Genomic DNA, 72,089 nt, shown 5'->3' with positions numbered 1-72,089 from the left:
ATCCTGCTCCTCTGCTGAATCTTTCTAATAGTTCCAGTAGTTTTCTCGTGGAGTCTTTATGGTTTCCTAGTATTAGTATTATATCATCTGCAAATAGGGAGAGTTTAACTTCTGCATTACCCGTTGGGGTGCCCTTTATTTCTGTTTCTTGCCTTATTGCTCTAGCTAGGACTTCCAACACAATGTTAAACAGGAGTAGTGATAAAGGGTATCCTTGTCTTGTTCCTGTTCCCAGGGGGAATGTTTTCAGCCTCTCTCCATTAAGAATGATGTTGGCTGTTGGTTTTGCATAGATGCCCTTTATTATATTGAGAAATTTTCCTTCTGTACCTAGTTTATTGAGAGTTTTTATCAGGAATGGGTGTTGGACTTTGTCGAATGCCTTTTCTGTGTTGATTGAGATGATCAGGTGATTCTTTTCTTTCATTTTATTTATGTGGTAGATTACATTCATTGATTTTCTAATGTTGAACCATCCTTGCATACCTGGTATCAATCCTACTTGGTTGTGGTGTATTACTTTTTTGATATGAAGCTGAATTCTATTGACATGAATTTTGTTGAGAATTTTTACATCTATATTCATGAGAGTTATTAGTCTGTAATTTTCTTTTTTGGTTTTGGTCCTTGCCTGATTTTGGTATCAGGGTTATGCTGGCTTTATAGAATGAATATGGAACAGTACTGGTGTAAGCTCTTCTCTGAATGTTTGGTAGAATTCTCCAGTAAAGCCATCTGGGCCAGGGCTTTTTTTTTGTTGGGAGTTCTTTTTATTACCTTTTCAGTCTCTTCTCTTGTTATGGGTCTGTTCAAATTTTCAACATCATTTTGTGTTAGTTTGGGTGGGTAGTGTGTTTCTAGAAATTTGTCCATTTTCTCTAGGTTTTCAAATTTGTTGGAGTATAGTTTTTCATAATACTCTGTTATGATCATTTTTACTTCAGTTGAATCTGTTGTAATATCCCCCATTTCGTTCCTTATTTGGGTTATTTGCATCATCTCCTGTTTTTCTTTTGTGAGTTTGGCCAATGTTTTGTCAATTTTGTTAATCCTTTCAAAGAACCAACTTCTGGTTTTGCTGATTGTTTCTACTGTTTTTCTATTCTCTATTTCTACCCTGATCTTTATTATTTCCTTTCTTCTGGTGGCTGTGGACTTCTTTTGTTGTTCTCTTATCTATTTGTTCAAGTTGTATAGCTAATGCTTTGATTTTGTCCCTTTCTTCTTTTTTGACGTGTGCATCTGTTGCTATACATTGACCTCTGAGGACTGCCTTTGCTGTGTCCCAAAAGTTTTGGTATGATGTGTTTTCATTCTCATTTGATTCTCGGAATTTTTTTATTCCATTTCTGATTTTTTCTATTACCCAGGGGTTTTTAAGAAGGGTGTTATTCAGTTTCCATGCAACTGATTTTTTTTTTTTTTCCTTGCTCTTCCTGTTGTTAATTTCTACTTTGATGGTGTTGTGGTCAGAGAAGATACTTTGTATTACCTCAGTGTTTTGGATTTTGTTGAGAGTTTCTCTGTGGCCTAAGATGTGGTCTATTCTGGAGAACATTCCATGTGCATTGGAAAAGAATGTGTACTTTGCATCTGTTGGGTGGAGTGTTCTATATATGTCTATGAGATCAAGTTGGCTGATTGTGCCGTTTAGCTCTTCTGTATCTTTTTTGAGTTTCTTTCCAAATGTTGTGTCCTTTACTTAAAGTGGTACATTGAAGTCCCCTACTATTACTGTGGAACTGTCAATTTCTCTTTTCAGTGCTGTTAGAGTTTGTTTTATGTATTTTGGAGCCCTATCATAGGGTGCGTAGATGTTTATTATGGTTAAGTCTTCATGATGGATTGTACCTTTAATCTTTGTCTTTTATGGTGGATTTCGTTTTAAAATCTATTTTATCTGAGATTAATATTGCCTTTCCTGCTCTTTTTTGGTAGTTATTTGCTTGATATATTTTTTCGATCCTTTGATTTTTAATAAATTTACATCTTTGTTTCTAAAGTGTGTCTCTTGTAGACAGCATATTGATGGATCCTGTTTTTTTATCCATTGTGTCACTCCCTGTCTCTTTATGGGTGCATTTAGGCCATTTACATTCAGTGTAATTATTGATAGATGTCAGATTATTGCTGTCATTTTGTAGTGCCTTTTTTTTTTTTTTTGTGGTGCTAACATTTTCTTTGTTCCTTTTACTCTCCTGTGTCTCCTGTGCTGATTTCCTTTGGTTTGTGTTTTTTTTGTTTTTGTAGATTTTGTTTTTATTGAGGCTTTATGTTTTTCTTCTTTATTTTGATGAATAGGTTTGTTAACTTTCTTTGTGCTTACCTTGAAATTTATGCTTATCTTCCTAGGTTTGAATCAGTCTCCTATTACTTGGTAACACCTTGCCTTTCTCTCCATTAGAAAGTTCTATACCTACACCATTTATTCCCTCTTTTGTTGTTCTGACACTTTTGTTACTTACAGATTAACCTCTCTGGTTCCCTGTTGTAATTTGTTTGGTTTTGGATAGTCCTTGAGAGTTCATTTCCTTGGCTGGTTTCTGGCTGGTACAATCTTGCGTCCTTGATTCAGGCTGTGGTCTGATGTTGTTGGTTCTCAGCCTGAAGGACTCTCTTTAATAATTTTTGTAAGTTTGGTTTGGTTTTTACATGTTCCCTTAGTTTCTGTTTATCTGGAAATGTCCCAAGTTCACCATCATATTCGAATGAGAGTTTTGCAGGATATATTATTCTTGGTTGGAATTTTTTTTCTTTCAAGGTTTTATACATGTCGTTCCATTGCCTTCTTGCCTGCATGGTTTCTGCCAAATAATCAAGAGGTTAGTCTTATTGTTTCTCCTCTGTATGTGACTTTTTGTTTTTTCTTGATCTGCTCTCAGGATTTTTTCATTGTCTTGGGTTTTAGCAAGTGTGATTATGACAAGCCTTGGTGATTTTCTTTTGGGGTCTACCTATATGGGGTTTGTTGAGCTTCTTGGATGGTCAGCTTTTCATCTGTCATGATATTAAGGAAATTTTCTGTCAGCAACTCATTAATGATCCTCTCTCTGTTTTCAGTTTTTTTTCCTGCTGTTCTGGAACTCCGATCACTGGCAGATTTTTGCTTTTGATTGTATCCCACATAATTCTCGGGGTTTCTTCATTTTTCTTTGTTCTTTTTTTGATTTTTCTTTGAACAGAGTTGTATCCAAGTGTTTGTCTTCAACTTCATGGATCCTGTCTTCTATCATTTCAAACCTGCTCCTCTGTCCTTCTATGACACTGTCTGTTTCTGAAATCTTGCTGTTTATCTTTTGAATTTCTAATTGTTGTTTTTGTATGATTTCCAGTTGTGAATTTATTTTGACATTTTGTTCCTGTTTCATTTTCCTGAATTCTTCCATTTTTTATCTGTATTTTCCGTGAATTTGTCTGCTTTTTCCATATATTTGTCTATTTTTTTCCTCATTTTTTTCTGCTTTTTACTTCAACTCTTGGATAGCTCCGAATATTAGAGATTTCCTACTTGCTGGTTCTAGTGCCTTTTCTTTTACTGGAAAGTCATCTGGTGTTTTATTTTGGACATTTTTTTTTTTATGTTTTGATATTTTCTGCTGTCTTTGGGACATTCAGTAGTTATTTTCTTTGTTTATCAATTGTAGATCTGTTTGTTTCATCCTGCTTTTTTTTGTTTTATGTGGTTAATGTCTGAGCATACAGGTTGCGTATTCTTTGTTTTTTACTTATCTGTGGTCACAATACTTTTCACCTCCTTGTCTAATGGGCAGGGCCAGTTACTCAGCTATGGTGCAGCAGGGCAGGTCTAGCTGAAGGGGTGGGGCTAGAGTGGGTTTTTTGAGGCACATACTAGGGCCGACAGGGTGGGCTGAGAATCAGTGCTGGGCAGGTTCTGGTAGGCCATGCCTATGCTGTTCAAGGGTGTGATGTTCAGAGTACAGTGAAGGTAAGCAGAAAGGAGGGGAGAGGTTGTGATGTGTGGAGCTAATATGAGCATGGGAAAGAGAAGAGAGGAGAAACAGGAGCTAAAAACACACAAACAAGAATGCTAAGGGAGCTTGCTGTTGGAGTGGAGAGATGGGAAACTGAGAAATGCAGAAAAACAAAAAGAAAAAAAGAAAGGAAAAAGAAAAGAAAAACAAGATAAAAATTTGGAAGGAAAAAAAGAAAGGAAAGAAAAGCTCCCAGGAGTCTTACTGGTGCAGCTACAAAAACTGGGGCCATGGCTCTGAGGTTGCACAATATAGCCTGGCTAAGGGGGTAGAGGTGTCACACAGTGCCAGGTATTCAGAAGACAGGGAAAGAAGGTAAGTGTAGGGAGACAAAAACTGAGAAATTAAGACAGTAAGGAAAAAAGAAGAAAAAAGAAATTCTCCCAGGGATCCCACCGATGTGGCTTCGCAGATTGGTGGAATGACCCTTAAGCTGCGCAGTGCAGCCCAACTAGATGGGGCTTCTAAGCTGTGAAAAGAAAAGGAAAAAAACAAACAAATAAACAAAACAAAGCAAAAAAAAAAAAAAAAATCCCCAGAGATCCCACCAGTGTGATGTTGTGATCTGGGGGAGAGGTTCCCCAGTCCAGTGGCACTTCACAGCCTTTCAAGAGGAAGCAACATAGCACACAGTGCCAGGTGTTTGAGAGAAAGGAGGGGGAGGTGGTGGGAGGCACAGAAGAAACCAAAAGAAACCGGAAAAAGCAACACCAGCAACAGACAAATGGCTCTCAGGGAGCAGGCCAATGTGGGCGGTGTAAATCCAAGTGGTCTGGGGCCAAAGCAGTTGCCTCCAGACAAGAGACTGCAGCCGGCAGGAATCAGAGGAGGCAGTGGGGGGGGGGGGGAGGTTAGGGAAGTGTATATTATTGGTTATCAGGTGCTCTGTCTCCTGCTGGGAACTTCGTGGAGCTGCTTTCTCATTCTCCCTGTCTGCTAGTGTCTGATGTGGGTGGAGTGAATCCAAGCGGCATGGATGCTGCACTTCTCGGCTGGCCAAGCCACTGCTGCCAGCCAGGAACCATGGAAGTAGAGTAGCAGGGAGAAGATAGAGGGTTGAAAAGTGTCTATTGCTGGTTATCGAGTATTCTGTCTCCTGCTAGGAGCTCCATGAAGCTGCTTTCCTGAGTCCCTGTCTGCCGATCTCCGAGAGGAGTCCAAGATAACAAATCTGTGCTGCCTTATCTGATAGGGGACCTCCTCACGTATCTCTCCTCGCTCTGTTCTCTGTCAGTTTCTTATGCCATTCGATGCTTGGCTGAGTTCTTTACTTCTTCATTTGACACTTCAGGTTCCAGGTCTGACTTTTGTCTCTGTTTTGCTTAGTTTTTTCGGGTCCTTACTGTGGAGGGACGGTGTGGTGCTTCTGTCTCTGGTGCCACGGTGGCCAGAAGCCTGGCTAGATATTTTAATTGAGGAATTCAAGTTGTTTTGTTTGTTGGTCTAGTTGACCACTTTCATTTTATTAATATTGTCTCTATCCAAATCAATGACCATCTCACCACACTCTTGCCAAACCAAATACAATTTTTAAATGTCCCCAGGGTTTATTGGCAAAATATGGCTTCAGTGGTAGGCAGAATAATGCCTCTCTTCAAAGATGCCCATGCCCTAATTCCCAGAACCTGTGAACATGTTAGTTTACATGGCTAATAATAAGGCTGCAGACGGAGTTAAGGTTGCTAACCAGCTGACCTTAAAATTGAGACATTATCCTGTTTTTCCAATTATAAGGGTCCTTAAAAGTAAAAGAGGGAGGCAAAAGAAGTTCAATTTAGAGAAGGAAATATGGTGACAGAGAGATGGTACATTGCTGGTTTTGAAAATAGTGGTCCGGTGCCATGAGCCAAGGAATGTGGGCAACTTTTAGAAGGTGGAAAAGGCAAGGAAGTATGTTCCACCTGGAGCCTCCAGAAAGGAATGCAACCCTGCCAATAACCTGATTTCAGCCCAGTGAGACCTGTGTCTGGCCTCCAGAAGTATAATAAATTTGTGTTGTTTTAAGCCACTAAGTTTGTGGTAATTTGCTACAGCAGCAATAGAAAACTAACATAGCATCTAATTTTAATTCAGATGTCTTTAATTCTTAGTAAAATTGAGTAATATAAACTACTTTTCTGGCTATTTGTATTTATTCTGGAAATTTTCACTTAAATTACCTGGTCTATTTTTCTCTCTTGATATGTGTACTTTTGTCATTAATTTGAGATGATTTTCTTTGTAATAACGAATTTCATATATTGATCTTTTCTCATATTTGATCAAATCTTTTTTCTGCTTTTTATTTGTATATTTGTTTTGTTTTTTTTTGTTTCTTCCATACATAATTTTGATACCTACAACTTTGAAATATTGTAATTGTTCTTTTTAATGTATATTTTCCATTTCATATTTAGAAAGTTAAGTCATCACTTAGTTTGAGATAAGTTAAATGTTCACTCACATTTTCTTTAGTTTTTTTTTTTATATTAGTTTCATTTGGAATTTATTTTACAATTCTTTTCAAAGTTAAAAAATACACAATATCATTTTTGATATATAGAGACCACAGTGATCCACCACAGTGAAAATTCTAAAAGTTATTCTGAGTCCTAAAATCTAAGACATTTTCCAAGTGATTTCACTACTATGACCCATTTACTCAACTAGTGACTTCTTGAGTTCATCCAAATTCAAACCCTGAAAGCACTCTTAGTCCAAATGCTCGGCACAGATGTGCAGAAAAGAAAATACACAATTCTTAAAATAAATGTTTTATGGTGTTAGCAATCATTCCACTTAGGAGAAGTGTGATTATTTTCTTGTCACTTTTTATCTTTTTCAATCAAATGCTTCTGTGAAAGTGTTATTTTTTCCATCTCTATGTGGGGAGCTATAAAGGAAATACACTTTACAAATAATTAATACTAAAGACTGCATACAGAAACAGGAATAAAGAAGAGATACCAATTCACTATCAATTATCACTGCATAACGCTTAGCAAAAATCTCGCTCTGCTAAAAATCCGTGGTGTTACTTTACAAATGGGCTGAGTATACACATATGGTGCCAGAATAATTCCATGAATCATTCTTTCTATAACTTTCAAGCAAATTAGCATTGTCACTCTACAGGGCAGCCTGATGACAACAAAGAACACTTTTGGAAATGCACTTATTCAAAACCATGCTGAGTGATACAAGCCAATTTTTGAATTGTGGTGCCCTTATTATTAAGAATACAGATTCATAAGTGAAGAGGAATATATTCACTGACCAAAAATCAGCATGTGCTTTGAGTGGTTGTTTGAGCAGTATGGTTTGCATTTATTCATCTCAGTTTTTAACCTAGTACAGTATACTAGAGATATAGCATATAGTATATAGCATTACACATTGTGACTCTGATTGACCAAGAAGTTCAAATCATAGACTTCAGCCATTTGACGTGTGCAATTTAGGATTCAGTTTCTTCTCCTTTAAATAACTGACTAAAAATTGTCTATATTTTTTGTAACATATAAGTGCACTAATAACTATGTTTTTCTGAAGTGAAGATAGAACCTTTTAAAAAATTGTCATTTTTATAAATTAAAGAAGGCCAAACATTAGAAATTTTATTGAGTTTAACCTAACTCATAGGGTTAATGACTAAATAGTGACTACATTCACTGTAGGGAGAAAAAAAATTGGAGCACATTTTTTTTTTTATTAACTTTTATTGAGCTTCAAGTGAACGTTTACAAATCAAGTCAGACTGTCACCTCTAAGTTTATATACACCTTACTCCATACTCCCACTTACTCTCCCCCTAATGAGTCAGCCCTTCCAGTCTCTCCTTTCGTGACAATTTTGCCAGCTTTCAACTCTCTCTATTCTGTCATACCCCCTCCAGACAGGAGATGCCAACAGTCTCAAGTGTCCACCTGATATCATTAGCTCACTCTTCATCAGCATTTCTCTCCTACGCACTGTCCAGTCCCTTTCATGTCTGATGAGTTGTCTTCGGGAATGGTTCCTGTCCTGTGCCAACAGAAGGTTTGGGGACCATGACCACCGGGATTCCTCTAGTCTCAGTCAGACCACTAAGTATGGTCTTTTTATGAGTATTTGGGGTCTGCATCCCACTGTTGTCCTGCTCCCTCAGGGGTTCTCTGTTGTGCTCCCTGTCAGGGCAGTCATCGATTGTGGCTGGGCACCAACTAGTTCTTCTGGTCTCAGGTTGATTTAGATCTCTGGTTCATGTGGCCCTTTCTGTCTCTTGGGCTCTTAGTTATCGTGTGACCTTGGTTGGAGCACATTTTTAACTAAGCTGATTCTTTCCTTTCTTCTCATTATATGACAGGAATATTCCAGTTTAAGGAAGACATGGTCACTGCCTATCTAACCATATCAGAACCCTGTTTTTGTGAAAGTTGACAAAGTACCCAACTAAAAAACTAGGCATCCCAGAATTCTTTGCCGTTTGTTATTGCAGTGTGATAGATTAGTTTTGTGTAGCCTTTCTCTCCATGGTCTTCTAACTCCCACCCAAGTGATTGAGTGGGACTGTGCAAATAAGGTAATTGTGGCCCACGAAGGGGACTGGCCAATTTTGCCATTCTGCTAGGCTTAAAAAAGAGCCAAATTCAGAGCAGGAAGAGGATTCCACCACCACCAAGGAAGGAGAGCCTAGAGCAGAGCATGTCGTTTGGATCTGGGGTCCCTGTGCTAAGAATCTTCTGGAACCAGAAGATGGAGAGACAGAGAACTGTAACATGGAGGATGGTGAGAAGTGGTGTCAGAGAAACAATGACATGAGAGACCAGCAGGAGATGGTGCAGTGGGCTTCCTGGCCCACGGAGTGAGAAAGTTGAGTGCCGTTGAGCTGTGGGTTACCAGTAGAGTAGGGTGTCTCTGGTCACTTATTGGCAGAGCTAAAAGAGCTTTGTACCACTTTCTTGAGCAGGGAAGAGGCTGAGGGCCAGAGAGAGGCATGTCTGTGGCATGGATGGGAAGAAACTGTTCTGATGGAAGAATTGAACCCTGAGTGTTCCTGAGCCTGAATTGTAACCTGTTACTTCCCTAATAAACCCCATAATCGTGAGTATTGTTTGTGAGTTGTGTGTGGCTATTGCAGTGAACTATCAAACCCAGCACAGAAGTAGAGAGTGCCATGGAAGAGAAGGTTGGTGTCAGAATTGGTAAAGATGGAAAGAGGAGGCATGTCTGATCTCTGCCTCATAGGAACCAGTCTTGGGTGGTTGGTCTTTATTTTCATTCCCCCTTATGAAGTTAGAGGAGGTCAGACACCACTCCCATGCTGTTTTTACAGTTATAAATCAAAACAAGTGTTGCTGTTGAGTTGATTCCTACTCATAGTGACCCTATAGGACAGAGTAGAACTGTCCCATAGAGTTTCCAAGGAGCGACTGGTGGATTCAAACTGCTGACCAGTGGATTCAAGCAGCCTGAGCTCTTAACCATTGCACCACCATAGTTGGTTATACCAAAAACCAAACCCATTGCCGTCAAGTCGATTCTGACCCACAGCGACTGTATAGGACAAAGTAGAACTGTCCATAGGGTTTCCAAGGAGCACCTGGTGGATTTAAACTGCCAACTTTTTGGTTAGCAGCAGTAGCTCTTAAATACTATGCCACCAGGGTTTCCATAGTCGGTTATAGGATTGTATAATTAAATCATAATTCTGTGATATAAGTGGGGTCTAATGAGTCAGATTCTGGGAAAAGTTACACTGATAAAAGGAAAAAAAATCATCCAACATGCAGTCATTTTGTGAACATGGAGATGAATACTACATGTTAAAAATTATGTATCAGGAAGCTACATGGAGCTCAAATTCTTAATAACTTCTTTGAGCTGCTATAACAAACCTTGGGCTACGTACCTCCAAAATTCATGCTATGTGTCAAAAATTAACTTCCATTGAGTTAAGCCACTCTTAATTGCATTTCTGTTATGTATAGTTTAACCGTAATTCTTAACCGATATATTCCCCCTAAAACAGTGGTTCTCAAACTTTAATGAGCATCAGAATCACCTGGATGGCTAGTTAAAACACAGGTTGCTGGGCACCATCCCAGAGTTTCTGATTCAGTAAGTCTAGGGGTGAATTCTGAAAATTTGCATTTCTAGCAAGTTTCCAGATGTTGCTGATGTTTCTGTTCCACGATTGTACTTTCTCGCCATGGTCTTATAACTCGTATCAAATGATCGTGTGGGACTGTGCAAATAAGGTGCTTGCGGCCCGCCAAGGGGGCTGGACAGCTTGCTAATGATGCAAATAAAGTTCATGACACCTTTGTGGGGATGGGACCATGCATTCCCCCCTAACGAGGGGATTGGTCAGTTTTGCCATCCTGCTAGGTTTAAAACGAGCCATTCCAGAGGTGGAAAGGCAGGAACCTCGCTACCACCAAGAAGAAAAGACAGGAGTAGAGCATGTCCTTTGGACCTGGCTGGGGTCCCTGTGCTGAAAACCTCCTAGACCCAGGAGGCAGAAAGAGAGCTGTAAGACCAGAGATGGCACAAGACAGCGAGAAGTAGTGGCAGAGAATTGGGGGCAGCAGAACCAGAAGACTGGTGCGAGACGATGCAGCGAGCTTCTTTGCCTGTGGAGTAAGGCAGTTACAGTGGGTGTGCCAACCCATGGAGTGAGAGAGCTGAGCACCTTCAGACAGGAGCCTTACTGGTAGAGTGGGGTGCCTGTGGGCACTTGCTGGCAGTGTTAGGTGTGCCGAATGATAGAGCGAGAGAGCTGAGTGCCTTTGGGCTGAGGCTTGTTGGTGGAGTGGGGTGACACTGGGCCATTATTGATAGAGCTAAAGAGCTTTGTAACACTTGCCCAAGCAGGGCAGAGGCTGGGCCAAGGGGATGAGGGGCTGAGAAGTCAATAGCCAGAGAGAGGCCTGCTTGTGGGTATGGCTGGTCTAATCAAGGAATTGTATCCTGAGTCGTCCCTGATACTGAATTGTAACCTGTTACTTCCCATAACTGTGAGTGTGGTCTGTGAGTTCTGTGTGGCCATTGCAACAAATTATCAAACCCAGCAGAGAAGTAGAGAGTGCCATGGGAGGGACAGCTGGTATCCCAATCAGTAAAAAGTTTGGAGATAGGTATGTCTGACCTCTACCTCATAGGATTCAGCCTTGGGCTGTTGATACTGGTAATGATTCTCTCACCTTCCTTGTTGTGAATTTAGAGGCTGTCAGATTCCTCCATCACACCATTCCTACACTGAGCTAAAGGATTTACCAGGTTAACAGATATGAAAACAATTATAAGGCAGTATGTGACAGCTGCATTAATTGAGTTACGTGATAAATTAAAGGATAAATAAGGGAAATTGTAACCAAGTCTTTCAGAAGGGTCAGAGGAGTCAATGCAGGAAGAATTTAAGTTGAGGAATGAATATGAGTATGCTAGACAGGTAAGTGGGGAGGGACAGATGACATTCTGTGGAGAGAAGACAACTGGCGACAGCATGGGAATAGAGAAAAGCATTATGTTTTCTTAAAACTGTAGAGATGTTGGTCTATAAGTTAGGGGTGTGTGTGTATGTGTGTATGTGTGTATGTGCATGTGTTTATGGGTGCACTGATAATGGTAGGGTAATGAGGGGGATTCTGCATAAGTATAACAGGAACTAGATCATGAGAAGCCTTGTTGCCATGTCTAGGGGTTTAGATTATATCCTGTAATCAGTGGAAAGGCCATTAAAAATTCTAAAGGACATGCTTGGGGGGCATGTATGGTTTGTATGATAAAAAGATGGTGGCAGGGTGGAGCATAGGCTGGAGGAAATGAACATAGAAGCAAGAGACTAATAAACAGCTACTGAAATTTTTCAGGCAGAGGATGACGTGTGCTGTGACAAGTGGAGAGGAAAAAGGAAGACATGGATACATGAGATATTCGGGGAACAGATTTAGTGGTGCTTAAGAAGACTTTTTTTTAAGAAGACTTCTAGGTTTTTGAACCACAGATAGATAGCAAACAATACTGTAAAGGCAATGAGGTTGAATTTCACATAGGAAGTTCTCGATAGTGGTCAAGAGCATGGGTTTTAGAGCTCAGTTATCTGGATTCAGTAATGACCTCTGCCACTTTTTAGTTCTGGAATTTTGATCTAATTACTTAGCTTGACTTTGCCTCATTTTCCACATCTGTATACAGGGAAAAGAGTACTGTAATTGTGAAGATAAAGGAGTCAGCACACATAAAATGGCTAGACCAGAACCTGACATAAAGTCAGATCTCAATAAGTGTGAGTTAATATAACTAATCTTACATTTAATTATACAACCAAGGATAGATAAAACATGAAAGGTCTGTAAAGACCTTTTATAATTTAAATGGCTTGTCATGTATTCAATTAATACTGAAACCCAGGCTTAGTATTTTTATCTGTTGAAATCTATAATTAACACACAATTCTTAATTATCTTCCTCAATCAAACCTTTGTTCATGTATTTGCTAGTTCTTCCCAGATATTAAATATAGGGGCTGTTTTGCCTTTAACATATCCCTTTACACTTCCTGCTTTCTCTCCTCTGGGACACACTTCCTGTGTATAGACTGAGGGGCCAGTCTCGTGGCTTCCTCCCTTGATTCACTGGCTTCAATTGATTCACTGACTTCAAATCTCACCTCCTTACTGAAGACTTTCTTGAGCAAGGTGCCCAGAGTGCAAAATTTAAGGAGACACTTACTCTCTGATGCTGACCTGCATTTGCACGTGCTCGAGAGTGAATACCTCATTAAATTTTGTGCCCTGGGTGCCTTGTTTGCAACAGTCTATGTAGCTATCTCTCTACCATCTATCTGTCATCTATCTACTTTTTAATTTTTTGTCTTCCCCCACTAAAATGTGAAGTATGCAAGGGTCAGTAGCTATTTGGATAGACTGGTCTCGTTCATTTTTCTGTTTCTGGTGTCTGGAATATCTAACACACAGTGATTCTTCTGTAATAATTAATAAATACTAGATGAATGAATGAACCTACGTATATATTCTATTTTCAATACAGATATTCTCTATTTAAAAAATTAGATTATATGAAATTGCTTTATCAGTTAATACAACCTGCTCAGCTCTAAACCATTTTTCATTTCCTGGTGGTACAGTGGTTAAGTGCTTGGCTGCTAACCAAAATGTCAACAGTTCAAACCAGGGCTTGAACTGGTTCATTCCAATTTGAACCCCTGCTGAGAATTTGCATTTCCACCCCAGATATACAGAATCAGAATCCACATTTTAACAAGATCCCCAGGTGATTCTTATGTATAACTTCCAGGAACTTATTAGACATGCAGATCCTCAGCAGGGAACTTGTTAGAAATGCAAATTATCAGCAGGGGTTCCAACCAGAATGAACCAGTTTGAATCCTTGGTTCAAACCACCAGCCACTCCAAAGGAGAAAAGATCTGGCAATCTGCTGCTGTAAAAATTACAGTCAAGAAAACCCTATGAGGCAGTTCTACTCTGTCACATGGGGTTGCTATGAGTCAGAATTGACTCATCAGCACACTACAACAACAACAAACCATTTTCCATTGAAGTTGCTAGAAAGGTCTATTTAAAGCACATATCTGATCTAATCACTTTTGTGGTTTCTCTATGCTCTTAAAAGGAATCCTTAGTGCAGGCTAAAAACTATTTAAAACATGCTACTGATCCTTCCTTCTTCCCTTAAACTCACTCTGCTCTAGCGTATTTGCCTTTCTGTTGCTCAGGGTTGCCAATTCCTGTCTCAAGGTCTTTGAATATGTTCTTCTCTCTTGCCTGGGATTTTTCATCTCCCTTCTTACCTGGCTACCTTAATGTCTACTCTTCTCTCAGGTATCAGGTGTTTTTACTTTTTTGGAGAGGCTTTTCCTGCCCAGTCTTTCCCCTTGGCCAGAGAGGACCAATTTGTCAGTATTTCTCCAGGGCTGTGTAAAAGAAACAGTGTCTAAGAAGCTAGGTGTTCCAGGCACTAGGAAGGCATATGATGTTGGAGGAAGGTCATTGGCCTCCGAATTAGCCAGTCCAGATTAAATGTTCTGCAAAACTGTTCAGGTCCCTGTGATCACAGAGCACACTTCTGGTTAATCATTTGATTGCTCTAGTATTTTGATGGAAGAAAGTGTGGGCTTGTGAGATAAGAGAATGATGATGATCTCTGGGAAAGTGTAGTGCCCCCACATGCCCCAGTTATAATTTAAAAGTTGGAATTTATTTGTAAATAATTCTTGTAAGTTTTATTTATTTATTTTTTTGGTACTGTGAAACTATTCTGTGTATTCTGATTATCCAAAAGTGAACAGAAAATAAAATGAGTTCCTGGACCAGACAACTTAAACACCTGAGGTGTCATTACCTAGTTATATGTGGCAGTAGTTTAACCTGGAAAACCAGCCTCTTGGCCTCTTTACCATGTATGATCTGTAATACCCCAGACATTTCAACTAAAACAAAGAACCTTGTCTTATTAATTAAAGAACTTCATCTCCCACCCCTACTTCTGATGTATCTTGTTTATGCTACTCTTATCTTGGTGTTGTATTTCTTTTTTTCAATTTCTTTTTCATTTTATTGATATATACAGGTGAATCCAATCTTAACCAGTACAACATTTTCCTTCAAGATAGGTGAATCTCACAACAAATGAGATGTTAATGACCCCTGTTGTGTCAAGACTCAGCTTCTGCTGTGCCGTTTTCAATTGCATGGTTTGATATTAGTGGGAAAATAAGAAGGCTGAATTTAGTTTTAGAGTACCAACTGATCAAGTGTAATAGGATTTGTGAAAACCTTACCCATGACTGCAGGTCATTCCTAGTTAAGTACTACCTCCCTGCCTCTAATTGCTTTCTGTCAGAATAAGGTTACCTTCTCACTGGTCTCCCTTCTCCAAGGCTAATACATCAGAAGTGAAAGTTAGGGATGAGGCTCTTTAATTAAGAGAGAAATAACTATCCTAGAAATCAGACATTTCTCTAAGATACCTTTCATCTGTTATACATTTGACTCAAACAATTAAACACTCAACTACTAACAAAAAGGTTGGCAGTTCAAAACTACCCAGAGGTGCCTTGGAAGAAAGCTCTGACAATGTGTTTCTGAAATATCACCACATTGAAACCCTGTGGAGCATAGTTCTACTCTGCTGCACATGGCACCACCATGAGCAGGAATTGACTCAATGGCCACGGGTATGTGACGAATTATGAATGTAAGCCAAACATCCATACTATCTCAACTTAAGCTTTAATATAGCCTTGGTTGTCTTTTCAGCAAGAATAGGAGGTTCATAAGGATATGCCACAGGTGAGTCCTGCTGCATCACTGGCTGACATCTGTTTGCCCATGCGTATGACGTCCAAGAGACTCACACATGGAACCTTAATACACTCTACACATTTTTATTAAACCATGAATTTATTAAAAAAAAAGAATATTCTAGCTAGACCTATATAATGTTTATACTCATAGTTCTCACAGTTCTTATCAGTCAAACCAAGTGGCAGACAGGACAATTTAGGGCTTAGAAAAAAAACAAGGGGTTTTAAACCTGAGCTACAACCTTTGTTTTAGTTGAAATGCCTGGAGGTTTTGCAGATCATAAAGAGAGGCTTTCCAGGTTTAACTCTGGGCGCATACATAATTTGGTAATGACACCCCAGATGGTTAATTTTTTAGTTCAGGAACTCGTTTCACTTTCTGCTCACTTATAGATAATCAGAGTACACAGAATGGTTTCATAAGAAAATGATTTGTAAGTGAATGCCAACTTTTTAACTTATAGCTGGGATGTGTGTGGGCTCTATGGGACAGCTACACTTTCTCAGGGATCATCATTGTTTTCTTATCTCGCAGGCCCATGCTTTCTTCCATCAAGCTGTTAGAGCAATCAAATGATTAATCAGAAGTGTGCTCTGTGAGCAAAGAGAGGTTTAATCTGGACTGACTGATGTGTGGAGGCTGATAACCTTCCTCCAACATCGTATGCCTTCCTGGTGCCTGGAACACCCAGCCTCTTAGACTCTTTCTTTTGCATAGCCCTGGAGAAACACTGATAAAATGATCATCTCTTGTTCTTTTTTTTCGTGACTTTTTAAAATCTATGTTTTTATTACAAAAACATTTTCTAGACAAGTTGAAATTTATTATGTCAGTTTATCTTAATACTAAATTTTAGATATTTTGATGCTAAAGTAACAAACTAATTACTTATATTTAAGAAATATTCTCATTAGAAAAAACATTATGTCTCTAAGTATGCAATTATATCTTTTAAAATACTATCTATTGACTTATTTCTATTAAAATGAAAACATAATTTTGATACAGGAAAACACTAACCTAAAAAAAAAAATCTGAAGCACAATGATAACAACTGAGAATATTTTCTCTTACATATTGTTTTTGTTACACTAGTTGAAAATGCAATTTATACACTGATTTTTAATTATACTATAAGTAGTATTTTTCCTAAAACAATGAATATTCTTCTATAATCATTTTTAATTGGTGCATATTATTCCTCTATATGAAGATACCATAATTTACTATAACCTAAACCAAAACCAAACCAAACCCACTGCCGTCAAGTCGATTCTGACTCATAGTGACCCTATAGAACGGAGTAGAACTGCCCCATAGAGTTTCCAAGGAGCACCTGGAAGATTTGAACTGCTGAACTCTTGCTTGGCAGCTGTAGCACTAAACCACCACGCCACCAGGGTTATGAGAGATATTTAGATCCTTTCAAACTTTGTAACATTATTGATAATGCTATAATGAAAATCTCTGTTTAAATATCATTATGCAAGTCTTTCATTTTTTACTTAGCATCCGTTTCTGGGTGTACCACTTTTTAAGATAGTCAGTCTAATCCATTATATCCTGATGTTTAGGCTCAAGTCCATAAAATGGTATTTCTGATTATGGTCTCAGAATCTGGTTGATCTGCGAATTTGAGCCTGTGGTTTCCCTTTTACTTACAATATTGGGTACTTTAAAACAAGCAAATCATTAGTTCATTTATTTAAAAATCTTGAGAAAGTTATTTTTGTTTCCTTTGTAGCTAATATTAATTTTAATATTTTGTTATATATATACATGTATATATATATACATGACATATACACAACAGAGTAAAGTATATATAATGTATATAAAATCTGTATGTGCATATCTATATAACTTTCTTGGAGTTTAGATACTGGTTTAATTAGCTTTTCTATTAGCTCAAATTTAGGCTTTCTAAGTCTGAATTGAGAAACTGTTTCAGATAAACGTGATGCAATTTATATTGAGTTCCACTTTGAAAATGTGGCTCTAATTTATTTGGACCAAAAAAACTGATACACGGGAAATAACCCATACTCATGTTAAAAAAATAGTTTTATTCCCACTTTACCATTTATTTATTTGCCATTTAAAGATTTTTGAAGGCTACAAATGGTAAACAATTATGTGGGAATATCTACAGATGTAGTTCTGAATTAAGGTGTGTGTGTGTATACATCTGGGTTTGCCTGTGTATTTTTTTTGTCATGGAAGTAGCTATGCTTTTCGTATGTATTTATAATATTTATAGCTGTCCCTTAATATTATAACATACAAAACACAATTATCATATAAGGAGATGGGCATTTCTAACGAATCCAGCAGTGTTATATGTGGTGGGAAAATTACAGAAGCCTGTTCTCTTCAGGCACCTTAAATAGTTGTCCAGTCCGTAGTCTGAATTAGACATTAAATTTTAACTGGAAGAAAAAAATTTTTTTTCTTTAATGGTTGGAAAACTAGTTAACCTCCCCTACCTCTAAGACAAGGGTTCTTAACCTGGGGTTCGTTGATCCTTAGAGAGTTCATGAATAGGCTTCACGATGTGTCTGAACCTACCAAAATTATACAGTCCTAATGTTTATATGCATTTGTGCATATTCTTGGGTGAAAAATTATATAGTTTTTACATCACATTTACCAAGGAGTTTCTGATACCAAAACAGTTAATAATAATTGTTTAAGACATATTAGTTATTCATCAGAAAACAGAATTACATAGAATACCTGTAAGTTAAGAATAAAAGTATGTTGGGATAATCAGTAATATGGTGTTCTGTTTTCACATAGAATCTGTCCTGTCACAGTACAATCAATTTTTATTGTTCTATACAAATTGGGTAAATCCGCTGCAAAGGACCTCTTCAAAGTGTTGAAAAGCAAAGATGTCACGAAGGTGTGCCTGACCCAAGTCATGGTATTTTCAATGGGATCATATGCATGTGAAATCTGGACAATGAATAAGGAAGACCGAAGAAGAGTTGACGCCTTTGAATTGCGGTGTTGGCGAAGATTATTGAATATACCATGGACTGCAAAAGAAAGAACAAATCTGTCTTGGAAGAAGTACAAACCAGAGTGCTCCTTGGAAGCAAGGATGGTGAGACTGCGTCTTATATATTTTGGACATGTTGTCAGGAGGGATCAGTCCCTGGAGAAGGACATTATGCTTGGCAGAGTACAGGGTCAACGGAAAAGAGGAAGACCCTCAACGAGGTGGATTGACACAGTGGCTGCAACAATGAGCTCAAGCATAAGAACGATTGTTAAGGATGGCTCAGGACCGGGAAGTGTTTTGTTCTGTTGTGCATAGGGTCGCTATGAGTTGGAACCGACTCAACGGCACCTAACAACAACAACATACAAATTGGATAGCTGAAACAAACCATAATAGTCACGCAAAGTTTTTTTTGAAAGACTGAAGATGCTGAAGGACATAACAATTTTTTGATTGTTCAAGACATTGCTAATTTAGATAATTGCATATGGACAAATCCTTGAGTTCATTTGTTAACTTTTTTCCCCCAGTAAATGAGGAAGCCAGAATTAAAAGAAATCAAGCATATCAATGAAATTAGTAATTATATCATTTGTTTGGTTGACTAGTTTATACTTAATTCTTATGTATTTGAACCTGTAATAATGCAAGGTACTGTGTGTACTGATGATTTGGGGGCATATACAGATAAATAAGAAGAGGTGACCAACACTTTTTTAAAGATTACAATCTACACTGAAAAATAAAGTTTATAAGACCAACCAACTTAAGGCAGCGTACTTTTTGGTATAAGTAATCCAAAAGCAAGATTGTATCATGTCAGGAAAAATTAGGTAGACCAAAATATCCATCCACACTTGCAAGCAGGCAACCAGGAACAATTTCTAATCACAGTAGGATTCGATGAGAGATAGTAACAGACTCATGGCCCTTGAAGCCATTCACATTCTCATACCAGTTTAAAACAATAATAAGGTAGTGGGTTTGGGGTCTATGTGCTAAATACCAAATATTAAAGAAAATGGTGAAAAAATCAGACCATTCAGTGCTCTAGGAGTTGGTTAGTTTTCAATAGGATTATTTCTTAAAATGCTTCCATCATAAATACTACATTTGTAATTTTTTTGTAATAGAGCTCAATTACCGGAGGAAAACTTTCATTAATTCTGTTTTTCCTTGCTTTCTCACCTACCCCACAATGGATTCTTTTGTTTCACGAAAGTCAGTAGAAGGAGGAAAATATTGGTGAAGTGTTAATCTAAGGCAGTGTTGTCTAGTTGAAATATAATGTCAGCCACATATGTCATTTAAAAAATTTTTAGTAGTGACTTAAAATGCAAAAATAAATAGATAAAATTAATTTTTATAATGTAATTTATTTGATCCAATATTTCGAAGATATTATCATTTCAGTATGTAATGAATATAAAATATTGATAACATTTTTTCATCTTTTTTATACTAAATCTTCAAAGTCTGGCATATATTTTATGTTCATAGCACATCTCAATTTAGATGTTAAATTTTCATTCAAATATTTGGTCTGTATTACAATTTTATAAAATTTGCAGTTGAAGAAGTAAATTAACATATCCAAGTTGCTCCGAATATATTTAAAAGTTTTTCCAACAACTGAATTGAGCAGCAGTTTTAAAACTTTAAATTAAGTGGAATTAAATAAAATTTAAAATTCAGTTCCTCAGTTGCTAGTGGCTAGTGGCTGCAGTATTGGACAACTCAGGTCTGAGGCAATGATTCTCAAACTAGTCTGTACATTACAGAATTGTGTAAAAAAATACAGATGGCTGGCTCCACTTCAAACATGCTGATTCAAAGTCTATAGGATGTTATTGGATCCACAAAAAATCCTGAAGGCCACTGGAAGCACTGAATATCTGAATGTCTAGAAACAGACAGTATATTATTAGAAGGAAGCGAATAAATTTTTACCTAGTTAAAAAAAAAAAAAAAACCCATTGCCTTTCAGTTGATTTCAACTCATAGCAACCCTGTAGGACAGAGCAGAACTACCCCACAGGGTTTCCAAGAAGTGGCCAAACTGCCGGCCCTTAGGTTAACAGCCGGGCTCTTAACCACTGTGCCACCAGGGCTCCTGTACCTAGTTGAGCACCCCTTATTCTCCAAACTCACTTTCTACTAGGCTCCTCCTAAAGTATGCTGTTGGAGCCACGCTGCCTCTTTGTACCTTCTGCCTTCATGACTTTGAATGTATGCCCCTGGAATAATCTTCTCTTACATAACTGCTAGGCTCACAGATGTCACCTTTTCGGAAAGACCTTTCCTGACCAATGAGTTAGCATGTTCTCCAGTCATATTCTGTCTCCTCCCCTTATTATTCTTTTCAATAACTAACATTTGATATGTTCACCTGCTTACTATTTACCTCTCCTTTGCTAGAATGTAAACTCAATGAGAGATGGGTCTTTGTTTTTTTTTTTTACTGCTTTATTATTATCAAGGAAAATGCTTGGCACTCAGTAAATTGTGTTAAAGAAATAATTATGAAATCCCATTCAGGCTGAAGACTAGAACGTGACCACTGAGTTTGTACAGTTCAGTTAATGTTGATGCAAAGTTGGCTTCAAAGGCCACAATAACCAAGTTATTGATATTGCCTCCTGATTAGTTTAGAACAGTGAATTTCAACCACATTTTGAGGAGCATGATTGACAGGTATAGTCAAGAACAGAGGCTGGGTGAAATAGAATACCATCTCCAATCACTGGAGTTATGCATTAGGTAGTTGAGGGAATCAGATTACTCAGAGATATTTGATATCTTAAGGATAAGAAAATAGTTAGTTAATTAAAGCAACTGTGATCCAGACAAGACGATATAGATCTGTTTCTTTCCTGTTCTTCTCTGCTAATTCCAGCTGAGCACAACTATGAACACTGAAAACCCTAGAAATTCAAGAGACAAAGGAGAACTCTTAAAGGTGTTAAGAAGGCAAACTGGTTTGAGGTCCCAGGACTGTGGGAACAGTACAGCACCAACATGCCTTGTGTTCCCCACCCAACACAGCCTGGCTGTGCAGAGTCAGCATTTCCCAACCACCAACTGGCAACAGAAGGCAGCACAGGTAGGCTCATTCCCCTCCTTACTCCCACATCAAATGGGAGTCCTTCTGACAATACCAGGGAAGCCTGAAATCACAGCCAAGAGGATCAATTGGGAGCTAGGGGAACCAGAAATAAGCGGCCAGGGGAGGTATTTTTCCCTATAGGTCTGAGACCTCCCTTTTCATAGAGAAGTACTAAGGCAAGGTGAAGGATAGAGTGGGGAGCCAACAAGAGAGATTCAGCCATAGCTAGCAGCCTGGTTCTGGCGGCCTCTTTCTCTCTGCAGGCTGGAGACTCTCCTCCACTCAGAGATATGAAGACAACCGGTGGCCACCAGTAGGAAGGGTCCCATCATATTCCTTCCCCACTGAGAGGCACTCAGCTGCCCTGCCTGGAGAAACTCCTTTTCCCTCCACAGGCAGCAGCAACAGGGACTGATGAGAGCCCTGACTCACAGTGACTGTATAAGGCAGAGTAGAGCTGCTCCACAGGGTTGCCAAGGACTGATTGGTGGATTCGAACTGCAGAGCTTTGGTTTGCAGCCAAGCTCTTAACTCCTGTGTCACCAGGGCTCCAGATAAACCAATCAGACCAAAATAAGACTCTGAAAATTCAATTGTCATTTGAACCACAGCCCACAATATAGGCCCAAATGCTAAACACAAACAGGATGACTGCCTGCTAAAATAAAGGATTTAATTTGCACTCAGCCTGCTAACATAGTAGACCAGATATCCAGGATGAAATAAAAAGTCAAGCATTATACCAAGAACCAAGAAAATCACAATTTGAATGAGAAAAAGAATTAACTGATGCCAAAACTGAGATGAGTCAGGTATTGGGATTATCTGACAATGATTTTAAAGTAAACAAAACCAAAAACCCAGTGCCATCGAGTCGATTCTGACTCATAGCGACCCTATAGGACAGAGTAGAACTGCCCCATAGAGTTTCCAAGGAGCGCCTGGTGGATTCGAACTGCTGACCCTTTGGTTAGCAGCCGTTGCACTTAACCACTACGCCACCAGGGTTTCTGATTTGTAGTCATCGTAAAAATGCTTAAATAATCAATTACAAATTCTCTTTAAACAAATAAAGAAAATATAATATAGCAAGTATTTTTTTTTTAAAGAACAAAATGGAAATTATAGAACAAAAAAAATATAGAACAGAAACACAAAAATTTGCATGAGTTAAATCGTTAAGCATAGATGACTGATAGAAGAGTCTACATTCATTTAAAAATACTGAGAATTTGCTAAACATCAACAAGTTAGATATGTTCCTTGTATGAACCTTCAGTGAAATAGAGAAGATAGATATTAAATGAATCGCTGCAGAAATAATTATAATTGTGACAACAACCATTAAGGAAAAGCTATGAATGAGAAGTATAGACAATCATTCTCAAGGCCATGAAGTTTGAGGACAAGATGAGGCAAGTAGAGGGAAGTTTCTGAGGTAAAGTTTCCTACTTGAAGGTAGTTTGCTGAGTTTCCTACAGAATTTGTTCTGAATTGGTTAGCTCATGGTGGGCCGAGGAGGCCCTGTTGTAGGCTCTCTTGATAAAGCATAAACTGCCTGAGATTCTTATGCTAACTTTGGAAGGGGCACAGCTATGAGAAATATATGACCATGATGAGATGAATCGAAGGTGACATAGGTTTCTGGCTTGGGTGAGTAGGTGAATATTTTATGTACTATTAGGATTGCTAATAGGGGAAATGGAGCAGATTTGGAGCCGGAAGAAAATAAGGCCACTTTTGAATACACTGAGTTGGAGGTGCCTGGTTACCTGATGTGTCTATAGGCAGATGAATTTGTGATATGGGACTGTGTTAGTGATAGGGATTTGCCAGTCTTAAAGACGACAGCCTAGGAAACTGTGTGGGGCAGACGGTATAAATGAGAGTTGATATCATAGAAGAAATGAGATCACCGGAAAAGAATATGTGGGAAAAGTGGGTATGGGGCAAAACTGTAGGGACTGAGAGAGGAAGAAAGCCTGCAAAGGAGACTAAGAGAAAACAGGAGAAACATCATAGAAGCAAAGACTGTTAAAGAAGGAAGAATGGTTAATGTTAAATGCTGTGTAAATGTCAAGGAGGATGGTAGGACAAAACCAATTTGCAATGAGAAACCTTGGCGGGCTCAGTTTCGATAATTTTTGAATAGAGAAAATGAAGACAGCACATATAGACTCTATTTCTGGTAATTTGGCTGAGAGAGAGAGCAAGAGAAAGAGAGATAGAATGAAAGGGAGACAGAGAATAGTTAAAAAAAAAAAAAAAAGTGGTTCGGGCCAAGGTAAAGTTTTTGTATTTGCTTTTGTTATGAGAACAGTAATTTGAATGTTTGTAGACTCTGTAGAAGGTGCAAATAGAAAGAAAGAGGTTGGGACCCAGGTAAAAAAGGAAGTAACAGATGAGACGACATCCCTGGTGGTGGAAGTTGGGATGATGGCACAGGGGAAGGGGGCAATGGTCTTAACAGCAAGGAAAAACTCCTTTTCCAAAGAGGGAGGAATCTTTTTTAAAAGGGGCAATAATTGAGATGTTATGACCTTATCCACTTGGATTTCCTTGTCATATGGAGGCAATGTATTTTACTAAAAATAAAGGGAAAAGTCATGGGTGGTGAAAATTAAAAAGATATATATATATAGGTGGAAATATTAAGAGGAGCAAAGGAAGAGAAAATTGTAAGGTTTCTGGGAAGAACTGAAGTGTTAGTTGAGGTTGTTATTGTTTGTTATTAGGTGACATCGAGTCAGTTCCGACCCATAGCAACCCTATATACAACAGAAGGAAACCCTGTACAAGCCTGAGCCATCCTCATGGTCATTGCCATGCTTTAGCCCATTGTTGCAGCCACTGTGTCAGTTGATCCTGTTGAGGGCCTTCCTTTTTTTAGGTGTGGTGAAAGAATACAACCCTGACGCACACCTTTCCTGACTTTAAAGCGTGCAGTATCCCTTGTTCTGTTCGAATGACTGACTCTTGATCTATGTACAGGTTCCTTATGAGCACAATTAAGCGTTCTGAAATTCCCATTCTTCGCAATGTTGTCCATATTTTGTTATGATCGGTACAGTCGTATGCCTTTGCATAGTGAAGAAAAGGTAAACATCTTTCTGGTATTCTCTGCTTTCTGTCAGGATCCATTTGACATCAGCAACGATATCTCTGGTTCAGCATCCTCTTCTGAATCTGGCTTGAATTTCTGGAAGTTCGTTGTTGACATACTGCTGCAGCCAGTTTTGAGTGATCTTCAGCAAAATTTTACTTGCCTGTGATATTAACGGTATTGTTCGATAATTTCTGCATTTGGTTGGATCACTTTTCTTGGGAATAGGCATAAATACAGATCTCTTCCAGTTGGCTGACCAGGTAGCTATCTTCCAAATTTTTTTGGCATAGACGAGTGAGCACTTCCAGTGCAGCATCCATTTGTTGAACATCTCAATTTGTATTTTGTCAATTCCTGAAGCCTTGTTTTTCACCAGTGTCTTCAGTGCAGCTTGGACTTCTTCCTTCAGTACCATTGGTTCCTGCTCACATGGTACCTCCTGAAATGGTTGAACATTGACCAATTCTTTTTGATATGGTGATTCTGTGTATTCCTTCAATCTTCTTTTGATGCTTCCTGTGTCATTTAATATATTCCCCATAGAATCCTTCAATATTGCAGCTCGAGGCTTGAATTTTTTCATTTGCTTTCAACTTACGAAACGCAGAACATTTTCATCCTTCTTTGTTTTCCATCTCCAGATCTTCGTACATGTTGTTATAATACTTTCTTTTGTCTTCTAGAGCTGCCCTTTGAAATCTTCTGTTCAGCTCTTTTACTTCATCATTTCTTCCTTTCGCTTTAGCTAGTTGATGTTCAAGAGCAAGTTTCAGAGTCTGTTCTGACATCCATTTTGGTCTTTTCTTTCTTCCCTGTCTCTTTGATGACCTCTTGCTTTCTTCATGTATGATGTCCTTGGTGTCATTCCACAACTTGTCTGGCCTTTGGTCATTAGTGTTCGACACGTCAGATCTATTCTTGAAATGGTCTCTAAATTCAGGTGGGATATACTCTGGGTCATACTTTGGCTCTTGTGGAATTGTTCTAATTTTCTTCAGTTTCAACTTGAACTTGCGTATGAGCAATTGATGGTCTCTTCTGCATTTGGCCTCAGGCATTGTTCTGACTGATGATATTAAGCTTTCCCATTGTCTCTTCCCACAGATGTAGTCAATTTACTTCCTGTGTATTCCATCTGGTGAGGTCCATGTGTATAGTCACTGTTTATGTTGGTGAAAAAAAGTATTTGCAATGAAGAAGTCTTGCGAAATTCTATCATGCGAGCTCAGGTCTTATTTCTATCACCCAGGCCACATTTTCCAACTACTGATCTTTTTGTTTGTTTCCAACTTTTGCATTCCAATCTCCAGTAATTATCAGTGCCTCCTGATTACATGTTCAGTCAATTTCAGACTGCAGAAGTTGGTAAAAATCTTCAATTTCTTTATCTTGGTCTTAGTGGTTGGTGGGTAAATTTGAATAATAGTCATGTTAACTGGTGTTCCTGGTAGGCATATGCATATTATCCTACCACTGACAGTGTTGTATTTCAGGATAGGTCTTGAAATGTTCTTTTTGATGATGAATACAATGCCATTCCTCTTTAAGTTGTCGCTCATGGCATAGTAGACCATATGATTGTCTGATTCAAAATGGCCAGTACCAGTCCATTTCAGCTCACTCTTGCCTTGGATATCAATGTTTATGTGTTCCATTTCATTCTTGATGATTTCCAATTTTCCTAGAGTTGTACTTCGTACATTCTGCATTCCGATTATTAATGGATGTTTGCAGCTGTTTCTTCTCATTTTGAGTCATGCCACAATAGCAAATGAAAATCCCAGCTCAGCAAATGAAAGTCCCACAGCATTAAGGTTGACTCTACTTTGAGGTGGCAGCTCTTCCCCATTTGTCTTTTGAATACCTTCCAATCTGAGGAGCTCATCTTCTGGCACTATATCAAACAATGTTCTGCTGCTATTCATAAGGTTTTCACTGGCTAAGTCTTTTCAGAAGTAGATTGCCAGGTCCTTCTTCCTAGTCTGTCTTAGTCTGGAAGCTCAGCTGAAACCTGTCCTCCATGGGTGACCCTGCTGGTATTTGAATACTGGTGGCATAGCTTCCAGCATCACAGCAACACACATGCCCCCATAGTACAACAAACTGAAGACATGTGGGGGTAGTTGAGGTTAGAGACATCTATATGATGACGTCCTCATCATCTGGTGCTACTGTAACAGAAATACCACAAGTGGATGGCTTTAACAAAGAGAATATTATTCTCTTACACTTTAGGAGGCCAGAAGTCTGAATTCAGGATGCCAGTTCCCGGGGAAGGCTTTCTGTCTCTGTTGGCTCTAGGGGAAGGTCCTTGTCATCAATTCTCCCCTCGTCTAGGAGTTCCTCAGCACAGGGGCTGCAGGTCCAAAAGGATGTGCACCCTCCTGGTCTTGTTTCTTGGTGGCATGAGGTCTCCCTGTCTCTCTGTTTTCCTCTCTTTTGTATATTGAAAGAGATTGGCTTTAGACAAAATCCAGTCTTGTAGATGAGTACTGCCTCATTAACATAACTGCTGCTAATCCCATCACATTAACATCATAGAGGCAGGATTTACAACATATAGGAACATCCCATCGGATGACAAAATGGTGGACAATCACACAATATTGGGAACCATGGCCTAGCCAAATTGACAGATATTTTGGGGGGACACAATTCATGACATAGGGATTCATTTGGCTATTTCTTCAGAAGACAGTTTTTTTTTTTAAAATTGTGAATGCCAATTTTTATCAGCCAAGTCACCTAACCGGTTTTGAGATTGGAGTTTAAAAAATGATAGGCAATTATCAAAGTTTTCACAACTGAAGTTGAGGGTTTATAGCATCATTATTGTCAATGTTTACCTCATTGAAAATCATGTCAATTTATTAAATGTATCACTCAATGGTGGATTAAAAAAAAAGCTGTTTTATTTATTATGCAGTAAGTACTTAACCATTGCCTTAAAAAAAAAAAAAAAAAGAATGTTGTACATAGACCTTTATTGGTCCTAGTGGAGAAACAGACAAAATACAGTTCCTGCCTCCCACAAATTGTCCATTTACTTGGAAGGAAATGATAAATAGCACAGCAATCAGAGAACATAAGGAAAGATGAAAAGACAACTATTATGTATGTTAATATTTACTACAGGTCATACGTTGGTCTAGGTGTTTTACAAGTGTTATCACAGAGGCAGTACTGGGTAGTGATTAAGAGTGTGGTTTCTGGAGCCAGATTCTAAGTACCTAATACATGATAGTGATTGTTATCATCTAACTGGTTTTCACAACAACTGCATGAAGTAGGCATTATTATCCTCATTGTATAAACAAGGAAAGTGAAGTTAGAGGGGCTAGATATCTTGTACAAGATTCCACAATTTAGGTAGATTAAGATTCCGATTTCTGATTGTGCAGCCTGTAGTTTTTTCACTCAACTCTGCTGCCTCTCACCTCACGTATAATGCTATACAAATTGTGTTTTCCTTAGTACTTACGCCTGCAAAGTAGGGGTATGCTCAGGGTGACATTAATCACAGAAAGTGTATCGATGAAAATGAGTCAGAGGGATTTGAATGAAGTTGTAGGCATTAATTAGAGAAAAAGAGTTAGAAAGACATTTCGTCAAGAGGAAGTAACATTAAGTCAAGCCACAGCCATGGGAGTGACTTTTTTTTTTTTAATCTGGGATAAGATAAGGAGGTAATACTACTGGAGCTGGCAGCTGTTAGTGCATTGTGGGATGAGAGGGTGAATAAGTGCGGCCTTCCTAATAATGATTTGATTTGCAGCTTTTGTTATTTACCTGCCCTTTTAAAAAAATTGCATTTTGAGAAAAACTGGAAATAATATATTTTCTTTTCAATTTAGAGCAATCCAGTGGGCTTACCCAGTTACATGGCTTTTCTTTTTCTGCGAATCACTAACTCATTGCAAGGAATATTTATGCCCAGCAATATTCGTAAATTAAGGTTTGTTAAATAAATAATAGTCTCTTATTAATTGACTCAAAATATTAGCTATATTCCCCCGGGATGGTTTTTGTTTCTAGCATGTGCTGACTAGCTTCTCCATTTCCAGAGGGCTCCCTATATAGTCAAGTTTCCTCCCACAGCCAGATAATCCTAGCAAAATTCAAGTCAGATAAGCTACTCAAAATTTCTAATGACTTGCCTGTTAAAAACAAAACAAAACAGAAAAGCATTGTTGTTGAGTCGAAACTAACTCATGGTGACTCCATGTGTTACAGAGTTGAACTGTTGAGTGTAAACCATTTATGCCACCCAGGTACCTTCATCATTGACTGTTTGTTGCTGTGGGCTGTCAAGTTGATTTTGAGTCACGACAGCCCTATAGAACCACCCCATAGGGTTTCCTAGGCTGCAGATCTTTACGGGAGCAGATTGCTATGTCTTTTCTCCTGCAGAGCTACTGGGCATGTTAGAACCACTGACCTTTGGTTAGCAGCCAAGTGCTGAACCACTTCGTGACAAGGGCTCTTTATCATTTCCTATCATCAAAAAAACAAACCAAACCCTGTGAGTAGTTGATTCCTACTCAAATTGTGATTCTGTAGGACAGAGTAGAACGGCTCCATGGTGTTTCCAAGGAGCAGATGGCGGATTTGAACTGCCAACTTTTATGATTAGCAGCCAAGCTCTTAACCACTATGCCACTAGGCTTCCAACCCTATAAATATTGTCTCTTACTGTCTCTCTGACCCGTTAACTTCTGTCTCTCTATCCACGTGGCCTGCTCTCTCACCTCCTTTAGATCTCTTCTCAAATGCCATCTAATCATTGGGGTCTTCCCTTTCTACCTTATCTAAAATGGCTCCCCTTCCCTAGCTCTCTCTCAGCATTCTTTCTTTGCTTACCTTGATTTTTGTCAAATACTCATCACCAACTGACGTAGAACGTATTTATGTACTTTATCATCTGTCTTCTCTCACTAGAATATAATTGGGGAATTCATTTTGCTCACTGCTTCATCACCACAACTAGAAGATCGCTGGCACATAGTAGGTTCTCAATAAATATTTATTAAAGGAATGAGTGAATGTAATCATTTTAAATAATGCTGACATCTTTAACTTTTTTTTTTAATTTTGGGGGAAGAAATGACATTTTAAAATTTAATAGTAACTCTGAGAGTTGTGCTGTACTAAAACTACTTGAAAAAATAAAATAATTAAACAAAACTTGCCAGGCAGTGCCAGAACGTGTGCCAGCAGGAATGTTTTCTTTATTCTATTCATTCCTTATTCACACACCATTCAGTGTAGCGATAGCATTTCCGGAAGCAGACATGAATGCGTTCTTTAAAAATTGAAAGCCATTGATGTATGGTGGGGGGGGGGGGCAATGTTCACACATGAATAAATCAATCCAAAAATTTTCATTTGAGAGAAAAGAAATTGGCGAGACTTTGTAGAATGTCGTTGTAAGGTTGTGAATGACCAATCTAACATCAAAATGAGTTTGCATTGTGAGTCGTTGCTTGGCAAAGTCTAAGAAAATTTAGAGTGGCTTGTTCATATCTTAAATATGGAAGGAGACAAAGAGAATTGTTAATCCCTTGTGAACCCCCATGAGCTTGGTAAGTTCCCTGCAAGCCAGTCAAGGTCTGCTCTTCCCCCCTGAGGATGAGACAGACTGTCTATCCTTTACCAGAAGTTGCTATTTTGTCATAAAGTGATCTCTGGAGACAGAAGAGGAAGGTTATAGGACAATCTGAGGCGAAGTCAGCATCCAAGTTTGTGTCCAACCAGGTGTCTTTGATCTGAGCAATACACCTGTTTATCCATCTGCTAAGGTCAAAGGAAAATCAGTAAACAAGATAGTATCATACTGTTCAACTTCAAATTTGTGCTGTTTAAAAGCCTTCTCGAATTTCCACGTCTCTGATTCCTAAATACCTATTACCTTAGCCAAGGCTGAATAGGATGTAGTAGTTTACTGCTTATAAATTATTAAAGACAGCCAGGCCAGCTAAACCAATTGAGGTTGGTGTTAAAGATACTGGCAAATAGTACCAGGTTTTTTGGTTAACAGTGGCTTCTATGTGTGCCAAAAAATTCTTGTTTGGGCATCTCAGTCCTTTATAGTGGTTCCATTTCGAATGGAAGCTTCAAACAAGGATCCGGTAGTTAGTAGTAGAAATGATGGGCTGCACGTGTTTGACAGTCATTTTCAGTGTGTTTCTGTTGTTAGATACATACAAGTTAAGGATTGTGTTGCCTTTTGGGGGGAATTGACCCCTTTATCACTATGTAATTCCCCTCTTGATCCCTGATAATTGTACTTGTTTTGAAGGCTTGTTCTTGTTAATTGCTGCGGAGTTGATTCCGACTCATGGTGATCCCATGTGTGCAGAGTACAACTGTTCCATAATGTTTTCAAGGCTGTGAAGTTTTGGAAGGAGATTGTCTATCTTCCAAGGCTCCTCTGGTTGGATCTGAACTGCCAGCCTTTTGACTAGTTGTCAAGCGCTTAACCGTTTGCACCACCCACGGACGCTCTGTTTTGAAAGCTACTTTGTCTAAATTGAATATAGTTATTCCGGCTTCTTTTGATCGGTGTAAGGCTGGAGTGTCTAGATATTTCTTCACTTTTTAAAATGATATTTTACTGTATTTTAGGTGAAAGTTTACACAGCTAATTAGGTCCCCCTCAATTTTTTTTTATTTTTAGTGCCATTGGTTACAATTTTTGCAATGTGTCAGCATTCTCATTATTTCCTTCTGTTTCCATTGATCTAAATTCCCTTCCCCTCTTTGCTTTCTAATCTTTGCTTTTGGGTGAATGTTCATCCCTTTACTTTTAATCTATGCCTTTATATTTAGCTTGAGTTTCTTGTAGACAACAAGATATGGCTATGGTAAAGTTGTTTCCTTTAGAGTGTTGATCTTTGTTATGGAGATTGAGAAATAGGAGGATTTTTCTTGGCTTTTCACCTTGAGAACCTAGTAGGCTCCCTGGAATTAAAACCCACAAAAGTGGGGTGCCGGGGGGGAACAAAGACTACAGCTTCCAGGAGTTTCTCACTCTCACACTAGTCTATATTCTGCCTCCAGCAATTTGTTAAAGCCACTGTTTAAGTGTTTCCACTAAAAATTTTTTTTTTTTTTTTTTTTAATGGCTCCAGTGGCTGCTTCTAGTAAGATGGTTTTGGCTGTGATTTTCTGTATTTACCTGTCTCTCCAGATTCTGGTGTGGTGGTTTGCCTGTGACAACAATTCTCCTATGGGTCCAAGAAGTCACTGATTTTTAGTTTGTTCAGCATTTTTCTTGTTATAACTGTAAGAGCGATGGCTCAGACTCAGACTTATAAACAGTAAGAAAGAACCAGTCCGTCTTCTCAGGGATAGGTCTCCCTGGCCAATCGTTCTCCATTAACACAGATCTTTAATTTTTGCCCCAAGACTCTCTAGGTCCTCAGGCTGTGGTCAAATATAGTGCACAAGAACTGCATACTGGTTTCTCCTTCTCTCTTGAACATGGAGAAATTAAGTCCTTGCTCATACCCCCCAGTATCTGCCTGCTAAATCTAACAGGGGCAAAACTCAGGAAACTTAATTGGTAATTAGCTTCTAGTGAGAAAGAAAGAAAAGATTCTTAGTTAGAGCAGAAACTTCCCTAAATCCCTGTCAGCAATTGTAATTCTTTAACTTCTACTTTCTCACTTACCAGCTTATACTGTCTCATTTTATACCTCTTAAATAAAATGGTAAAATACTCAAGACAAACCATCACTTTTTTAAAATTTAGTTTTGTTTTTGAGAATATACACAGCACTTTTTCCATCACCATTAATCCCCCTCCCTCCCACCTGTGGTCCCCACATCATACCCAAACCCCATTGCCCTTGAGTTGGTTTTGACTCATAGGAATACTCTGGGGCAGAGGAGAACTGTACCATACAGTTCCCCAGGCTGTAATCTTTATGGAAGCAGACTGCCACATCTTTCTCCTGCAGAGGGGCTGATGGTTTTGAACTGCCAACCTATCGGTTGTGCTTACTCACTACGCACCAGGGCTCCAAATAAAACTTGGTCTCTGTACATTTTCTTTTCTTGTCTTTTTATATATGTGAGGTCATATAATATTTGTCCTTCTGCTATTGACTTATTTCACTCAGTGTAATGTCTTCCAGCTCCATCCATATTGTAGCATGTATTAAGGCTTAATTTCTCCTACTGGCTGAGTAGTATTCCATTGCATTTATGTGCCACATTTTGTTTATCCGTTGACCTGTTGATAGGCATTTAGGTTGTTTCCACTTTTTGGCTCTTGTGAATAGTGCTGTAGTGAACATTAGTGTACAAGTCTCTGAGTCTCTGCTTTCAAATTCTGGGGGTATGTACCTAGAAGTAGAATTTCTGGGTCATACAGTAATTCAGTTTTTAGTTTTTTGAGGAGCCACCACACTGTGTTCCACAACAGATGTACAGTTTTGAATTCCCACCCACAATAGATAAGGGTTCCAGTTTCCCCACATCCTCACCAACATTTGTTATTTTCTTTTTTAGTCTTAGCCATCCTAGTGGGAGTGAAATTTTATCTCATTGTGATTTTAATTTGCATCTCTCTGATGGCTAATGATGTTGAGCATCTTTTCATGTGTTTGTTGGCCATTTGAATGTTCTATTTTGTGAACTGTCTATTCAAGTCCTTTGCCCATTTTATGATTGGGTTGCCTGTTGTTAAGTTGTTGAAAGTTTTTTTTATATATTTTGATTATAAGACTCTTATAGGATGTATAGTTTATGAAGATATTCTCCCAGTCTGTAGCTTGTTTTTTTCACATTTTTGGTAAAGTCTTTAGATGAACAAAAGTTTTTAATTTTTATGAGGCCCCATTTATTCAGTTTGCCTTTCGCTGTTTGTTATTATGTCAGATAGCCCATTGTTAAAAGCTAGGCCTGACAGCATTTCCTCTGCATTTTCTTCTAAGAATTTTATGATTTTAGATTGTATATTTAGTTCCTTAATCCATTTTGAATTTATTTTTGTATATGGCTTGAGGCATGGATCCTGTTTCACTTTTCTGGATGTGGAAATCTAGTTTTGCCAGCACCATTTATTGAAGATACTCTTCTTTCCCCATCGAATGGACTTAGCACCCTTGTCAAAATCAGTTGACCATAGATGTGTGGGTTTATGTTCTGGACTCTTCAATTCCATTCCTTGGGTCTATGTGTCTATTGTTATTCCAGTACCAGGCTGTTTTGATTACTTTAGCTGTATAATATGTTTTAAAATCAGGAAATGTGAGTCTTCCTACTTTGTTTTTCTCTTTCAACATTACTGTAGCTCTTTGGGGCCTGTTGCCATTCCATATAAAGTTGAGGATTGTTTTTTCCACTTTTGTAAAGAAGGCTGGTAGAATTCTGATCAGGATTGTGTTGAATCTATAGATCGCTTTGGGTAATAATGACATCTTAACAGTATTAAGTCTTCTAATCCATGAACATGAAACATCTTTCTTTTTATTTAAGTCTTCTTTAATCTCTTTCAGCAGTGTTTTATAATTTTCATTGTGTAAGTCCTTCATGCCTCGGTTAGATTTATTTCTAGGTATTTTATTCTCTTAGATGCTGTCGTAAATAGAATTGTTTCCTTAATTTCCCTGTCACATTTCTCATTGCTAGTGTATAGAAACCCAACCAATTTTTGTTTATTGACATTGTACCCTGCAGTTTTGCTAAATTCCTCTATTAACTCTAGATGTTTTCTTGCTGTCTCTTTGGTATTTTCTATATGTAGGATCATATCATCTGAGAATGGAGATAATTTTATTTCTTTTCCAATCTGAATACCTTTAATTTCTTTTTCTTGTCTTATTGCTCTTTAGGACTTCCCATATAATATTGAACAGAAGTGGTGAGAGTAGGCAACGTTGTCTTGTTCCCAGTTTCAAGGGGAAAGCACTCGGTCTTTCTCCATTAAGCATAATGGTGGCTGTAGGCTTTTCATATATGCTCTGAATAATACTGAGAAATTTCCCTTCTATTCCAATCTTCTTCAGGGTTTTCATCAAGAAATGGTGTTGGCTTTTGTCAAAGACAGGGCATCACTGTGTGGATCAGATTTATACAGCCTTTACACTTAGAAAAGTCCCCAAGTAAGGCAAAGAGTTAATGCAGGTTGGAGGTTTGTGTCCACCCAGAGGTACCTCAGAAGAAAGGCCAGGGATCTCCTTCTGAAAAAAAAAAAAAAAAAAAGCCATTAGAAACCCTATGGCCCACAGTGGGGTTGCCATGAGTCAGAATCGACTCCACAGCAACAGGTTAAGGGCCTTAATTTAAGCCTAAACTTTACTGGCATGAATACTACAGGCAGGGTTGAGGTGATTAAATGTATCTTTATCAGCAGCAGAGGCTTTGGCAGAAATGTGAAGTGCCAAGAAGCAAGCCATCATTGAAATGGACGTAGTGGAAGAGGAGTAAAACAGCAGAGTATTGTGGTTACAGACAGGGCCAGTTCTTGAATACAGGTGAGATGTCTCTCAGAGATAAATCAGTTTTTTGTTTTTTTTTCCAGCAAGCTGGAGGTCTTACAACAGCAGCAACTGAATAGCAAAGTCAGTGATTCCAGTCATTAATGTAAGCTCTCTTAAAACACACAAGAGTGTGGCTTAGGTAAACCCAGGCAACGCAGCATTAGAATTTGGAGTAGAAGTCACTGAATGATTTTATTGAACTAACAGGTGGAATTGCTGTTTCTTTTGACACAGGTGTTTGGCTTTTGCTCTAATTTGTGTGTGTGTGAATTAAAGAGGATAATTAATTACCATATTTTAATGAACATTTCATTTTATTCTTTGAGAATATGATTCTATAAAATGCTTATGCTTATTTTACTAAGGGAAAAGAATCTTTAGTTACTCCTTGGTCAACCACTGCCTATGTTCATTTATAAGGAGGCAAAAGCATTTCTTCTGTTACTGCTGCTGTCTTCCTGACATATCCAAGAGACCTTGACAAGTACAGCACATAAAGCTTATTTTTGTAGCAGTAGGAGTGGTGCTTCACTTCTGCCTAAGAAACTTTTACAAGCAAGGCTTCAGTTCCATAAAAATGAGCTGAAACAATGTCACAGATTGTTCAAAACGTGGAATCCTTGCTTCATTTCACTGGATTTCTGACAGCAGCACCAAGCCATCTCTCCAGCTCTTCTAACAATTTGGGGTACTATTTTCAATGGAATACCAGATTTCTTAGGGACCAAGTTAGAAGAATTTGAAATCAGGGTCTTGCATGCGTGAGAAGTTCTTTTATGCTTTTCCTAACCATAAATGAACAATTCATATTCATTAAGAGTATTTCAGTTTCTTATACACAAAGAATGGATTTTCCACAGTTGATGAACAGTAAAGAGGAACGTGAATTTTTGCTGAGCCTATAGTTAACCATCTATGAGTCGGAATCAACTCGATGGCACTGGGTGTTGGGTATAGTTAACCTGCTTGAGGGGTCACAAGCATCTTAGAAATACATGCTGTAAATTTAGGAATGTGATACAAGCTTCAGCCAAATAGAGCCTTGGTTAGGTCCTGGAAAAGAAGGGATTTGTTTCATTTGGTTTAGTACCAAAGGAAAAAAAAAGCAAACCTGTTGCCATTGAAGCAGTTCCAACTCATAGCAACCCTATAACCCTATAAAAAAAAAACAACCCTATAGGCAGCATTATATCCAACAGATAATAGAGTTACGGAAACTGTTAGTTTCCTATCTTCTTTCTTGTCCAGCAGAAAGAAAATGTTAAAATAACAATAAAAATAATACATTTTAAATAATATCATTTTCTTCAGTTATATAGAATTAGTACTGAGAGTATTTAGAATTTGACATCTTACAACTGCATTGGAAAATCATTATAACTCTTCTAAGATTGAGGCAAAGCGATAGTTCTCAAAAAGTGTGGACCTAACAAGCAGCAACAACATCAACTGGACACTAATTAGAAATGCAAATTCTCAGGCTCCATTCCAGACCTATTCTAGGAAGGAGGCTCAGTCATCTGTGCTTTAATAAGGCCTCCAGGTGGTTCTGATGCACACTAATGTCTGAGAATCATTGGGTTAGGACAGAGGTCTGCCTTAACTTCCTTGCATCATATTTATTGCTAGGAGAACCAGAAAATGTATTATCAATCCACTTCACATATGACATGGTATTGAAGTTTGTATTTTAAGGATAGATTTTAGAGAATCCTACATCTACTTAATTCCTGGTTCAGAGGTAGACCCTAAGTACTAAAATTTTCTTTTATGGAAGAATCGATCAGAGAAAACTTTATTGTTAGAAGAGGGAAATATATTTGTTTTATTTAATAGAGCATATACATGTTTATTAAGTGAAAGCAGGTGTAACACCGAGAGCAACGGTAGTGATTAAGGGTAAACACAAGAGGCGACTTGGCTCCAATGTCACTTTCTTAATGAAACCTAATCACCTCCCTAGGTGAATAGAAAATGCCCTCACCAGCTCAGTCCATTTCATACCCCCTTATCAGTCTGCCTTTTTTTTTTTCTTCCAGGTCATTTATTACTTCTTTCATACTATATGATTTCCTTATTTGTTATGTTGGATATTTGTTGTCTATCTCTTACAACAAGAATGTAAGCTTCTCAAGGGATAGCATATATTTTATTCTTTTGCCCCAAATGACCTATAACAGTGCCTGACACATAATAACATAATAACAGTGCCTGACACATAATAGGCACTCAATAATAATTTCTTGAATAAAATATACAGTGCTTGTGTTTTTGCCACTACAGGAGTGAAAACAGCCAAGAGCATGGGAGGAGTTCAACCAAAAGGAGGAGGTACTCCACCTAAGATTGAAATGGGAAAGCACTTTTACTATATGGCCCAGTTGTGGGAGCTTCTTCTCAGGTAAATGATGCAATAATGTGCCAATTTACAAGCAAATAACCTAAGTTGTAAATTGGGATGGAGCAACAGGTGTTCCAGCGGGCTCTTATATTGGGAGATGGTTAAAGTGGAAACTTGGGAGTATCTTTCATGGTGGGCAAAGAATATGGTCCCAAGCACTAGAGGAAAAAAAAAAAAATTGGTGCATATATTAAAAAGAATACCGAAGAATAGAAGAGATTGTGTTGTGAGTTGTGTGATTTCTTTTTATCGTGTATACATACCTGAAGGCTTCACTGAGAAACTGAGACTGAAAGGTGATGGTTTTTGTGAAATGGCTTGTATTATTTTTATTTGTGACAACTTCTCTTGTTTTTCCTGCCCCTTGCCGCTACTCAGAAGGGTCAAGCCCATTCAAAATGGTTAAGACAGGTAGAATGGGGAGTTAACTGGAGAGTATATTGGATTAGCATTCTAATATTATTACCTTCAACTATGCAGAATTTTTTAGATTGTTTTTTAAAAATAATTTACTTACCTTCACAATATCATTATTGTGGTAAGTGTAAAACACCCTAGATACCTGAAGCAGGTAGAGAAATTAAATGGTTATCTATTTATCGTATAGGCATAGGTAAGCAAATTGGAAAATTGGATGACTTTCTTTCTTAAATTTCCATCACCTGAAAGTTACACCCCTACCCAATTCATAACTCTTATAAGAAGTATGTTTTTTCAAGTTATTGTTTTCAAATGCATTCTTTTACTAAAGGGAATACTTACAGTTGAAAGAATATATTCACCTTCAGAGTTCCCTCATTTGTAGACTGAGAATAGATTAAAAACCCAGTGCCGTTGAGTCGATTTCCGACTCATAGCGACCCTATAGGACAGAGTAGAACTGCCTCATAGAGTTTCCAAGGAGCGTCTGGCGGATTTGAACTGCCATTCCTTTGGTTAACAGCCCTAGCAATTAACCACCACGCCACCAGGGTTTCCAAGAGAATAGATTAGGTTCAATGAATTTGCTTTTGTAACTAAAGAAAAAAAAAAAAAAAGCCTTTTAAAATTCATCATAGTAGATTCTGAAAAATTAAAAGATCGGTGAGCCACCATTTTTATTCCTGGGCTTTTCCTGAGCAGGGCCCAGTAGCAATTAAGAAACAAAACCATTTTCTCTGAGCTGTGGCTATTCATTTCAGTTGTCATCGTTCCCCACTCTGGTAAACAAGAATGCATATGAAAAGAGCCATGTTAGCTTCTGTTCTTTTAGAGACTCTAGAGACAATTTGGCATCTGGCAGATGGAAAATAAAAATAGTGGGTTTATGTTTTACTAATTATAGATTTCTAAAACAATAGATATGTCAGAAAAACACATGTTAAAAAAATGAAAAGCAAAACCTAGCTATCTACAAGTTATTTCAGAGATTCTCAAATTTTAGGTGTTAAACTTGGAAGCTTATTAAATAAAAGTATTTTTAGCAGAGGCAGTAAAAACTGCATCCGTGCATACGTGTACATGTAAATGAGTGAATGTGTTGTGTGTGTGTGTGTGTGTTGGGGGAGGGTTAGAGAACTGAGTATGGCTTGGGAAATGAGCGGACATGGGAAACAAGGTTATCAATCTATATCAGTAACCAGGAGTCCAGGCACAAAGAATAAGATGCGGGTATAAATTTTTTTTTTTTTATAGGGTGTCAGGATTTAGAAAGGGGAGGTAGGGTGAAATCCATCCAGAACATCAATACTTGGCTGAGTTCAGAAGCTCCATCTCGACAAAAGAAGGACAGGATTCCTGCTAGTGTGAAGGGGGATGGCTTTATGACCACTGCTACTGTAATTTCAAAGGCTCTTCAGTCATAAAAACACAAAGCAATTGGGGCTCAGACATTCATGGAAATTCTTTACAATTTCATCTGCTGTATTTCTTTTCCACTTTCCATAACAGATAATCTTTTTTTTTTTTTTTCTTTTCAAATGCCTAGTCTTATACTAGCTTTCCCCTCAGAATATAAATGTACCTCTTGATTCTCAATGATCATAGAAACCACAATTGGGAAACCCTTCAAATTTCTACCAGGAAACATATAGTTTTGTCTAAATCTGCCCTCATTTTTTATTTCTTCACTGTTGTTACAATGGAATGTGCCTAGGAATTTCCTAAAATAATCTTCCCAGTTTTGATCTAGAGTCTATTTCTTCCTTTCTCCTCAGGTTGCTTACTGTAATGATTATTTCCTCTTTCTCCTGTATCTTCAATTTCTCCTTCCTTCTTGCTTTCCAAAATCATTAAACAGACTCAAATCTTTTTGATCATAAAAACATGAAATAGCTTCTGCCGCTTTCTGTGCCCCCAACCAGTCTTTAGCCTTTGTTCTTTGGCTTTGGTACCCAGCCAGCTACTGTTTTTATTTGCTGAATCAAAAATATCCCTAGATATCCAAGCAATCTAGACAGAAGAAAGCAAATTGGTTAGATTATTTTACAGTGGGTGATGAAGTTAGAAAAACATAGTTTAAAAATATTACCCAATTCAGTGGGGTTTTTTCCCCCCTCTGGTGCAATACCAAAACCAAAAACCAAACCATTTTCTGCTGAGTCAGTTGCAACTCATGGTGACACCATACATGTCAGAGTAGAAATTAGCTCCATAGGGTTTTCAATGGCTGGCTTTTTGAAAGTAAATTGCCAGGCCTTTCTTCCAAGGAGCCACGGACCTGTTTTGTATCTCTTTGATGCAGAGAAGGGCGAATGTGTATGCATGTGTGTATGAGTGTGAGTGGTGATTGAAGTCTAATGTAACTTGCAATTTGCTTTATGAGCTGTTGGTAATTAAAAGGAGATGTCAGCAAATTATACCTGTGGGCCAAGTCTGGCCTGTGGCTTTTTTTTTTTTTAATTTTTTTTGTGCTTTAAGTGGAAGTTTACAAATCAAGTCAGTCTGTCAGACAAAAATTTATGTATAAAAAATTTTTTTTCTTATATAATTTATATACACCTTGCTATGTAAAAAAAAAAAAATTTATATACTCCTAGTTGCTCTTCCCATTCTGAGACAGCACACTCCTTCCCTCCACTCTCTTTTCTTGTCTATTTAGCCAGCTTCTGACCCCCTCTGCCCACTCATCTCCCCTTTAGATGGGAGCTGCCCACATAGTCTCATGTGTCTACTTAATCCAAGAAGCTCACTCTTCACCAGTATCATTTTCTACCCCATAGTCCAGGCCAATCCCTGTCTGAAGAGTTGGCTTTGGGAATGGTTCCTGTCTTGGGCTAACAGAAGGTCTAGGGACTATGACCTCTGGGGTCCTTCTAGTCTCAGTCAGACCATTAAGTCTGGTCTTTCTACAAGAATTTGAGGTCTGCATCTCACTGCCTTTCTGCTCACTCAGGGGTTCTCTATTGTGTTCTCTGTTGGGGCAGTCATCAGTTGTAGCCGGGCACCATCTAGTTCTTCTGGTCTCAGGCTGATGTAGTCTCTAGTTTATGTGGCCCTTTCTGTCTCTTGGGCTCATAATTACCTTGTGTCTTTGGTGTTCTTTATTCTCCTTTGTTCCAGGTGCGTTGAGACCAATTGATGCATCTTTGATGGCTGCATGCTAGCGTTTAAGACCCCAGATGCCACTCTCCAAAGTAGGATGCAGAATATTTTCTTAATAGATTTTATTATGCCAATTGACTTAGCTGTCCCCTGAAACCATGGTCCCCAAACCCCCACCCATGCTACATTTGCCTTTGAAGCATTCAGTTTATTCAGGAAACTTCTTTGCTTTTGGTTTAGTCCAGTTGTGCTGACCTCTCTTGTATTGTGTGTTGTCTTTCCTTTCACCTAAAATAGTTCTTATCTACTATCTAATTAGTGAAAAACCCTCTCCTTCTCTCCCTCCCCACTCTCGTAACCATAAAAGAATATTCTCTTCTCTGTTTAAACTATTTTTTGAGTTCTTATAATACTGGCCTCATACAAAATTTGTCCTTTTACAACTGATTTCACTCAGCATAAAGCCTTCCAGATTCCTCCAGGTTACGAAATATTTCACGGATTCATCATTATTCTTTATTCACATGTACGTTTCCTTGGAAACTCTATGGTGCAGTTCTGCACTGTCCTATAGGGTCGCTATGAGTCGGCAGTGGGTAGTATTCCATTGTGTGAATATACCATAATTTATTTATCCATTCATCGGTTGATGGGCACCTTGGCTGCTTCCATCTTTTTGCTATTGTAAGCAGTGCTGCAGTGAACATGGGTGTGCACGTGTCTGTTCATGTAAAGGCTCTTATTTCTCTAGGATATATTCCAAGGAGTGGGATTGCTGGATCGTGTGGTAGTTCTATTTCTAGTTTAATGAAGTGCCAAATTGATTTCCAAAGTGGTTATACCATTTTTACATTCCCACCAGTAGTATATAATTATTCCAGTCTCTCTACAACCTCTCCAACATTTATTATTTTGTGTTTTTTGGTTTAATGCCAGCCTCATTAGAGTGAGATGGAATCTCATTGTAGTTTTGATTTGCATTTCTCTAAATTTTTAATGGCTAATGGTATTGTATGAAAAGACAGAAGCTTAGCACTCCTCTTGACAAGGATGGATGAGGCCCTCGGACCTTACAACAAGCATACAGTTAAGGCATTGCCACCTACTTTGTGGCACCTAACCACAGGTTTTGGAAACCCTGGTGACGTAGCGGTTAAGTGCTACAGCTGCTAATCAAAACGTCAGCAGTTCGAATCTGCCAGGAGCTCCTTGGAAACTCTACGGGGCACTTCTACTCTGTCGTATAGGGTTGCTATGAGTCAGAATCAACTCGACGACAGTGCATTTGGTTTTGGTTTGGTTTAATGGCTAATGATCACGAGCATTTCATCAGGTATATGTTAGGTACCTGAATGTCTGCTTTAGTGAAGTGCCTGTTCATATCCTTTGTCCATTTTTTAATTGGGTTATTTGTCTTTCTGTAGTTGAGTTTTCGCAGTATCATGTAGATTTTAGAGATCAGGTGCTAATTGGAAATGTCATAGCTAAAAACTTTTTCCCAGTCTGTAGGTAATCTTTTTACTCTTTTGATGAAGTTTTTGGATGAGCATAGGTGTTTGATTTTTAGGAGCTTCCAGTTATCTATCTTCTGCATCGTTAGTAATGTTTTGTATACTGTTTATGCCATGTATTAGGGCTCCTAGTGTTGTTCCTATTTTTTCTTCCATGAGCTTTATTGTTTCGGATTTTATATTTAGGTCTTTGATCCATTTTGAGTTGGTTTTTGTGCATGGTGTGAGGTATGGGTCTTGTTTTATTTTTTTTTGCAGATGGATATCCAATTACTCCAGCACCATCTGTTAAAAAGAGTCTTTTCCCCATTTAACCGACTTTGGGCCTTTGTCAAATATCAGCTGCTCATAAGTGGATGGATTTATGTCTGGATTCTCAATTCTGTTCCATTGGTCTATGTATCTGTTGTTGTACCAGTACCAGGCTGTTTTGACTACTGTGGCAGTATAATAGGCTCTAAAATCAGGTAGAATGAGCCTCCCACTTTGTTCTTCTTTTTCGGTAATGCTTTACTTATCCGGGGCCTCTTTCTCTTCCATATGAATTTGGTGATTTGTTTCTCCACCTCATTAAAAAATGTCATTGGAATTTAGATTGGAATTGTGTTGTATCTATAGATCACCTTTGGTAGAACAGACATTTTTACAATGTTGAGTCTTCCTATCCATTAGCCAAGTATGTTTTTCCACTTATGTAGGTCTCTTTTAGTTTCTTGCAGTAGTTTTTTTGTAGTTTTCTTTGTACAGGTTTTTACGTCTCTGGTAAGATTTATTCCTAAGTATTTTTGTCTTCTTGGGAGCTACTGTAAATGGTATTGATTTAGTGATTTCCTCTTCAATGTTCTTTTTGTTGATGTAGATGAATCCAACTGGTTTTCGTATGGTTATCTTGTATCGTGACACTCTGCTGAACTCTTCTATTAGTTTCAGTAGTTTTCTTGAGGATTCTTGCAGGGTTTTCTGTGTATAAGATCATGTCATCTGCAAATACAGATACTTTTAATTCTTCCTTACCAATTTGGATGCCCTTTGTTTCTTTATCTGGTCTAATTGCTCTGGCTAGGACCTCCAGCACAAGGTTGAATAAGAGTGGTGATGAAGGCCATCCTTGTCTGGTTCCTGATCTCAAGGGGGATGCTTTTAGACTCTCTCCATTTAGGATGATGTTGGCTGTTGGGTTTGTATAAATGCCCTTTATTATGTTCTATACCTATTTTGCTGAGAATTTTATTATGAACAGGTGTTGAACTTTGTCAAATGCCTTTTCTGCATCAATTGATAAGGTCATGTGGTTCTTGTCTTTTGTTTTATTTATATGATGGATGACATTGTTTATCTAATGTTGGACCATCCCTGCATCCAAACCAAACCAAACCCACTGCCGTTGAGTTGATTGCGACTCATAACAACCCTATAGGACAGAGTAGAACTGTCCGATAGAGTTTCCAAGGAGTGCCTGGTGGATGCATACCTGGTATAAATCCCACTTGGTCATGGCGAATTATTTTTTTGATCTGTTGTTGAATTCTATTGGCTAGAATTTTGTTGAGGATTTTTGCATCTAAGTTCTTGAGGGATATAGGTCTGTAATTTTCTTTTTTTGTGGTGTCTTTACCTGGTTTTGGTATCAGGGATATGCTGGCTTCATAGAAAGAGTTTGGGAGTATTCCATCGTTTTCTATGCTCTGAAATACCTTTGGTAGTAGTAGTGTTAACTCTTCCCTGAATGATTGGTGGAACTCTGCTGTGAAGCCATCTGGGCCAGGGCTTTTTTTTTTTTTTTTTTCCTTGGGAGTGTTTTGATTACTTTTTCAGTCTCTTCTTTTGTTATGGGTTTATTTAGTTGTTCTATCTCTGTTTGTGTCAGTTTGAGTAGGTAGTGTGTTTCTAGAAATTCATCCATTTCTTTTAAGTTTTCAAATTCATTAGAGGACAATTTTTCATAGTAATCTTATATGATTCTTTTAATTTCAGTTGGGTTTAATTTCTTTTAATTTCATTCGGGTTTTTTGCTTCCTCTCATGTTTTTCTTTTGTCACTTTGGCCAGTGGTTTATTAATTTTGTTAATTTTTTCAAAGAACCAGCTTTTGGTATTGTTAACTCTTTCAATTGTTTTTCTGTCTTCTATTTCATTTAATTCTGCTCTAATTTTTATTATTCGCTTTCTTCTGATGCCTGAGGGTTTCTTTTGTTGCTCTCTTTCTATTTGTTGAAGTTGTAGGGATAATTCTTTGATTTTGGTCCTTTCTTCTTTTTGTATGTGTGCATTTATTGATATAAATTGGCCTCTGAGCAGGGCTTTCGCTGTGTCCCAAAGGTTCTGATAGGAAATGTTTTTATTCTCATTGGATTCTATGAATTTCTTTATTCCATCCTTCATGTCTTCTATAACCCAGTTGTTTTTGAGCAGGGTATTATTCAGTTTCCAAGTGTTTGATTTTTTTCCCTGCTTTTTCTGTTATTGATTTCTACTTTTATGGCCTTAGACAAGATGCTTTGTAATATTTCAATGTTTTGGATTCTTCTAAGGCTTGCTTTATGACCTAATATGTGGTTTATTCTAGACAATGCTGCATGTGCATTAGAAAAGAAAGTATACTTGGTTGCTATTGGTGGAGTGTTCTGTATATGTTTATGAGTTCAAGATGGTTGCTTTGGCATTTAGATCTTTGTGTCTTTGTTGAGCTTCTTTCTGGATGTTCTGTCCTTCACTGCAAGTGGTGTGTTGAAGTCTCCTACTCTAATTGTGGAGCTGTCTATCTCACTTTTCAATGCTGTTAGAGTTTTTTTTTTAATATATCTTGGAGCCCTGTCACTGGGTTCATAAATATTTAAAATAGCTATATCCTCCTGGTATTTTGTCCCTTTAATCATTATATAGTGTCTTTCCTTATTCTTTGTGGTAGATTTAGCTTTTAGATCTATTTTGTCAGAAATTAATATTGCCATTCCTGCTTTTTTGATTGTTGTTTGCGTCATATTTTTTTTACATCCTTTGAGTTTTTGTTTGTGTCTCTAAGTCTAAAGTGTGTCTCTTGTAGGCAGCATACAGACGGATCATGTTTTGTTATCCATTCTGTGTGGCTTATTTTTGAATGGCCCAGAAGCTAAGAATGATGTTTAAAATAACAGCAGTATATACAACATGTGCCATAAGTGTATCACAAAACCTGAAATATTTACTATCTGATTATTTACAGAAAAAGTGTGCCAACCCTGATTCAAAACTATATATCAAGACTTATAACGCTGGTACTGGGGCAGACATGGCTCTAGCAGCATGTTTGTCTGTTTTTCCACTTTTGTCTGTTCTGTAATATTTCCTTGGACTTGGGCAGACATGGCTCTGTCAGCATGCTTGTCCTCTTCCCACTTTTGCCTTTTTGACTATATGCCAAATAAAACCTTCTTTTTGCTTTACTAAACTTAGTGATTTTTTTTTTTTTTACAACAGTTAATGGCATAGTTGTCAAGGGTTTCTGAAGCTATGAATCCAGTCAAACTTGAGGAGACCTGAGCTGTGGAGCAGAAGCCGGCAAAGAGAGGTCATATCTTCTGGACCCATGTATTCGTACTCCATGTCCCTTTGACACTGATGGGATAAGTGCTCTCGGAAAACGAGCTTTTGCTTGCTTATTCTTTTTTTGTTCTCTTTCTCATGTTTTCTTAAGTTTTTTTTCTGCATATTTGTTTGACAAACTGCTTGTTTAAGAAGAATCTTTCTTAGATTTTTTCTTGATTGTTTAAGAGTGATATTTAATAACTCTTGGTGAACCGTAGTTGAGGTTTGGATATTTGAAACATTAAAGAGGTAATTCTATCTTCAAAGAGCTCTGAATCACTATAAGCCATAAAAATTTGGGCACGGGTCAGCCAATAAAAACCATTAGGGTGGTCACTGGCCCTTATCATGAGCACTGGCCCTCATGGTAAGGTGCTTGTGGGTCAGACTACAGCACTAGGCTGCCAGCCACCCACAAGCCAACTCTCGTGCAGTGCAGGTACGCACAGTCTAAGTAAAACACCGTCCAAACCCTGGGGTGTGCCTCCTTAGGTTTCTTTTTGTGGCTCAGAGGAAACCTGGAAAGTAGTACTCTCTTTTGCCAATTCTCAGTAGGGAGGTGGCTGCTACTGACTTGTTTTGCCAAATTCTCAGATGGAGGCGACAGCTCCTGACCTGTGTTATGAAATTTGCAGGGAGAGGTGGTAGCTCCTGACCTGTTTTATAAAGTTTGCAGGGAGAATGGTAGTGCCATACCTGTTGTATGATACAATTTCTCAATATAGAATCACAATGTTAAAATTAAAATCATTAGTAGCTATCGTGAAGTACTTTCCAAATTGGAGGAACTAGTATATTAAAGGTTTAAAACAAGAGACTAGGTCTCTAGCTAGCAGAATGAATTAAGTTAAATTTAGAGCTTAATATCTTTGATAAATGAGCCTGGATTTCCCCACTGGTTTGGGGTTCATATTTAAAAACACTATAAAGTGAATATAATAGAGGTAATTTGGAATTCCAGTGACTACTTTGGGAAAACTGGCTTTCATTTGTGTTGTCTTTTCCTCTTTGCGGGGAACTTCTGCTTGATGCTCAGGTTTTGACAAAAGCTCTAATATTCCTCCATGTGAAGCTCTGGCAAATTAATAAGTTTTATCTAGAACCTGTTTATTCCATTGAATTGAGTCCACTAAATTCCAAAAATTGCTATACATCCCTTAAGAAACTAGAATTCCCATGTCCTTGTTTTGTGTGATAATATTTGGTGAGTTTATGTGGTTTTAATATTTCCTTTTGTTTTGAGAGCTTGCATCTGGTTTAAAGTGTTGTATCTAAGTTTCTTTCTTGTGTCAGATTGAAAGCTATGGCTGAGAATTGCTCTTTTTTGTAAGGCTGTCTTAAAACCTCAGTTCTTTCCTCATCCAAGGAAAACTGTATCTTGTGTCTGTCTTATGATTCAGACTTTTTTAGTAGCTAATTGAAAAACTTTAAGTCAATCTTAAAGGTGAAAACTTTCTAGGTAACCTAAGCTAGGTATTATATGAAATGTGTTTTATTTAAGGAAAAAGAATAATTTTGTCTTTAAGAGTAGCAGTTCCAGAATAGTAAAGGGAAAGAAATTAGTTATCTTTTGCCTTTCAAAATGTCTAGGTGAACTTAAACATAGATAAATGAATTGAGATGACCTAATCCTATCTTCTACCATAAGTCAAAAAATACAGAGGGTGGGGCAGTATTAGCCCTCCCCAGCCCCCAGTCTCCAATGTCATATAGCTCCAGGGAAGCTTTTGAAAGACCCTTTCCAAGTAGGTGGAGACATTTTTAAGACAAAAAGAAGATAAGAAAAAATTACTGTCTTGCTATAGTTATCAGAAATTGGGTGGTTCCCAATCATGGAAGAACTTTAGAAGTTCTGTCTAATGTAGGGGAACTTTAAGGAGTCAAAAAATGGAAATCCCAGTGAGACGCACGTGAAATGGCCTGAAAAAAATGTTTCCAAGCCTAATCAGAGACTTAAGGTTATATCCCTGTCAATGAATCGGTCAGTTAAACAGAGACTTTGTGATTTCCAAAGCTAGTTAGTTGATAAAACCTTTAAGGGCTAAAATTGGATTGGAAAAAATATGGGAAATAGTAAAAGTTGAATGAAAACTTAAAATGTTTAAAAAACTTTATTTCAATTAATTATGTTTTATGGTATACAGGCTTAAAATAATTTTGAAGACCTTTTAGGTAACTTACTGATATTAAATTTAGTTAATAGATATTCATGATAATTTAAGCTTATATACTTTTGCTTTTTACGCCACAAGAGAAAGAATATAGATATATTTAAGTCTGCTAATGAGTGTGTTCATTTTTGTCAGTTTTAAGTAATATACTATAAGAGATATGGAACAAAGAGAACACTTAAGAGTTTTATTAAAAAGAAATTTATTTGTTATGGTCAAAAATTTTATCTGTCTGACTGGTTTAATGGTTTAATTTATGAGATTTTTAGGAGCTTTAATGTTAAGTAACACATTAAAAAAAAAAAGAATTGGGTTTCTTTCTGTTGTTGTTAGGGGCTGCTGAGTTGGCTCTCACTTACAGTAACCCTATGTACCACAGAACAAAAACTGGCCGATCCTGTGCCATGCTCAGAATTGTTGCTATGCTTGAGCCCATTGTTGCAGCCATTGTGTCAATCTATCTCATTGAAGGTCTTCCTCTTTTCTGCTGACTTTATACTTTACAAAGCATGATGTCCTTCTACAGGGACTAATCCCTCCTGACAACGTGTTCAAAGTATGTAAGGTGCAGTCTCACCATCCTTGCTTCTAAGGAGCATTCTTGTCATACTTTTTCAAGACAGATTTGTTCCTTCTGGCTGTCAGAATAACTTTTATTTTTTTTATTTTTATTATTCGTTGTTGTTGTTAGGTTCTGTCTAGTCTGTTCTGACTCATAATGACCCTATACATAACAGAATGAAACACTGCCTTATCTTGTGCCATCCTCACAATTGTTGCTATGCTTGAGCCTATTGTTGCAGCCACTGTGTAAGTCCTTCTCATTGGGGGTCTCCTTCTTTTTCAATGACCCTCTACTTTACCAAGCATGATGCCCCTCTCCAGGGACTGGTCCCTCCTGACAACATGTCCAAAGAATGTTAGACACAGTCTTGCCATCCTTGCTTCCAAGGATCGTTCTGGCTGTACTTCTTCCAAGACAGATTTGTTCACTCTTTTGGCAGTCCATGGTCTATTCAATATTCTTTGCCAACACCACAATTCAAAGCCTTACAATTCTTCTTTGGTTTTTCTTATTCATTGTCCAGCTTCTGCATGCATATGAGTTGATTGAAAACACCATGGCTTAGGTCAGGTGCACCTTAGTCCTCAAGGTGACATCTTTGCTTTGTAACACTTTTAAAGTGATCTCTAGTGGCCGATGTGCCCAATGCAATGTGTCTTTTGATTTCTTGACTGCTGTTTCCATTGCTGTTGATTGTGGATCCAAGTAAAATGAAATCCTTGACAACTTCAGTCTTTTCTCTGATTATCATGATGTTGCTTATTGGTTCAGTTGTGAAGATTTTTGTTTTCTTTATGTTGATGTGTAATCCATACTGAAGGCTGTGGTCTTTGATCTTCATCAGTAAGTGCTTCAAGTCCTCTTTACTTTCAGCAAGCAAGGTTGTGTCATCTGCATAACACAGGTTGTTAACAAGTCTTCCTCCAATCCTGATGCCCCATTCTTCATACAGTCCAGCCTCTTGGATTATCTGCGCAGCAAACAACTATCAAAAAAGAGCAAGAGTGTTAATCCAAAAAACACAAAACAATAAATGTTGGAGAGGCTGTGGAGAGACTGGAACACTTATACACTGCTGGTGGGAATGTCAAATGGTACAACCACTTTGGAAATCAATTTGGCGCTTCCTTAAAAAACTAGAAATAGAACTACCATATGATCCAGCAATCCCATTCCTCAGAATATATCTTAGAGAAATAAGAGCCTTTACATGAACAGATATATGCACGCCCATGTTTATTGCAGCACTGTTTACGATAGCAAAAAGATGGAAGCAACCAAAGTGTGCATCAACAGATGAATGGATAAATTATGGTATATTCACACAATGGAATACTACGCATCGATAAAGAACAGTGAGGAATCTGTGAAACATTCCATAACATGGAGGAACCTGGAAGGCATTATGCTGAGTGAAATTAGTCCGTTGCAAAAGGACAAATATTGTATAAGACCACTATTATAAGAACTTGAGAAATAGTTTAAACTGAGAAGAAAACATCCTTTTGTGGTTACGAAAGGAGGGAGGGAGAGAGGGTGGCAGAGGGGTATTCACTAATTAAATGGTAGATAAGAACTGCTTTAGGTGAAGGGAAAGACAACACACAATACAGGGGAGGTGAGCACAACTGGACTAAACCAAAAGCAAAGAAGTTTCCTGAATAAACTGAATGCTTTGAAGGCCAGTGTAGCAGGGGCAGGGGTTTGGGGACCATGATTTCAGGGGACATCTAAGTCAATTGGCATAATAAAATCTATTAAGAAAACATTCTGCATCCCACTTTGAAGAGTGGCATCTGGGGTCTTAAATGCTAGCAAGCAGCCATTCTAAGATACATCAATTGGTCTCAATCCACCTGTATCAAAGGAGAATGAAGAACACCAAGGACACAAGGTAATTATGAGCCAAAGAGACAGAAAAGGCCACATGAACCAGAGACTACATCATCCTGAGACCAGAAGAACTAGATGGTGCCTGGCTACAACCGATGACTGCCTTGACAGGGAACACAACAGAGAACCCCTGAGAGAGCAGGAGAGCAGTGGGATGCAGACCCCAAATTCTCATAAGACCAGACTTAATGGTCTGACTGAGACTAGAAGGACCCTGGTGGTCATGGCCCCCAGAACTTTTGTTGGGTCAGGACAGAAACCATTCCCGAAGCCAACTCTTCAGACATGGATTGGACTGGACAATGTGTTGGAGAGGGATGCTGGTGAGGAGTGAGCTTCTTGGATCAGGTGGACACTTGAGACTGTGTTGGGATTTCCTGCCTGGAGGCTAGATGAGAGGGTAGAGGGAGTTAGAAGCTGGTGAAATGGACACGAAAAGATAGAGTGGAGGGAGGCAGTGGGCTGTCTCATTAGGGGAAGAGTAATTGAGACTACGTAGGAAGGTGTATATAGGTTTTTATGAGAGAGACTGACTTGATTTGTAAACTTTCACTTAAAGCACAATAAAAATTATTAAAAAAAAGAGCAGGAGTGGCAATATTAATTTCTGATAAAACAGACTTTAAAGTAAAATCCACCAAAAAGTATAAGGAAAGACACAATAAAATAATTAAAGTGTCAGTACACCAGGAGGACATAACCACATTAAATATTTATGCACCCAAAATACGAAAGAAAAAACTAACAGCATTGAAAAGAGAGATAAACAGCTCCACAATAATAGTAGGAAACTTCAACATACCACTTTCAGGGAAGGACAGAACATCCAGAAAGAAGCTCAATAAAGACGTGGAAGATCTAAATAATGGAATCAACCAACTTGACCTTATAGACATATACAGAACACTCCACCCAACAGCAGCCAAGTATATCTTCTTTCCCAAGGCATAGGGGACACTCTCCGGAATAGACCACATATTAGGCCATACAGCAAGCCTTAACAGAATTCAAAACGTCGAAATATTACAAAGTGTCTTTTCTGACCATAAAGCCATAAAAGTATCAATAACAGAAAAAGCAAGGAAAAAAAAATTAAACACGTGGAAAGTGAACAACACTTTGCTCAAAAACTACTGAGTTATAGAAGAAATTAAGGACAGAATAAAGATATACATAGAATCAAATGAGAATGAAAACACTTCCTCCCAGAACCTTTGGGACACAGCAAAAGCAGTGCTCGGAGGTCAATTTGTAACAATAAATATATTACTTGAGAATGGCCTTAGTTCTTGTCTTTGGTATAGGAAAGAATTCAAACACTGAGACAAATAGTGCCAAGCAAGCAGAGGTTTATTAGCAAACAGAGGGTTAGTAGTAAAAGTACACTTGACTAGGAAGCCTCAAGGGGGCTACTCAGGTAGAGAAAGAATCTGAGTGCCCCATAGTCGTTGTCTTAGGGTTTTATACTCCTTTTGTCTCTTGATCTGTCTCTATTAACATTTAAAAGCCAGGACAAGACCCCCCCCCCATGAAGACTATTTCCTTAGCTAAAGGTTTAATTACCAAGTTAGAGATCTTATCAAGTTAGGGACTTTATCAAGTTAAGGATTTTATCAAATCAAAGACTGCTGTAAAGATCATTTCCTTGGCTTAAAGTTTAACTATGTAGGGACCATTTTATTGAGGAATGCCACCACCCCCACCTCTTCCTCTTCCCAAGTGCAAGCTCTCCGCATCCCCTTAGAAATGCACACATCTAAAAAGAAGAAAGGGCCAAAATCAAAGAACTAACCCTACAACTCGAACAAATAGAAAAAGAATGGCAAAAGGAGCCCACCGGCACCAGAAGAAAGCAAATAATAAAAATTACAGCAGAATTAAATTAAATAGAGAGTTTTTTTAGAGAGTAGGAAAACAATTGAAAGGGTTAACAAGGCTGAAAGCTGATTCTTTGAAAAGATCAACAAAATCAATAAACTATTGACCAAACTCACAAAAGAAAAACAGAAAAGGAAGCAAATAACCCAAATAAGAAATGAAATGGGCAGTTTAACAACAGACCCAACTGAAATTAAAACAATCATAATAGAATACTATGAAAAATTGTATTCTAATGAATTTGAAAACCTGGAGGAAATGGACAAATTTCTACAAGCACACTACCTACCTAAAGTAACGCAAACAGGGGTAGAACAACTAAATAAACCTATAACAAAAGAAGAGATTGAAAAGGTAATTAAAAAACTTCCAACACAAAAAAGCTCTGGCCCTGATGGCTTCCCTGGAGAATTCTACCAAATTTTCAGAGAAGAGCTGACACCACTACTAACTAAAGGTATTTCAGAGCATAGAAAAGGATGGAGTACTTCCAAATGCATTCCATGAAGCTATTATAACCCTTATACCAAAACCAGGTAAAGACACAACAAAAATAGAAAGTTACAGACCAATATCCTTCATAAACCTAGATGCAAAAATCCTCAACAAAAGTCTAGCCAATAGAAATCAACATCAAAAAAATAATTCACTATGACCAAGTGGGATTCATACCAGGTATGCAGGGATGGTTCAACATTAGAAAAGCAATCACTGTAATCCATCACATAAATAAAACAGAAGACAAGGGCCACATGATCTTATCAATTGATGCAGGAAAGACATTTGACAAAGTCCAAAACCCATTCACAATAAAAAAATAAAATAAAATAAACCTCAGCAAAATAGGAATAGAAGGGAAATTCTTCAGCATAACAAAGGACATTTATATAAAGCCAATGGCCAACATCATCCTAAATGAAAAAAGAGAGTCTGAAAGCATTTTCCTTGAGAATGGGAACCAGACAAGGATGCCCTTTATTATCAGTCTTATTCAACATTGTGCTGGAGGGTCTAGACAGAGCAATGAGGCTAGAAAAAGAAATAAAGGGCACCCCCCCAAAATTTTTTTTTTTAAATTGCTAAGGAAGAAGTAAAAGTATCCTTATTTGCAGGTGATATGATCTTATACACAGAAAACCCTAAAGAGTTTATAAGAAAACTATTGGAACTAGTAGAAGAGTTCAGCAGAGTATCCGGATACTAGATAAACATACAAAAATCAGTTGTATTCCTCTACACCAACAAAAAGAACATCAAAGAGAAAATCGTCAAATCACTACCATTTACAATAGCCCGCAAGAAGATAAAATACTTAGGAATAAATCTAATTAGAGACATAAAAGACTTATACAAAGAAAACTACAAGACACTACTGTAAGAAACCAAAAGAGACCTACATAAGTGGAAAAACATACTTTGCTCATGGATAGGAAGACTCAACATTGTAAAAATGTCAGTTCTACCCAAAGTAATCTATAGATACAATGCAATTTTGATCCAAATTCCAATGGCATTTTTTAATGAGATGGCAAAACAAATCACCAACTTCATATGCAAAGGGAAGAGGCCCCCCAGATAAGTAAAGCATTACCGAAGAAGAACAAAGTGGGAGGCCTCACACTACCTGATTTTAGAACCTATTATACTTCCATGGTAGTCAGAGTCAGAATTGCCTGATACTAGTATAACGACAGTTACATAGACCAGTGGAACAGAATTGAGAATCCGTATGTAAATTCACCCACTTAAGAGCAGCTGATATTTGACAACGTTCCAAAGTCTGTTAATTGGGGAAAATACAGTCTCTTTAACAAACTGTGCTGGCATAACTGGATTTACATCTGCAAAAAAAATGAAACAAGGCCCATACCTCACACCATGCACAAAAACTAACTCAAAATGGATCAAAGACGTAAATATAAAATCTAAAACAATAAAGATCATGGAAAAGAAATAGGGACAATGCTAGGAGCCCTAATACATGGCATAAACAGTATACAAAGCATTACTAACAATGCACAAACACCAGAAGAGAAACTAGATAACTGGGAGCTCCTAAAAACCAAATACTTATGCTCATCCAAAGACTTCACTGAAAGATTAAGAAGACAACCTACAGACTAGGAAAACATTTTTGGCTACGACAAATCTGATCAGCATCTAATCTCTAAAATCTAGAAGATATTGCAAAACTTCTACAACAAAAAGACAACCCAATTAAAAAATGGGTAAAGGTTATGAACAGATACATCACCAAAGAAGACATTCAGGTGGCTAACAGATACATGAGGAAATGCTCATGATCATTAACCATTAGAGAAATGCAAATCAAAACTACAATGAGATACCATCTCACCCCAACAAGGCTAGCATTAATCCAAAAAACACAAAATAATAAACATTGGAGAGGTTGTGGAGAGACTGGAACACTTAACCACTGCTGATGGGAATGTAAAATGGTACAACCACTTTGAAAATTGATTTGGTACTTCCTTAAAAAGCTAGAAATAGAACTACCACAGGAGAAGTAGAACAAGAAATACATAGAATTGGACAGCAAGCTACTTGTTTACACACTATAACACCCTTACAAACACCAGATTTATTTGTTTGATTACCATCAGGAATAAGCACATGGGCTAGATCACTATTGCAAGGGATAGTAATATTCTTAGTCTGCATCCTGATAGTATTAGGAATAATAAAACTTATCTTCTATCATCTTACCCACTTAGAGGCAAAGATGACCTCGGGCTAAACTGTTGATGTACGTTGACTCTGCTCACTTCAGCAATGTAATTGGTGACAAAGTCACTCTTAAGATTCTGGCGAAGAATCAGATGGTGTCCAGTGGAAAACCAGCACCGTGAGTTTAAAGAGCCTGCCATGGCCGCCATCCAGGAGTTTGACTAAGTCCAGGTATTGATCATCAGGAGGGAATGATTTAGGAAATAATATTGGAATCATTATTCTCTGTCCTTGAGCATAGAGCATGTGACCCAGCTGGATTTGGGCTCACAAGGACTCACAAGGATACATCACCTGGGCCTTGAGGTATAAAGACAATAAAAAAAAAACCTTTTTTTTTTTTTTTTTTTTATAGCTAGGATATAATCTTGGAAAATATCTTTCAGGGAACCTTTCATATAAGCCAGTCAAACAGAACACAAAACACTTTCCACTCTTATCTTTTTCTTTTAGCATTTAGTGAATGGAAAATTTGCTGGATTAATGAAGACCCTCCTTAGTGTTGTTACAGAAATATGTACCAAAATTGTTAAGAAAGACAATTCAAAATGTAGGATTACAGTTTCTAGCCAATCTGTGAAAAACTGAAGCTTTCAGTGGTTTTGCCCATTTGTAAAATTAATATATACTGATGATCCTGTAACATTCCTTGGACTTAGGCAGACATGGCTCTAGCAGCATGCTTGTCTGTTTTCCCGCTCTTGCCTATTCTGTAATGTTCTTTGGACTCGGACAGACATGGATGTAGCAGCATGCTTGTCTGCTTTTCTACTTCTGTCTCTTCTGTAATATTTCCTAGGACTGGAGCATACATGGCTCTGGCGGCATGCTCATTTGCTTCCCACTTTTGCCTTTCTGAATGTATGCCAAATAAAACTTTCTTCTTGCTTTACTTAAAAAAAAAAAAGATTTATAACACTATTTCAAGAACCATTTTAGGGCAAAATGGTCCAGCTTTGAGTGCAAGAAGAGGGAAAGATACTTGAAGCCACCACACCTAGGAAGCCACCACACATGTGGATGCACGCAGTCTAAATACTGTCTAATTTATTGACTACCAGAAATTCCTGGATCTACTTTTTAGCACATTCATTTTCCCAGAAGTGATGGATAATAGAACTTCCCTAACAACCTTTTTTGCCTCTGCTTTTTACTGGTGGTAGGATTTATTTAGTTTGAAAAATGCTCTCCAAGTTTTCACTTGAAGTTTTAGAAAGAAACCATTATTATTATAGAAAATGATTTTCAGTAAATAAGCACAGTCATTTCACAATGACTTCGCAATCACAAATAAATCTTTCCATTTATTTATGTATATTAGTTTAAAACAATGGGTTCTGGCTGGCATTTCATTTGTGACAAAGTGACACTTGTGCTTAGAAAAATACTTTATTCTTGACCACAGAGTAGATTGCTGTTATTGTAAGGGGAAGAAGAGAGCTTGCACTCGGGAAGAAGAAGAGGTTGGGGGTGGTGACATTCCTCAGTAAGATGGTCCCTACATGGTTAAACTATAAGCCAAGGAAATGATCTTCGATTTGCTAAAACCCTTAACTTGATAAAGTCCCTAACTTGATAAGATCTCTAACTTGGTAATTAAACCTTAAGCTAAGGAAATAGTCTTCATGGGGGTGGGGGTCTTGTCCTGGCTTTTAAATGTTAATAGAGACAGATCAAGAGACAAAAGGAGTATAAAACCCTAAGAAAATGACTATGGGGCACTCAGATTCTTTCTCTACCTGAGTAGCCCTCTTGAGGCTCCCTAGTCAAGTGTACTTTTACTACTAACCCTCTGTTTGCTAATAAACTTCTTCTTGCTTGGCACTATTTGTCTCAGTGTTTGAATTCTTTCCTATACCAAAGACAAGAACTGAGGCCATTCTCCTGTAACACTATGATCTGATGTAAACACAACTGCCAGTTGATCAAAGGATCCCAAAGTATGACTGTGAGTACATTTAAATTACAATGTGGAAAGATCTCTTTACAAATCCTGATTAGGGAATGTAAAAAACTTTTTAAATTTCTCAATTGGTTGATGTACATGTGTGTATATTTTAGAAAAAATCACCTAGTTTTTGATTAATCAAGTGAAAATCTTTTTCTCAGTAGGGAAGAGCCTTTGTTATTTTTATCTTTCTGTTTAGTCTATAAATTGTGGTCTTGTGTGGATGCAAAATACAAAATTATCTTCCATCACATTTGTGAAGTAAATTTTTGGGAACACTTGAAACTTGCTCTTTAATGTAGACTAGTTAAAGTGAAAGGAAGAAATGAAGAAATAAAAGAGCTGAACAGAAAAATTTCAAAGGGTGGCTCAAGAAGACAAAGTATTATCATGAAATTGACAAAGGCCTGGAGTGAAAGAACCAAAAGGGAAGAACATGCTTGTCATTTCTTAAATTAAAAGAAGTGAAGAAAAAATTCAAGCCTCCAGTTGCAATATTGAAGGATTCTATGGGCAAAAAATTGAATGATGCAAGATATATCAAAGGAAGATGGAAGGAATACATGGAGTCACTGTTCCAAAAAAAAATTAGTCAGCATAAAACCATTTCAAGAAGTATCATATGATCAAGAACTTATGGTACTTTAGGAGGAAGTCAAAGCTGCAGTGAAGGCATTGGTGAAAAACAAGGCTCCAGGAATTGATGGAATACCAATTGAGATGTTTCAACAAAGGGATGCAATGCTGGAAGCGTTCACTTGTCTTTGCCAAGATATTTGGAAGACAGCTACCTGGCCAAAAGACTGGGAAAGATCAATGTACTTTCCTCCTCCAAAGAAAGGTGATCCAGAGGAATGTGGAAATTGTCAACCAATATCATTAATATCACATGCAAGTAAAATTATGCTAACGATAATTTAAAAAACTATTGCAGCAGTATATCAACAAGGAATTTCCAGAAATTCAAGCCGGCTTCAGAAGAGGACTTGGAAGGAGCGATATCATTACTGTCATGAATTGAATTATGTCCCCCCAAAAATGTGTGTACTAACTTGGTTAGGCCATGATTTCCAGTATTCTGTGGTTGTCCTCCATTTTGTGATTATAATTTTACGTTAAAGAGGATTCCAGTGGGAATGTAACACCTTTACCAGGTCACATCCCTGATCCAATGTAAAGTAAGTTTCCCTGGGGTGTGGCCTGTACCACAGGCCAGCAGAGAGTGGGGACATCATACCACCAAGAAAGCAGTGCCGGAGCAGAACGTGTCCTTTGGACCCGGGGTCCATGCATGGAGAAGCTCCTAGTCTGGGGAAAGATTGATGAAAAGGCCAACAGAGAGAAAAACCTTCCCCTGGAGCCAATGCCCTGAATTTGGACTTTTAGCCTACTTTACTGTAAAGAAATAAAATTCTCTTTGTTAAAGCCATCTACTTGTGGTATTTCTGTTATAGCAGCACTAGATGACCAAGACAATTACTGATGTCAGATGGATCTTGGCTGAAGGTAGAGAATACCAGAAAGATGTTTGCCTGTGTTTTATTGATTATACAAAGGCATTCAGCTGTGTGGATCATAACAAATTATGGATAACCTTATGAAGAATGGGAGTTCCAGAACCCTTAATTGTGCTCATGCAGAACCTGTACGTAGACCAAAAGGCAGTTGTTGGAACAGAAGAAGGGGGTACTGTGTGGTTTAAAATCAGAAAATGTATGCATCAGGATTTTATCCTTTCATCATACTTAACTCAATCTGTATCAAAACAAAACGTGTTGCCGTGGAGTTGATTCTGACTCATAGTGACCCTATAGGACAGAGTAGAGCTGCCTTATAGGGTTTCCAAGGAGTGGCTGGTGGATTCGAACTGCTGACCTCTTGGTTAGCAGCCAAGTTCTTATCCACTTCACCAAATATGTATGCTGAGCAAATAGCTGAGAAACTGGACATTATGAGGAAAAGCGGGGCATCAGGATTGAAGGAAGACTCATTCACAACCTGCATGATGCAGATAATACAACCTTGCTTGTGGAAAGTGAAGAGGGCTTGAAGCGCTTACTAATGAAGAGCAAAGACTACAGCCTTCAGCATGTAATACACCTTAACATACTGAGAACAAAAATCCTCACAACGGGACCAATAAGCAACATTGTGATAAACAGAGAAAATATTGAAGTTGTAAGAGACTTCATTTTACTTCAATCCACAATTAACACCTATGGAAGCAGCGGTCAAGAAATCAATCAACACATTGCACTGGGCAAGTGTGCTGCAAAAGATCTCTTTAAAGGATTAAAAAGTAAAGATGTCACCTTGAGGACTAGGTGTGCCTGACCCAGGCCATGGTATTTTCAGTGCCTCATGTGTGTGTGAAAGGTGGACAAAGAATAAGGAAGACGAAATAAGAATTAATACATTTGAATTATAGTGTTGGTAAAGACTATTGAATATAGCACGGACTGCCCGAGGAATGAAGTCTGTCTTTGAAGAAGTATAGCCAGAATGCTACTTAGAAGGGGGAATGGTGAGACTTTGTCTTACATACTTTGGACATGGTATCAGGAGACCAGTCACTGGTGAAGGACACCATGGTTGGTAAAGTAGAGGGTCAGAAGACCCTCAATGAGGTAGATTGACACAGTGACTGCAACAAAGGACTCAAACATAGCAACAATTGTGAGGATGTCATAGGACCAGACAGTGTTTTGTTCTGTTGTACATAGTCACTCAGTTTGAACCCAGTAGAGGGCACCTTGCAACAACAACAATACCCAGTGGTATTTATAATTTCTTTGGCCCACGCAAGCTAGATAATACCATTACCAACAGGATGAAAGGAAGTAAAAATGATTTTTAGTGAATTTTTTGTAATAAATTTCACATATATAGTTATGTTCGAATTATGGAGAGAGGGGATACTCATGAACAATTGAAATTGTCCTCTAATTTAACTTTACCAGATACTTTGCCTTTATTTCAACTTGAGTTTGGTGTGCTTACACATGGGAACATAACGCAGTACATGCTGTGATGGTTAAGATTGTGTGTCAACTTGGCTGGGCCATGATTCTCAGTTTTTATATGTGATCACTCCCATGATGAGTTCTGCTGTGAGTAGCTAATCAGTTGTAAGGGAATTTCTTTGTGTGTGTGACCTGTATCCGAATAGAAATGGAAATCCTGGCTTTTGCCTACTCTGGATCCTGCAGCTGCCTCCTGTTCATCAGACCTCTGGTTCTTGGGACTTGAGCTAGCAGCTTCTCTGCTGATCTTGGGATTTGTAGATCTTCATAGCCTGTGAAGCAAGAGCGCTGTTCTCTGACCTGCCAGTCTTTCTTTTGCCAGCCCTTGAGGCTATGTGAAGTAGAAGCCTCAATTCTGATCCACAGACTTAGGACATTCCCTCCTCTATAGTCAGGTGAGCCATATCCTTGATATAAATCTCTCTTTATGTACATATCTATATGCTTTACTGGTTTTGCTTCTCTAGAGAACTCAGCCTAAGACACATGTATTTGTAAATTATCTGAAAGCAATTTTAATTGCTAGCGTTCCATGATTAGACTTGAATTTACTTTCTTCCCTTATGCTTTATAAAGACATATTATGTTACCTAGAAAGGGCTTTATAAAATTTAATATGTTTTAAGAGATCTGTAATGATGTCAGTTAAGTTTGATCTTGCTTCTGGAGTTGGACAATCATGTAAAAAATTTTTTTTTAATTAGCCTGTGCTACAGTCAACTTGTCTTCATGTCAGGTGGCATCCCCAGAGTTAAGAAAAAAAAGTAATTATTTTTACCACACCACTTTTTAGAGAGAAACAATGGCTTCACATCAGGCATTTACATAGTGTAAAAAATTAACATTTCTGATTTTTTGTATGTTGATGCAAAAGTTACAATGAATTAATTCAATTCTATAAATATTTGTCATATGACTATAACATGCACAATCCTGAATGAGACACGAAGAGAAAAAAAAAAAACGAGTGAGTCATGTCTGCAAGGTAAATTTCATCAAGATGGGATCATGTCCTATTCATCTTTATAGGCCTAGAATAGGGCACACGGCATATACTTAGAAGATGCTCATTATGTGGTCAATAAAATGAAACCATAATGAATGTAATGGGGAATGGATCTAAGAAAAATATGCAGTTAATCACGGACATAGGAATATAAGTGCCTTGTTGTGTGCGTTCGAGTCAATTCCAGTTCATATAGGTACCCTGTAGGAAAGAATAGAACTGTCCTATATGGCGTCCTAGGCTATAATCCTACAGGAGCAGATGGCCAGGTCTTTTTTCCCCACTGGGTGACTGGTGGGTTCAAACCACATACCTTTTGGTTAGCAGCCAAGCATTTAACCGTTGAGCCACCAGGGCTCCTTATAAGTGCCTTAACCCATTGCTGCTGAGTTGATTCCTACTCATAGCGACCCTATAGGACAGGGTAGAACTGCCCCCTAGAGTTTCCAAGGTGCACCTGGTGGATTTGAACTCCCGACCTTTTTAGCTCCTAACCACTACGCCATGAGGGTTTCCCATAAGTGCCTTAGGAAGGTCCAAAGTGATGTGAGGAGACGGTGATCATATCAGGTTAAGATTGGGGAAGAGCAGAAATCTGGGTAGGCTTCATGTGAAAATGCTTCTTCAGATGGCCTTGGAGGATAAACTAGAATGTATAGGTAGGAGGCTGTAAGAAATTAAGATTTTGATTTAACCTGCATTGTTAGAATCAGAAAAAAAAAAAACAAAACAGAAGGAGTGGTTTATGTTGCCTGACTTTCTGCAAGAAAACCGTGGTGACGTAGTGGTTAAGTGCTATGGCTGCTAAGCAAAGGGTCGGCAGTTCGAATCTGCCAGGCGCTCCTTGGAAACTCTGTAGAGAAGTTCTACTCTATCCTATAGGGTCGCTATGAGTTGGAATCAACTGGATGGCAGTGGGTTTGATTTTTTTTTTAACATTCTGCAAAGGAGCTCTGATGGTGCAGTGGTTAAAGTACTTGGCTATTAACTGAGAAGTTGAAGGTTCAAACCCATCAGCTGTTCCTTGGGAGCAAAGATCTGGTAATCTGCTGCCATAAAGATTAAACCGTATGGGGCAGTTCTCCTCTGTCTTACAGGGTTGTATGCGTCAGAATCGGCTTGGCAGCACCCAGCAAGAACAACAATCTTCTGCTGAACTGTTAATATATTCTGCACTGAAGTATTTTAACAAATCCCTTCAAAATGAATTGACAGTACAAGTATGTATTTGTTTTAAGTAAATGATTCCAGATTTTAAAAGAGATAGCTATGAAGTAAAAAAAAAAAAAAAGCCCATTGCCATCGAGTAGATTCTGACTCATTGCAACCCTATAGGACAGAATAGAACTCCCCCATAGAGTTTCCAAGGAGCACCTGGTGGATTCAAACTGCCAACCTTTTGGTTAGCAGCTGTAGCACTTAACCACTATGCCACTAGGGTTTCCAAGTAAGTATCTTAAATTAAGCCCAAATATGTTTGAGAAGCAGAAGACATAACTTTTTGTAATCTATTTAGCAAAGCATAAAATTCTCTCTTGTGTTAGTTTTACCTCTTGTAAATGGAATAAGTTAAGATATTGTTACATCCCCTCAAAGTTAAAATTATTTCAATAATTATTTTCTTCTCATTAAATCAGCCAAGTACTGGGTAATAAAGTTGATTGTAAGAAATCACATGTATCATATACATTGGTGATGTACATTTAAATCTTGGTTCCTAATAGTCTTTGTTTTTCAAATATTGTATTTGAAAATATTTCTTGATTATTGCTTTTATAGGGAATATTGCAGAAGTTTCCTTGAACACTTTCATTTCCAGTATATGGCAGTGCAGTCATATGGCCTTTTGAAATTGCAAAAGAAAATTATAATGAAAGGAAACAGATGTTCACTGCTCATAAGGAACTCTAGGAGATGCTACTACCAAAATATCCATCTTTCGTATCGATAAGATGTTTTTCATTTCTTCCTTTCTCTAAGTGCGTTGGAATCTCCTATGCATACTATTCACTGAAGGAAATACAATGTTTGGGGAATATTGTAATAAGATTTAAGTGTCATATGAAAGGAATAGTTCTGGGAAATTAACTTAGGAGAATTGAATAGCTGCTGATTTCCCCTTTTTATTATTTCTACGCAGTAAAACTTCTAGATTTTCCTGGGATAGGTTACAGGCAGTTCATGTACTTGGAAAAAGATGATAGGGTACAGGAATCCAGAGAGAAGAACATATTTGTATCAAAAGACATATCTGTGTATATGTTTAAATATTATTTATGGTGAAATGTTATCTTCACTTCTTAACACTTTTGTTTCCAAATTTTAATTTTTTTAAAGTTTTTAATGGAATGTGTTTTCAGTATTGGAATGTATACTTAGTAATTGAGTGTGTTTAAATTTTTAGGATTTTGAGAAACACGATCTGGCAATATAATCAATCTGCCAATGAGGTGAGTGACACTTTAGCACCACTGATGTGTGGCATGACAGTGTGCCACTGAGGTAGATAATTTATTGCTGATGCCTTTCCATTTGGTTACATGGGGAACCTCTAGTTTTCCAAATATGACATAGAAAAACCAAACAAAGTCATCAGAGCTCCCTAACTATTGCCCAGGAACGCCATAATTATGCATGCAAGCTATCTCACAGAAATAAAATAAATAAAGGGGGGAAAAAAAGGGAAAAGTTTATAAAACTAACACATCCAGGAAGCATCACCTAATAGAATGTTCAACCTACACAACAGTGAGGCTTCAGCTCTGGTCTGCTGAGCTTCACGCTTTTCAAAAGGGACCCACCTTGATGTTAAATGCTTTAGAACCAGAATAACCCCTTACCTCTAAGGGCTAGAGGCATAAAAAGTGGCTCTTCTAGGCCAGTGGTAGTGAAAGGGTAATGAACTTTATTAGGTAACATTTTAATCTAATAGTAATATTTGCATTCATATTGTTCTCAAAACTCACTTGAACAAAAATTCCCTGGAAAGTCCACGGCATTTATTTGGAGTCAGTGTCTGTTCTTAATGATTCTTCAATGAGGTGGGGTTGAAAGTTTTCTCAGAGCTATCTCCTGGAGCCTTGCATGTGGTCTCACGTGTCACCACACGTAGGCACAAAGCTGCAATCACGGAGCTATCACAGAAACATTTATTGAGAATTTATTATAAGCCAGCATGAAGAATTTTACTCATATTTAACCTTTCAGTTGCTGTGAGCCTAGTACAGGCTGTTGCCGTAGAGTTGACTCCGACTCATAGTGATATTGCCTTAGAATTACACTAATACTTGCAAGTAATATATGTTATTTCGTTTGAATTTGTGAAGTAAGAAGAGAGCAATTATTAAACCCTGTTTTTTACGGGTGAAGAAACTGAGACTCAAAGAAATTAAGGGACTTGTCTAAGTTTACATAGCTAGTGAGTGTGGAAGCTGGGAATCCAACCTAGGACTCCTGGTTCCAAAATTGGGGCTGGTTTCTTTTCAGTAAAATGTGAGTTGTCCCAGGAAACAACCATATATTATCTATTCAAAGGCTGTTGGTTCCAAACTTTATGTTTATTTTATTTTCTCTTACATTCTAGCTGATTGAATGATGGCAAACATTTGAAAACTAAAACATTCAGTCAAGAATTCAGACATTTTCATCTGTGATGTCCAACATACAGATACTTGGAAGCAGAGAATCAAGAAAATTCTGAACTAACAGCTTAGAGAGCATATGGTCCCATATCCTCATTCTACAGATGACAACACTGGATTGATAGCTCTCTTCACAAAACACAGCAGGGTTCTCCATGAACCCAATAAAAACTAGAAATAATGTTATAGTAGTAATATTTTTGGAGGAAATGGTTTTGCTCTTTTGGGTTTTTCCTTTAAATAGCCCTTTCCTATATTCTTTTTTTGTGGTTTTTCTGTATTGGTTTTCTATATTCAGAGAAAGGAAGCATTCTGTCACACACTTTAGTAAAGAAAAAGCAATCCAGACTATTTTTGCCAAAGTAAGCAGGAAGGAACAGAACTCCAGGGAGCGATCTATCTTGAAGGAAATTACCATTTGAATTCTTTGACTCACTCTGGTTATCGTTTAAGATATCTAGTAGACATGACAATGCTAATGTTATGGCCTAACAGGAAAGATCTTTCTTAAAACAAAAATAAGGTTTAGAAATAAAGCATTAAAAAGAATAATTTACTTCTTTCTTTGTAATGTATGAGTTTTCTGCCATCTGCAGAGAAAGAGCACTGTTGGCTTAGCACAAAATAATGAGAGTCTGAGAACTAAAAATTGTTCTGAAATGGCATCAACAGAGCCTGAGGCTCAAGTCCACTGAAGGGGTTGCATTTTATCCTACTTAATTTCCCCCCCTTTTTTATGATATTTCATTACACCTAAATTTTAATGGTATTAGCTATAACCTCAACTGTATTTTCTCAACTGAAGTCTATTATTTTGAGCTGAATGTATTTTCTTCATAAATAATCCAGTACGACAAACCTTTTTTTTTCCAGTTCCTATCAAGTTATCAATACTCATAGAATAATCAAATGCTTAGTATTGCTTGACAAAATTGTAGGCATTAGGGATGGCAGACGTGGAACATGCTCTCGGAGAGTTATTTATTTATAAATTTATAATACCAACTGATAAGTACAATAAAAATTCGTAATGCAGAAGAAAAATATAGCACCTGTCGGAGCATACGTAGGGTGCATGGGCCAAGACTGGGGCCTAAGGAATCTATAAAGGGACAGTTTCCATAGTAAAAATTTTTTGAGACATTTAAACTTAGTACAGTTAGTAACACTTCTGTTTCTCTTTTCTTCGAAATCTATTTTAACAGTTTAAATTTCTGAATATACAGTAGTTATTAGGGATAAATAATGATGCAACATGTAATATTGTTATTACATAAATGAGTATATTTTCTGTCCCATTACTTGGCGTTAGCAAACAAGAATCCTGTCCTTAAGTATCTACTAGTGTTTTAGGTTAAATCATATAAATTTGTTGTTTTTATAGGTTAAAACAGTCAAATATTGGCAATTTCATATGGTTTGAGTGAAAGAAATTTCCAAAGTGATTCTTTCAGGCTGCCATTTTATTTATAATACTTATAACATCTGCACTAAGCCTAGATATTATGAGAAACACAAAATCAGTAATTTTCAGTTTTAATGAGTTCACCCCTCTCTCAAATATCAGAATATATTGCCTCAGTGGTACAGTGGATAAGTGCTCGCTGCTAGGCAAAAGGTTGGTGGTTCAAACCTGTACAGTGGCTCTGCTGGAGAAAGACTTAGTGACCTGCTTCCCTAAAGATTATAGCCAAGAAAACCGTAAAAGGCTGTTCTACTCTGTCACATGGTGTTGCTGTGAGTCAGCATTGACTCCACGGCACTCAGCAACTGAACTGAAGAGAGCTGAGCTACCAGGTGTTGGAGTAGTCAGTTAAGATGACAGACAAAATGAAAGTAACAGTCTAGTTTTTAATAATTTACTGTGATAGTATAAACAGGAGGCCACAGTGTAGGTGCTGGCTCTCTTGGTGTTCCATTATTCCTCATGGAACAGCACTGAGTGAGGGTCAGATGTATCAGTTCAGAGAGGGAAATTGTCTCACTGCCAAATGAGCCCTAAACAAAAGGCCTCTGCCATTTTAGGGACCTGGGGTGGAGGCAGGGGTGAGGGGGAGGGGAAAGAAAGTGGAGTGGAAAAGTACTGAGTACTAGAGTCAGAGTGGAGAAACATGTCTTTCAGGCCCCCCAGTAAGGTGGTATTGACAGAGACACCTGAGAGAAGCCTCAGCCAAGGACCTTCAATAAAGAGTCCTCCAAATGAGGGCACCTGGGCTAGAAATGCAGGTATGCTTAATGGCATGTTCAGCCAGAGGGCTAAGTTCTTGACTGCAACTTCCTCCAGATACTGCAGTGAACCAAGTCTAGTGTGCAGAGGGCAGATTTCGCCCCAAGTCCTGCCAGGTAAGGTTTTTTTAATCGCCTATGGTTGGGCCTGAAAATCACACATAGGATTTTGGCCTAGAGCAAGACTCTGCAATATTAACTATTTCAAACACGCAGTTAGGAACTAAAAGAGATTTGGAACTAAAGTGTTAGATCTCTTGCCTTTGTTTTAGACTGTGGCCTCCAAAGGGCATTTCTAAAGAAAGATGAAATACCAGATTCCATAATATGTAACGCGTAAGATAGTACCAGATTCCAGAAAATAACACCAACCTTGCCCAAATTAAATAATTGGTCTTGTTCTTGGACCTGAAAGTTTGGTGGTTGTTTGGCATGTAGCCAGAAGGAAGGCTCATACCCCCTCAAGAAAGTAGCTGGTAGAAGGTTTTCCACTAGCTGGTTTTAGAGGGCATGTAGTTGAAAGAATTAAGGTGTGATGTTAGGAAGACTTACTGAAATGAAAAGTACTGATATAAACATGAGTTAGCGATTTCCTAAAAATGAATATAAACCATGGTCATATGCATATTCTCGACTTGTCTGCCAACATGTTTATGTAGAACAAGGTAATATTAAGAAAAATAGTGAAAAAGGAAATGATTTTTTTTTATTCTAAACTCTATGATTCTGTTTCTACTACTTTACGTGAGATAACAGAGGCTTTCAATCAAATATGGTTGAAATAATGGATTTAGAAGGAATGGACTAAAGAGTTGGATATAAGCAAAGTGAGAAGAGAGGATCATTCCTTCTGTGTTTGAGTTTGTAAGTTCTACCTCAGGGATCATAGCTGTAACCAGGAAAACTGAGGAAGAAAAAATAATACGTCTTCTTGCTTCACTCTTACTAGCCATCACAGGGATGAGAGGATGAGAGGAGAGATGGAAGAAGAAAAGGCAAGAAAGGACCCATAGGTGCTATTATTGTTGTACTAGGAATATAGGCTACAGTTGAAGGTTTCAAAATGGTTTTAGTTTTTAAAACACTATGAATTTCACTAAAGGCTATTTTTATGCTGAATTTAGAAATCATGAAATGATTAAGATTAACCCAAACCAAATAATAGAGAACAATAAACAAATCACTAAACAGATTTCTCAAGAACTGATATTCTAACCTGAAATCAGCCGTGCACTGCGTAACTTTTTAAAGATTATTTTTTTGTAGCTGATGTTACTTACCTTAGTGAAACATTCTAAGGTCATGAAAAATAAGGCCATCAAACATACTAAGTGTTCAGTTAAATGCCATACAGAAGAGATAGCTAGAAAGGAGAGATTACACTTATGGGTCAAGCACTTTGTAAAACAGCTTTAGGGTAAATACTTGTAGGCAAATATCTAATATGATGTCACACAATGATTAATTTGCTATCATGCTGTCCATGCATTTTCCACTAATGAAGGAACTATAACAATATTTTTACTGATCTTTCCTTTGCTGGCAACTGGACTATTAAAATGGCAAGGTTGTCAAACCCTGCCTTTATCACTAACTAAGTGATAAGAATCAGCATGAATCCAATTGCCATCTGGAAGTAGATACAGGCTTTAACTTCCCACATCGCCATTCCCTGTCACCTGCCACTTTTGTGGTGCTTCTTCTTTTACCCTGACTACTCAGAGTTAGGCCAGAATTTGACACGGGTGGCCACATCAAAACATCCCTGTTCACCCTGGGCCAGATCACTGGGGACCAGCCATACATTCAGAAGTCTGTACAACTTCCTGCATTTTCAACAAGCCAGCCTCTCTCTCTGTCTCTCTCTTCCTCAATCTGTCTCTCTAGCCACCTGGGGATAGGACACAATCTAGAAAGATTTTATGTTTTTTCATCGACTACGTGTGCAACCTTTCTCTATCATCTGGCTACCCAGAGCTGGGTCTTCCTAAATCAACTACCTGTGCAGCCCTCTTCTGTCCACCAAAAAAAAAACCAGCCACCTAAAGTTGGTTCCTCACGAGTTCGGACTCTGTCCTTATTGACTGCCTGCACTGCCCTCCTCTGAATTAGCCACTCCAAGCTAAGCCAGAGTCTCATTGCCCCTCGTGGGTTCATTAACTTCCTAAAATGGCTTACAAAATTCACTATTTTGTAATAGATTTTTAACTATACTTACAGTTACCCATATATTATAACCAGAAAGAGTACATGTGCAGAGATGCATCAAGCAAGGTCTAGGAGAGTCCTGACCACAGGGCTGGCATTGTCCCCAAGGACATGCCACCCTCTCCCATGCATGGATGTTCCCACCAATCCGGGGAGCCCCCCAAAAGAAAGCTCCAAGGTCCCTTAAACATCGGGGTCTAATGTATGTGCATAACTTGATGAATGTGCATAATTGGCTGCTTTGTGCCTCCCTCCCTTCCTGAAGTTTGCTACGAGGGGGTCCTGTGTAGCCCCTGTCATATTTAAGTGTTGCCTGGCTATTTTAGAAAACAAAGGGCACTTTGATTGCTTGAGAATTCCAATGGCTATTTCCAGAAACCAGAGGCCAAATGGAGTTCTTTGTCCCACACTTCCATATTCATAGTCTTGTATCATGCAGTAATATATTTCAAAGTACTTAAAAACAAACTAACAAGAAACTATACTTTGTTTTTCTGTAGTTTATCATTTGAATGAGATAGGAAGATCTGTATTTTTTACAGTATACTTTTTAAACAGCATGAAGTAAGCAAAGGAAAATTAGGATGAAGTTCATTTGGGAATTGTAACTAGGTTGAAACCTATTTATCTTAATCAGCTAAAGTCTAAGAGTGAGTAAAAATTCTACCATTTTACAATGACATTACCAAATTTTCCTTTACTCCCATTTACTCCAAAACAGTTTTATTGAAAAATTTCTATTTTTGTTCCATTATGTTCATTACTCTCTGAAAATGAGAAATTCCTGTTACTCTTTAGAACTTTTCTGTGATCATTTTAGCATTTCCTATTTCTTCTATAATTCTCAGATACTTGAAATATGGACCACAAAATTTGGCATTTAAATATATGTTGTCACATACTGTTCAGTATTTATTTCTTGTGTATTCTCATAAATTATCTACTGTGTTGTGAGGTTTTTAATCTAGTAGTCATTTAATTTGCTTTCCGATGTGTTCCCTACATTTTAGGAATATTTTGCTGATTACATTTCATTATTGCCTAGGCAACCCATAAGCATCAGAGCAAATAGAAGTCTAAACCAAAAAACCTATTTTGTTAATTTCAATTCATAGTGACCCTGTATGACAGAGTAGAACTGCCCCATATAGAGTTTCCAAGGCTGAAATCTTTAGGGAAGCAGATTGCCACATCTTTTTCCCCACAGAGTGGCTAGAGGGTTTGAACTGCTGACTTTTCAGTTAGCAGCCAAGTGGTTAATCACTGCTCTACCACTCGATGTTTTTCAACATTTCTATCTGCCAGTTTGAAGCCCTGGTGGCTCAGTGGTTAAGAGCTTGGCTACTAACTAAAAGTTGACAGTTCAAATCCACCAGCCACTCCTTGGAAATCCTGTGGGGCAGTTTTACTCTGTCCGGTTTTTTATGGGTCAGAATTGACTCAACGACAATGGGTTTGGTTTTTGTTTTTTGGTTTATCTACCAGTTTAAAAACACAAAAACAAAAAACTATTAATGTATTAGAACATACGACCAGCTATGATTGTAAGAAACCAAACCAAATCCATTGCTGTCTAGTGGATTCCGACTCATAGCTACCCTGTAGAACAGAGTAGAGCTACCCCATAGGGTTTCCAAGGAGTGGCTGGTAGATTCAAACTGCTGACCTTTGGGTTAGCAGATGAACTCTTAACCACTATGCCAACAGGACTCCAGCTATGATTATAGAATCTTCTAAATTTTTTTTTTTTTTTTTACTCTGTTTTCACTTTAATTTTCTAAGTACTGTAGTTCTTAAACTGCATGAATGTAGGGAGGTGAAATTGTGTTTCATGCAACAGGCATCTTGACCTCTCTCAATTCCAAACAGGGAGAATTCCATGTCCTAAGATTCTTGTTATACCCTGGTGGCTAGTGATTAAGAGCTAAAGCTGCTAGCCAAAAGATCGACAGTTCGAATCCACCAGGCACTCCTTGGAAACCGTATGGGGCAGCTCTACTCTGTCCTGTAGGGTCGCTATGAGTTGGGATCAAATGACGGCAGAGGTTTGGTTTTGGTTTGGCAGAGTCTCGTTAAGTGGTGGATTTAGATTCCTTGGTCTGCCTGACAGCCTACTGTTCTGAATTGTAACAAACACATTGTAAGCTCATGGCCAACTTGATCCATCTTACATTTAGGTCCTTACTGAAATCTTCTTTTATTTTGTACTTTGTATTGAGACATGTACCAGAAGGAGGCAAACCTACATATTCAGCCACAATGTTCAGGAAAGTTCTTGAAAAGATGGGATAATAGAAATATGTATGAATCATTAAAAGTTTTATTCTTAAAGTCATTTCTACTCTAGTTTCTACTCTATTTCAGGATCAAAATGATCAAGAAGACTTCTGCTAGAAAGATAACAAATGAAGACAAATGATTGCTTTGAAGTTTTTTTTTTTTTTTTTCTTTAATATTTGAATCTCTGAGAGCTGAATTTTGTCTTTTGCGGGTTGTTTAGAAAATCACTAGGTCTTTTGAGGAGTCCTGGTGGTGCAGTGGTTAAGTGGTCGGCTGCTAACCAAAAGGCTGGCAGTTTGAATCAACCAGCTTCTCCTTAGAAACCCTATTAGGCAGTTCTAGTCAACGCAATGACAGTGAGTTAGGTCTTTTGAAGGTAAAAAAGATCAACAAAATTTTTCTGAAAAAATATGTATCTTATTTATATCATCAAAAATTAAAAACTTCATTGTATTCTCTGAATTTAAGTGTGTGATTAAGATTTCTCTCATTTACTG

The 72,089-nt window shown here is 37.9% G+C and overlaps 1 non-coding gene across 1 annotated transcript; it reads left to right on the top strand.

Moving 5' to 3' along the window:
- The first annotated feature begins 41,937 nt into the window (after positions 1-41,937).
- On the top strand, positions 41,938-42,063 carry LOC111750228 (U6atac minor spliceosomal RNA). Its single transcript, XR_002785381.1, has one exon. It is a non-coding gene; the product is annotated as a U6atac minor spliceosomal RNA (small nuclear RNA).
- The last annotated feature ends 30,026 nt before the right edge of the window (positions 42,064-72,089 follow it).

The sequence above is a fragment of the Loxodonta africana genome, chromosome 10 (assembly GCF_030014295.1).
Source record: "Loxodonta africana isolate mLoxAfr1 chromosome 10, mLoxAfr1.hap2, whole genome shotgun sequence".
NCBI lineage: Eukaryota > Metazoa > Chordata > Mammalia > Proboscidea > Elephantidae > Loxodonta > Loxodonta africana.
Note: the sequence above shows the minus strand (reverse complement) of the source record. Positions and strands in the feature narration are given on the sequence as shown.